The sequence below is a fragment of the Sander vitreus genome, chromosome 13 (assembly GCF_031162955.1).
Source record: "Sander vitreus isolate 19-12246 chromosome 13, sanVit1, whole genome shotgun sequence".
Lineage (NCBI taxonomy): Eukaryota > Metazoa > Chordata > Actinopteri > Perciformes > Percidae > Sander > Sander vitreus.
The window spans coordinates 21,953,011-22,022,458 of NC_135867.1; the positions used below are offsets into that span (position 1 = coordinate 21,953,011).

General features: G+C 40.1%; 2 protein-coding genes across 2 annotated transcripts; both read right to left on the reverse strand.

Moving 5' to 3' along the window:
• Positions 1–10,894: 10,894 nt before the first annotated feature.
• On the reverse strand, positions 10,895–15,384 carry zfpl1 (zinc finger protein-like 1). The gene is made up of 8 exons (XM_078266158.1): positions 15,217–15,384; positions 13,686–13,800; positions 13,482–13,593; positions 12,855–13,048; positions 12,578–12,656; positions 12,284–12,475; positions 11,985–12,108; positions 10,895–11,852 (listed from the first exon to the last, which is right to left on the reverse strand). Exons 2-8 carry the CDS (start codon positions 13,785–13,787, stop codon positions 11,666–11,668), a joined length of 990 nt encoding a protein of 329 aa, XP_078122284.1. The 5' UTR covers positions 13,788–13,800; positions 15,217–15,384; the 3' UTR covers positions 10,895–11,665.
• Positions 15,385–31,432: 16,048 nt separating this feature from the next.
• Positions 31,433–33,737, reverse strand: flrt1a (fibronectin leucine rich transmembrane protein 1a). The gene has a single exon (XM_078266175.1). It carries the CDS (start codon positions 33,664–33,666, stop codon positions 31,612–31,614), a length of 2,055 nt encoding a protein of 684 aa, XP_078122301.1. The 5' UTR covers positions 33,667–33,737; the 3' UTR covers positions 31,433–31,611.
• Between the last annotated feature and the right edge of the window lie 35,711 nt (positions 33,738–69,448).

Sequence of the window (69,448 nt, forward strand, 5' to 3'; positions counted from 1 at the left end):
TCAAATTACCAAATCTAAGCTGTAGAGGATATTTCAATGTACAGAAATATACAGTTAGTGTTTAAATACATATATTAGTAATCTGCCTCCAATTCCACTTGGCAAATGTTGGTTGTATTGATCTCATGTTTAATAGGTTTGGTTAAAATAGTAATGTGTGTTTAATGTACGATAATAATAATAATAATACAATTATTAGATTTGTATTAAGAAACAAATCAGGGAGCCCAATGTACTATCTGATAAGGGTTAATTAGCGACAAGCTATCAAAGTGAATCCAGTAAGTCTCACAGTTTGAATTCGAAATCTCCATAAACCACATGTTAAATAAAGGGACTGAACCACTGAGCCACTAAAAAAAAGAGTTTCATTGAACTTTTCCTTGTACATAAAGATCAAAGTAAGTTATGACTTCCGACACAGTGAACTGTGCACTCATGTTTCTGTCACAGCTTGGTTCGCTCCCCTTTCAACACCTCATCTGGAATCCCTCCTGTCCAGCCATGCACCTCGGCCCTGCCCCGGCCTTCCCCGGGCTGTGGTCCACATGTGAAGTGGTTGAGCATCCGCCCGGCTGACTGCAGGCCGGCCAGGCTGCTTTCTGCCTCTGACGTCCTGCCTTCTATCGGCCTCCCAATAGCCACTTCTCTGGCGTTGCTTGTTCTCCAGTGATGAATGATCTCATTATCTAAATCCTCGATTGCTTCATGCCCTTGGTGGTGGAGGTCCATCATGGCCTCCGTGCCTCTGAGCTCCTTGTGCATGTGATGGCGTGCCAGAGGGATTTCCTCCAGGCTAGCTGACCGGATCAGGATGGCAGAGCCCAGGTTTGGACTTGTGGGGATCCTGCAAGTGCCCTCACCTGTCATGCCGCCAGACCGCTTCTCATTGTGGCTTGTGAACTGGACATGAGGTATCTGCACTGGGCGTGGAGAGTGTCGTCTGACAATTTCCTCACTCTCGCTATCTTTGTCCCCGTCTGCTTCCCTGTGTCTCCATACTGGACCTCTGTTTGACCCTGTCAGTATAAATCGTGGGGTCTCGTCTCCCATCTCTGACCAGTCCGATTCCTCCTCCTCTGGAACTGACCCCAGAGGTTGCTCCTGCCCGCCGGCTTTGGCATTTTCATAGTTATGGCTGTCCATGAACTGAGCCGGAGGGGGAGTGATGGGAAGAACCACCTGATTCATGCCATCATCTGACTGAAAATGGAGCTCAGTTTTGTGTACCTACAGTAAGTAGAAGTTACAAATTGATCAGTTTATTGATTAAATGATGCAATAATAATAAAGGCTGTGCCCTTCTCCGGTTTCCCTCCCCTGCCTCTGAATGCATTTGTGAAGCCATTGCCAACCTAGAATTTCAGGCCAGGTTTGCGTAGACAAACAAGGAATTTGACTCTGGCTAATCTTAAGAGGGAGGTAAAGAAGGGAGGTAAAGATCTTACATTAAATGTTTCCACTTTGTTGGCAAATTTTGCATCAGTGAGCTGCTCCGTCAGCGCTGAAATACGCCAGTTCAACCTCTCACGTTCTCCTTCCATACTCTGACACTGACACAGGAAGTACAGAAAGCACAGTTGTCACTTTCAGTAAGTGGGAAATTTCACAAAAATCACATATCCCTTTCCAAGAGTTTCAATGACTTTTACAGCTCAGTCAACCTTAATTATTCAGAAATATGCTCCTACACTACATGTATCAAAGCATGTTTCTGTAACCATTTTCATGTTTCTAATAATTTAGGATCAAGCGCAAAGAAATGCTTCCAATCTCACCACTGAATGAAGCCTTTGCTCTAGGAGATTATTAGTCTGTTGCGTGGAGGAGCAGTGGTCGTGTAGTCTGAAATAAGGTACAGAGAAATAGAGAGAATCGACAATAGATCAATATTGCAGCATTCATACACATTGTAACGCATTAGTTGCAACTACTATTGTAGGTCTAAGACATGAAACAGAAACAGAACAAATCTCATTTCAAAGCTTATTTTTGAGGATAACAGATCAGGGCCAGCAGATTGAGCTTGTTCACATTGATTAGATTGATTACACTTTCAGATCTCTGTAGTTTTATATATTTCCATTTCACAGATAAATACATTCAGGTACAACAATACATCCCAGTTGCAGTGCATTTCATTCAATTGCTTTTTTTGTCTGACAAACACAGGTATCCACATGTCACCATTGTGTTACATTTCCTGACAAACTGCACATTAAAAAAGAATGTTGCATAAGCCCAACTTTATAATTTTGGGTGATTGGTTTTGGAATTATTTGATTTAGCAGCTTATTAAGTATAACATGTGGAACCCTAAACTCGCTATTAAAGAGCGCAAGTTGCTATTCCCCTAATAAAACATAAAAACTTATTTGATGTAATATTTTTATATGCAGCTTCATTTTCTGAGACAAGTGTTTGGCCTACAATCTTTGAGCATATTCATAACAATAGCATAGTCTTAAAAATGATACAATATTTTGTCTATTTTACAAATGACCTTTATTAGAAGTGAGAAGAGATAAACTGTGCGTTTGTTACCTTCTAAACCTCTCGGTGAGGTTGCTAAGCTCCATACGTGTCCTCTGAAGCTCTGTTTCCAGAAGTTTTTGGCTGTTCATGAATTCCTCTCCTAAACACTCCATCCTCACTGCTGTCTTCAGCAAACTTTGATGCAGACCTTCATTATGCTCCTGCAGTATCCTATTAGGATGACAAAAAGAGAAATAGAATAGAGTAAGACATTTTACATGAGCATTTGATGAATTCATTTAATAATTCTTAATCTATTCTTTTATTACTCTCATTTAATACATTGGGTTTAAAATTTCACAGGTTAGAAGTTTCTATGATATTAACATCCATAAATCATTTAAGTGTGCAACCAATTAATTTAGTACAATTTCACGGTCATGGTTGTCACTTGGACTATGACTATTACCAGGCAACAAACCTAAAAGAATTACATCACACTTACATGATTCTGCCCAGTTCATGTGCCTTTTCCTGTATGAAAGAAAATAAAATTTCTTTTACAAGAAAAATTACATTCAGAAATAATATTGATGATGCCTAAATAATAAAGTGAAAGTGAATTTGAAATGTCAATTTGATTACCATTTTGCAGACCCAAAAGGAACCTGCAGACTTTTTACAGTTTTCAGTGGTAATCCAGAATGAAAGTCTGCAGAATTTAGCAGACTGTTTTTCTGCTTGAGGTGGAGATGTGTTAACATTCTGAGTTTTATTTTAATTTGTTTAAAATCTGCAGAAAATGCTGAATTCTGCGTCCACAGATTTTGTGTTGCCTTGATGATAAATTACGTAATCTATTGTTCTGTAATAACTAATCTAGTGTCCACCGTGACACGCACACTGGTGCCCAAATCAATAGGCAAGCAAATTAGAGGAACATTATTATATAACCAGTTAATCAAGCATGGATAACACGGGCAACTATTGGCTTGCCAATAATGACTTCATGAACATACTGTAATATGGGATTTCATGAATGAGTACAGGCTTAACCCCAAGAGAAATGCCATACTTTATGTGAGGATGGGCCAGTGAAGCTTGTCTGTTCCTCGTCCTGACTGGAGGGACTGCTAGTGTTCCTGGGTGACTCCAGCTTCCTGTGTAAAGGGGGACTGCCAGCAGAATGGCCCTTTAAATGAGGATGGTGGTCATCAAGGTCATCATGGTCAACATCAATGTTTTTGGAGCAGGGCTTGTTGAGATGTGATTCAGAGTGATGTCCTTGGTGATGACCTGTGCTATGGTGGTCTCCATGGTGATGCAAATGGTCTGAACTGTGGCGGTCTCCATGGTGATGCGAATGTTCTGAACCGTGGTGGTCTCCATGGTGATGCTGATGGTCCGGACTGTGGTGGTCTCCATGGTGATGAAGATGAGGTTCACTGTGGTGGTCTCCATGGTGATGCGGATGGTCTGAACTGTGGTGGTCTCCATGGTGATGCTGATGGTCGGGACTGCGGTGGTCTCCATGGTGATGTGGACGGTCTGGACTGTGGTGGTCTCCATGGTGATGCGAATGGTCTGGACTGTGGTGGTCTCCATGATGATGCTCATGGTCTGGACTGTGGTGGTCTCCATGGTGATGAAGATGAGGTTCACTGTGGTGGTCTCCATGGTGATGCTGATGGTCGGGACTGCGGTGGTCTCCATGGTGATGCGGACGGTCTGGACTGTGGTGGTCTCCATGGTGATGCGAATGGTCTGGACTGTGGTGATCTCCATGGTGATGAAGATGAGGTTCACTGTGGTGGTCTCCATGGTGATGCTGATTGTCGGGACTGCGGTGGTCTCCATGGTGATGCGGATGGTCTGGACTGTGGTGGTCTCCATGGTGATGCGGACGGTCTGGACTGTGGTGGTCTCCATGGTGATGCGAATGGTCTGGACTGTGGTGGTCTCCATGGGGATGAAGATGAGGTTCACTGTGGTGGTCTCCATGGTGATGCTGATGGTCTGGACTATGGTGGTCTCTATGGTGATGAAGATGAGGTTCACTGTGGTGGTCTCCATGGTGATGCAAATGGTCTGGACTGTGGTGGTCTCCATGGTGATGCGGACGGTCTGGACTGTGGTGGTCTCCATGGTGATGTGAATGGTCTGGACTGTGGTGGTCTCCATGGTGATGAAGATGAGGTTTACTGTGGTGGTCTCCGTGGTGATGCGGATGGTCTGTGTGGTGGTCTCCATGGTGATGCGGATGGTCTTGACTGTGATGGTTGCCATGGTGATGATGATGGTCTGGACTGTGATGGTCTCCATGGCGATGAAGATGAGGTTTACTGTGGTGGTCACCATGGTGATGATGAATTGTTGGGCTGTGGTGGACTCCAAGGTCATTGGTTAGGCTCTTGTTTCCATGGTGACCTGGTGTAGTAGGACATTCAATGTTTTGGTGGTTGCTATGGGGGTGGTGACCTGAACTGTGATGGTTGCCATGGTGATGATAATGAGTTGCACTGTGGTGCTCTCCATCATGATTTGGGCTCTGGCCTCCATGATGTTGGTTTCCATAGTGATGGTGATGGGAGGTGTTGTCATGGTCTTTGTGTTGGGGAGAAGTGTTGTGGTGGTCACCATGGTGATGAGTGTGTCTATGGTGAGCTCCATGATGATGGACGGGACTGTGGTGATGGTGATGACTTGCTGTGCTGTGGTAGTCTCTGCGATGATGGCGATAATATGGTTTGTTGCAGTCACCATGGTGATGACCAGAAGTGTGATTGTCTCCTTGGTGATGGTGGCGGTTGTGCTTATGAGAAGGGGAACGATGCTGAGAAGTCTGAGACCAGCTTCTGGGCCTGTGATTCATGCTATGGGGTGAGTCTGTAGAATGGTGACGCTGATGGTGGTGGATGGTTTTAGAGTGAGAAGAGTGCTTACTGCTATGGGAGTGCTTGCTGGAGCTAATTGAGTCTGCACTGGCATGCTGGTTCTGCTGCTGTTTGTGTTTCTCAGTGCTGCTGTCTGCCTTACTGGATCTAACAGAGCCCTGCCCTGGACTGCAGGGTCTTTGAGCATCTGTAACCCCAAGAGTGGTGAGTCTCATGGGGCTGAGCACCTGGCGAGTGATCTCATTAAGGAAGGCCGAGAACTTCATTTTTTCCTTCGTTAAATTCTTCTTGGCTTCGCCTTTTCTCTTCTCTTCTTGTCCATTTCCATCTCCATTTCCATGCCATTCTTTTTCTTTGGGTCTAGTGAGAGCCTCCATTGATTTGGCTTTGCGGAAACCATCATTCTCTGAACCTTTTGTAGCCCTCTGTGTGTTCTTCAGGGTGCCCTGAGTGGAGCCACTGTGAGAGGACTTCCCTTTCTCCTGTTTCTGTTTGGCAGGGAGCCTGTTTTGATTACCTCTTTTATCTATTAAAGGGGCTGTGTCGTCTTCTTCTTCTTCAAAGTACTTGTTTTTCCTGGAAATGTCATTACAGGAAAGTGAATGCTGGGGCTTCTTAAGTGGATATTTATCTAAACACTCACTGCTGGCCTCAGAGGACAGGCTAGAGGAAGATGTTGAAGAGGAGGAAGAAAAGGAAGAGGAGGAGGAGGAGGACAAAGGGGAGGAGGAGGATGTTGATGAAGCAGAAGAAGTAGAGGAGGAGGAGGAGGAGGAGGAGGAGGAGGAAGAGGAACCAGTTGAGGAACTTAGGGGAGTTTCTGAAAGACAAGTATGGCGATGGTTTTGCTTGCGATGGTAATGGTGAGAGTGATGAGTCTTGTCATCATCACACTGATGTTGATGGTCAGGGGGATGATCACTGAAAAGGCTGTCCTCTGCTGTTGAATGGGTGCTTTTTAAAAAAAGAAAACGTGGGTGTTAAAGACACACTGGATACCAATACAAGCCTGAGACAAGCTAATGATAAAGATAATTATATTTGTAATAGCAGAGCAAATCTATGACTCAAAACTAAACAATTAAACTAAGAAAAGCATTGCTCTCTGCTATTTTATTCTTATGAAGAACACTAAAACAACATAAAAACAGAGGGTTTACATATCTTAGACTATTTTCAGCATTTATACATGAGCACAATAAACAGTGTAAAAGAAATTCCAAACTTACTCATGGCTATCGTTGTCATCTGACTGTTGTAACTTTTGACGATGACGATGGCCTTGACTTTGGTGATGGTGCTTCATTGGTTGAGATTTGGAGTTAGAAGTCTTTCCGTGCTTGTGGCCTTTTTCTTGATGGTCACACATTTTAGACTTATGACCCTTGACGCCTCTGGTGTCCTGATGAGGATGCAAAGGTCTGAAATATTTCTCCATCAACTGGCACTGGCGCTGGAGCTGAAAGTCGTCCTCAGAAACTGGCACGATATTGATCCCTGGGGAACAGTTCAGTCTGCCATAACTATTCTTTTTCTATCCATTTACAAAAAAAATAAAAACATGTTAATACTTCAATTTTTAAATCACACTATTATGCTGGTAAATTAGGAAAACATGGTGAATCAGTAACATTGGCAGCAGTAACATGATTGCTTATCAGATTTAACTGAACTGTACTAAAGTATTTTAAATGTACAGAATTACAGAATTAAGCAGTGCTACATGCAGTGAAAAGGCAATTTATAAAACAGTACCATGCAGACTTCTTTGTGCAAAACGCAGCTTTGGAAATTTACAAAAAAAATGCTATGAAACATTTAATTCCAAAACAAGTTTTAGGTTTCTAATGCAAGTTCATTCCTGTTCAGACAGCAGTTACACAGAAGTTAATTCAGATATTTGTCTAATCAATGCAGCCCATATCTGTACTTACGTTATCGAAGAAGCCACAGGAAAGGTGGAGTTCACTAAAACACAATGACTCTCCCAGTGATGCACCGTCGAATTAAACCGGGAAGAACATGTGAAACACACTCACACATCAATATATACTGCTGTGCCATCCAATGAGAGAGGAGATAGTTGTTGCACGTAGCTACTGTGAACTTTATTAAACTCCACTATACTGTATACTGTATATGACTGGTTACAATCACCTTGAAACATTTTAATAATGCCAGTAACGTACTGTACATATACAGTATAAGAGATCATCAATACAAACTTTCTTACCGTATTCACATGTACTTGTTGGTCATAACTCTTTTTTTTAAAAAACAACACGTTTAATTTTTTTATCAAATTCACTCAAGAATATTTTAGGATTTTGTTTAATATCAACTTAAACTGACAAAAAACATTCTGTTACAGTTTACAGTTTGGCTTTCCTGAGAATCTCAGCATATCTAAATGATATTTTTATTTGGAGATATCCTGAGCAAATAATGATGTATGGATGTCCTAATGCCTGGGATCTGAGTGACTGTACCACTGGCTTCCAACATTCATTAATGTATGCTTGTAACGAATGCAATGAATTCAGTGTGGCGGCTCATCAAAACAGAGGAAAACATGTCAGAGGTAAACTCTTCTGTTGAAGTGAGCCTGCGTAACTTGAGGCATGGTAATGGGTGTGTGTCAGATGTCACCTCGTCTTGTATTACTTATATTTTAAATATTCACAAAATACGTTTTTACTATAGTCAGAATATGTTAGTGCTTGCTTATATGATAATTATTTCTGTGTAAAGGCCGAGCTCAGAACCATAAACTTTGAATTATAAAAAAAAAAAATCACTGAACATATCAAGAGTTCCTCCCAAAGACAATGTTTCCACTTATGATTGAGAACAGAGCAGAGAAACAGAAACCTATGCGCACGTTAACTACAGAGTGTCAACTTATTGATCAGGATGTCCCTATTATGTCAGTGCAATTGGCAATCTAATAACTCAGAGTTATTGAGAAATACATTGAACTCCAATAGAGTGACAAAGGCAATTACACATCACATAACGTTGTGACGTTATATTAAACCACTTGTAATTTAAATATTTTTTTTTATGTCAAGAAATATATCTGACAATACAAACCACAGCTTTGTGGTGCATGCAAGTGCCAGATTTGTTGTCCTCGTTGTAATTTGACAGCATGTATCTGCATTGCCGCCGGCAGTTTTCCCTGCATCATTGCAACATGGCTCCCATCCACCGAAAATCAATGGCAGACCCACACTGCTGTGACTGTTTGGCAAACGCAATGGAAAATTAGAAGAGGCAACTAACACTCACACGTAAAGGGGATTATTACGAGCATTTGCAAGGACAGCATGTGACAAAGTTGCATCATACAGGATCATAGGCTCAATAATGAATGCTGCGCTCTCAGTGTTGGAACACTGCCAGTGTCCTATGGAATTATTTACTGAACACATTTTTCACAAGAAAATCATTGTTATAACTTTCATTAAAATAACTCCAAAATTATGAGGAGGAAATATGGCTTCTACGTGTACTTGTTAACAACTCTGTATTAGGTGAATGAACATTGCCGGTTTTGTGACAAATATAAGATTTCACATCAGATCGACACTCAGCCACCCCATAGCTGTAGTGCGTCATACATACAGCAGCACACAACCATACACTGCTAATAAATAGTGAGGCACTTCCATAATGAAACAAACCTCTCATAGTGAATTAAATTGTAAATCGACTAAAGTAGTAAAGAGTTTAAGGATACTGCCATTAAGTCATTGACCTGTGAGGTTTTAAATGCCAGTTGTCCATGTGTCACAAAGGCCTAATGAACAAGGAAGAAAAAACAATGCAAAAGAGAAAAAAAGCTTGGGGTAAGATTTGAACTGACTCTAGATAAAAATACAAAGAAAGAGAGCTAACTCACGCATGTAGAGTCTTATTCAACAAGATCGTACTTCCAATAGAATGAATATGACAATGTCATCATTTCCTTATAAAAGAAAGTATATAGCCATTCTAAGTTCAACTTGACAAACAAAATGAAATCAATGTAATCAACATAAATATACAATTTTATACAGTAGTGAATGGTGCACAGTATAGAATTGCAGCCATTCAAAGCCACTGAAGTAGCAGAGTCCATCCACAGACCTGACCCTGTCTCTGTCCTATCACTGAGCTGACCACACGACAATACTGGGGGGTCCTGTGCTGGACGCACCACCAGGGGGAGTAGTGAGCAAAATATTTGTAGAGAAGTGTCATGGCTGAGCACCACAGTGAGTTAGTTCATTAGGGTATATCTAAAGGCTGCCCCTTTAAAGTTCATGATGTTTAGCACAAGGTGGGAGTATCTAACATCCAATTTCTCCTTCGAAAAATATTTGGACATGAGATATTTTTCTGTCAAATAAACTGGGATACAACATGATGCACAAAATACATTTTTAATGATGTATTTTTTTCTTCACTAAAAAGACACTTCTTAATCTCCCCTTTTGCTTTCTGAATTTCACCACTGCATCTTTGAACAATGTTTGCAATCTGAACAATAAAAATATACATTTCGATGGAGTTTGACCTGCAGGTTGGGCTGTGTCATTATGAAGCATATCCCACCAGGTGATGATGCATGCAAGTTATTTAAAGGTGGTCTGAGCTTAATGCATCGGAGAAGTGAAGCCTTTACTTTTACCTGTTGAAATAAGGCACAAACTGCACTCTCTTTAAATCTAAAAATTTTTAATTATTTTGAAGACAGACATGTATGCAGTGTCCTGCCATAGTGAGGTCCTATAAACGCAAGTAAGAGAGTGGTTACTACTGCTTTTCCTCCAGTTCTGTTTTTCAGTAATTATTCATGAATATTGTCACTATTCTGCAAATATTGAAAAAGGAGTGCAGCAATTTACAGCATAGTACACTAAGAGCCTAGCATTGCATCTATTGTATGGGATCGTCTTTACTCTCATCAATATGCTGCTTACGGCCAGCACCGGCTTCAAGAGAACTGGGCACTGGAATAACATTTTTGGTTGAGCTTCTGCACTGAAATGTGCAACACTAATAGATTTTGTAATTATATTATTCTTTTATGGCATTCATTTTCATTGAAGCTGCACAACACAACTGATATTTCAGAAAATCTTCACTCATACTAATACCTTGACTTCAATACCGGTTCCTGAACGATACTTTTAATGATACCAAAATTGCATTACACATAACAGCAGAAATCTCTATTTCTCAGCTCCTACTACGTGAGCCCTTTATCTGCGTAACGTAGATTTTTTCCTGCGCGTCTCTATGACGTGTTACACTAAACAGCCAATCACCAGCATTATTAGATCTCGGTAGAAGCATGCTGCATGCTTATCGGCTCACTGACGCTGATGAGATTTACTCATTAGGTATTGAAATTGGGTATTGAATGACGAGGCATTTTTCGATACTCGTCAGTCGGTGCCTAAAAAGTATTGAATTCGGAAGCCATCCCTAGTCATGATTTATGGACTTATGAAATTATATACATTATAATACTGACATTCTGTAGTATTCCCCATTTAATAGACAGTCAAAAACATCAGGAAAATGTACATACAATATGTATGACAAATCTAAAAGCAATGCACTCAATTTCAGAAGTAATGCAAACACCCATAAATACTTATGTATTAATCATGTGATTTGATTCCAGTCGTAAGGGCCACATCTTCTCTAAAAGGAGAAACGCACAAGGCCACTCAAATCAAATGGAATCATTACATTATAACCGTGTAGACGTTATTGAATGTTTTGTTGCTGACCAGATATATTCTGACTTTTCTGCCAGCTTAAGATGTTCTTTCAACATCAACAGTGTTTAATTAGTTTCTACTGAACTTGAAAAAAAAAAAAGAACTTACAAAGATCACTGACAAATGTTAGCTGGAATTGTATATATGAATAATACCCCTCTTCATCATTTGCTTTTCAAAGCAAAAATAACCAGATCCTTTGTCTATATGCACCGGGCCTTGGTCACCTTTGGAGTTTGCCGGTTGCTTTGCTTGAACCACAGAAAACTGAATGTTGTGAGATTTGTTATGGTCTTTGAAGGGGCCCTGACATCTTCCTACTGCCTGATGCAATTGAATGGAGCCAGAGACTGCCTCCATTCTAACACAGGTGCAGCGTCTCTTTCTCTTTTCCATTCAAGTTGGGTAAGCGGCTCCCTCTGTTGGGCTAACCATGTATTAGAAAGTCCCATTTCAGCTTGTTCTACACAGGCTTATATTGTGTAACACAAAAGGAAAAGAAGGAATCAATGCTTGTTTTCAGTTTTTCCCCACGCGGATGTTGGGGTTAAGAAGAGGATCTAAATTTGGGTCGGAGCCAGCAGAGGCACGTCCAAGTTTAGCCATGATGATTATCAACGTAAAGAATCCCAGAACTCCGACCACAAGGAGCATGAAGACCCGCTGTTTCCAGGACAGAGATGTCCGCTTTCCACCTGTGCGATTTCTGAAAAGATAAAAAAATAAAAATAAAAATAACCTCAAAGATCAGTGATGACAATGACATTTGTAGTAATGTATTTATAGTAACAAAGTAATAACAGAGAGCTCTAGTTTCACAGCAGATTATGATACTTACTTGAGAATTTGAGCAAACCAACTTAACGCTGGCCGTCTCCGGTACTTGTCATCGTCAAAGTCAATCCGTGTGGCAGAGCTGTGATCAATATCCCGTGTGTCGTAGATCTTTCTTGGTGACGATGCTGGAGGATAACGACAAAGGATATTGTTAATCTTTCGACATGGAAAGTTGAATGTTCAGTATGTGCTCAAAAGTGAGCTTAAAACATTTTAAATGTATTAGGGCACAGGGAAAGACAGGCAGTACTTTAAAAGCAGTGGGAGGGAGTAGATTTAGAGGGCGCTCCATTGCTTTACCTGTGTGTAGTGTAACTGTGTCAGAGGTAGTGGCAGTAGTAAAGTTGACCACAGAGTGCTCCTGCATATTTGGATCCAAATTTTTACGAGGACCTCCAAGGTCTTCCTGTGCTGGAGGTGAGACAGAATTTGGGGCTGGGCTGAGGCTGGTGTTGTAAGAGTGGCTGGGGTAAATGTTACTTTGTTCTTGTGCTGTGGAAAAACAAACCGCTGAAGTAATACCGCGTAATAACCATCTACAAAACAGTCTGTGCCCGTTGTGTAATGTACTGAAGAGTAAACATTAAGGCTCACCATCAAATGTTGACCAGTTAGTATAATCAGTGACATCATTAGCTGTGGTCTCTTCAAGCACCCCAATGGGCTCTTCAATCTGTCAGACAAAGATGTTGATATTTTTATAGACATCTTAGAACATTACATCTGTATGATTTGCTTTTTAAATACAACCAGAAAATGCAGAGATCTAAAGGTGTATTTTCTTCTCACTTGATTTGTTTTCAGGAAGCCTGTCTAATGGTTGTGAGATCACCAAACAAGGTATATAATAACAACAACAACGGGCCCTTACCAGCGGCAGCCCTAAACCAGCTCTAGCCCAGTTAACAGATGACAGCTGTTCTTTCAGCACATCAGCAATTGGGCTGGCAAGGTTTGAAGGGGGAAACAGTGGACCCTGACAGGTGGGACACTGGTATCCCGCTGGAGCCGTATGGAGGGGCAGCCGAGAGGCCAAGTTATTAAGACAGGACCAGTGAAACACATCTGTGGAAGGGAAAACAGTTTCACGTCACAGCAACCCAATTAGGGCTGGGTTAAAATATTCGATTATCCAATTAATATCGATCTTTGTTTGAGTGATCTGATATGGATTCATAAAATCCAGAAATGTAGTATATTTTAGTATATGCCTTTTCAACATGTATAAGTATAAAGTACTTTAAACAAACTTTTTGGAGGTCAATTCCTAATGTAAACATTAACCTGGTGCATTACAAAAAATATTTGAGGGTCGTTTCTTGCTTGTACAATTACAGCATTAAGTTCTGAGAATCTCTTTGATATCCAAGCAAAACTGGTATTGTAACTGAAATTTCCCCAACCTAATTGATATAGAATCAAATCAGAATTGTAATCAAATCGGGAGATATATATATATATATACATAAATAAATAAATAGAAAGTTGATCATCTTACCGTAGCAGACCAGCCTGACAGTGTCTTGAGCATTCAGAGGATTATTACACAGAGTGCAGTTGGGGTTGTAATCGCTGTCCTGGAGCCATTGCAAATATGACTGCACAATACACTGAAGGGCAGCAAGTCGACATACAGAATTTTAATGTGAGGTTACAAGTTTCGTACAAACAAACGTCATGTGATACTTGTTCTCTCACTGACCTTGTTGTGGTTGGAGACCAGGCAATGCTCGCACACATTTACACGATGTTCGAAGCAGAATAAATTGGTCACCTTTCTCTTCGGACACTTGCAGAGACCCATAGCCACCTGCGCGCTGTTGACGACAGACAAACAAATGCAGGTTTGTTATGGATGTATACAACACAAATTCCTCTGACTGAGGATCCTATTTCTTATCATTATGTAAAGTACAGATCGTCCTCCGGTTTAGTATGAGCAGAAGCTAGGAGCAACAAGAATGTGTCTTCATTTACAAGCAAAATCAAATGACATTAAAAGGTTTGCACGGAATTTATGTATTCTAAGGCTAATGTTGTCTTTAATACAGGCTAGAGGCAAATACTGACATGACTTTATCTCTTCCCTTTTTCCGAAAACCTGGAATATCCCCAGACACACTGGCTGTTGGCATAGTTTTGCTTGTTAGCTTTCTTTATATTCTGAATAAAAAGTCATGAGATGAGTTCGAACCTCAGAGTGTTGTACGATGTGTACATCTCTTCTGCCAGTAATGTTGAAGATATCATAAATAATGACGTGTGGATAGGGAAATAATCAAAAAGGCAATAAAAATCACAATGTAAACATGCACTTTGTACTTTACATAATTGTGTCTTGGAGATATGTTGATATGTCAGTATTGGGTGGGGCAGTATGACAATATATGCCATGTAAATTTGTCAATCCTCAGACACTTTGCCATACCATATTCAACAAGGTATATATGAAAATGAATAACTCTGATTTTATTTGTTTGTGTGATGAAGTAATTTATTTAACAGGTATTTCATTTGGTGGTTTGGCCGAATAGAGCCATTCTTGTCCAATTATTTTGCTTTTTGATTGCTTGTTCCAAAACATTAACCTAATCCTGATGTGTTGCAATGTTGCGACACAAAATGACATATACTGTGATAAGAGGATTTTAGCCATACTGCCTACTCCTATCCTATGTTAGTATTTCCAGGTATTTTAGTCATCATGATATAGTATGTACAGTATGTTGTCTTTTCCTAAATTGCCATGTCAAGTATTGGATGGGGCAGTCCCAAACGAGGCTGGTAATGTTACCCCTAGTAGATATAAGAGCACCAATTTTAACAATCAAATCTTCGCCACGTTATCATTAGCGATAGCGACAGGCTATTGGCTTAACATGATACATAATGTGCTTATTAGCTAGTTATCCACCCACCCGAGATGTCTGTTGGTGTGATTTGTACTTATTTAACGTTGGCTGTAACTGGCTGCAAATAGAATATTGTGGTTTTTAAAAGTTATCGTACACATTTCATGTTTCAACACCGACTAACACGTCTTGTTAGCGATAACACCTTTGGCAGCTCAATCCCAAAATGTATCTGAGCTAACGTTAACGTTAGCTGCTACCTTCGCTGGAAGTTATCAGCTGAGGTAACGTTAACGTTAGCGAGCTAATCTAGCTAGCTAGCTAGCTAGCTGGTAGAGTTAAGGAAGTGCCAACGCAAATGATAAAATAATTGCATGTTACCTGTCACACAAACTTTAATCAAGTCCCGTTCGTTTCAGGTTATGTTGTACGACTGTCATTTAAGCTTCCTTGTCAAATTCACGTGGAAAGCGGCTGCAGAAGCTGTCATCAGCAAACTCAGCTAGCTGATTCCTTCCTCTCTCTGTTTATGTGCCACGTCTCTTCCGCTTCTGCGTCTTCTTTGTGTGTTTTTGTCACTCATCAAACAGATGCATCAGATGCACTCTGCCATCTATTGAGCTGGAGGTCATGCTCCTGGAGGTTTCCTTTTTAAAATTAAAATTAGGGCCTAGGTAATTCACAGTATGTTTTTTTTATACAACTATAAAAATGTGACTTAATTAGACATATGACGCACAGTTTAGCTACATGTACAATGTAAGCAAGTAGCTTGTTTGTTTATCATCTTCACACCACCATTTTGTTCCTTTCTTCTCTTGTTAACTGCATATCTTAAAATAGTGGCTAAAACAAGGCTTGTCACTTCATACTGTACTGGTAGAGGCTCTGCTTTATTTTACATGCACATGTGCTTGATAGCATCCAAACTGTAGTGCAAGACATACACTGATACTGTGAAATATATAAATGAAGACAATATGTGACCTCATATATTTTGTACCTTTTATCTATTTGAGATTCTATATCCAGAGAGAAATGTATGACTTTACAAGGAATTCTTCATTATCCACACCATACAGTATGTCTCTCTTGTAACATATTCTCTCTGTGAGTCTAGTGGACGTCATGATTTATGCACATTTAAATGTGTACTGTAAATGAAACATCCCATCTTCCCATCCCATTTCACTTCTATAGACATAGGGATAGGCCTACCTATGCTGTAAAAATGTCAACCTAAAGCCTCTGTGCATAACTGCTTTAGTGTGGAGGAGAGGCATCAAAGTGATGAAACTGTCATACTTTTACAATTTTTCATTTAGTGTAACACATTCCCATTTTTTCCTTGCTAGACAGCAGCAAACAGGCTCCTTGTGTTGTTCTCTTGCCTTTTTGTACTTGGTTTGTGCCAGATGGCAGTTTTTGTTTTTAGTCAGCAGAGGGTGTACAAACTGACAGCCAATAAAGTATTGGCTTTTACCAAAAGTACACAGAATGCTGGGTTCAGTCATTCACCAATCAACGCTGTCTGTGTAGATAAAGATATTAACCTTTCAGAACAGACCCCAACATAGTTATTACAGATATAGGTTATTGATCTTCTTTGTGTACGTGTGGATCTTTTATATAGGCCTAGATGATCAGTGGTTGCAGGGGCCTATGATCATAAGCCTGTGACTTACTGCAATGACCTAATGAAAAGAAGAAAAAGACAGAAAAACAGATTTTATGAAAGAGCAGTGTAGCTTTTGTTGCACTTTTAAGTAGCAAATCACTGGGATAATTTGATTGCAGCAAAATGTGTCTTCATTGGATCTGATGGTGTTGTCATAGTGAGCACATTTTGAGGCGGTCTGGCAGAGAAAGTCTGCCAAATGTCAGAAATGGAAATGGACTGAATGAGATAGTTAGGCTCTGTAAATGTAGGAAATGACTTGTCATAAAAGCCTAGGCCTTGATAGACATCAACAGTGTTACAATTCATAGCCGCTGCTCAAAAAAGGACTCTGGACCATGTTAGTGCTCAATCTAGCCATGACAAGCAATTTTTAAATGCATGGTAATAACATTGATGTGTGCACGACGCTGCCCGTACATGCATAATAATGACTTTTGGTCTTTACAGTATGCATGTATGCTTGTGTGTGTAAAGGGCCATGCATGTATTTGAGAATGAGGGTAAATTTTTTCCTTTCACAGTTCACTGCACATGTGAATTGCCCGTAGAGGGAAGCGATGAGAGAAAATTGGGAATAGAAAAAGCAAAAAAACAGCTGGAGTCCAATAAGTGCAAAAGAAGGAGGCAGAGGTGCTCTGTGCAAGGTTTAAAGCACTGAGTCAAATTATGCTGCATGAAATAAAAAGTTGTTTAATGAAGCATCAAGTGTAAAATCCTTCAAATTTTGCATGGCAGTAAAAACAAAACATTCGCAAATTAACTTACTCGCTCTCATTCTTTTAATAAAGTTCAATTTAACAATTGAGTAAAGCATACTTAAACAAGTCTGAATTTGTGTGGGATCATCTCACCCCTAGTGGCAAATTGTTTAACTTCTTTAAAGAAAAAAATTAATAGGAGATTAAATGACTTTGTGCAAATGAGCATGAACTTGTAGTGTCCTCAGTGATGACCAGACACACATATAAATCACTGACAGGGGGGAAAGGACGCGTGGAAAGGGCATTTGAAAAGTGCTGGAGCTATCAGATGGAAGGGAAATCTAAAGACAAATGACAGAGACACTGGAGGACAAATCAGCCCTGCAGCGGAGGCAGCTGGGTCTGAAGTGAACCAGAGAGGTTGCCGGGTTGGCCACGGGGACATTGATTGATGAAGTCTGGCAACTATTGATCAGCTATCAGCTCTATCTGTGAGGGAAAGCGTTAAGATTCGGGCACGACTTGTTTAATGAATCAGTTTCCTGATGTTACCGTACAGGGATTGGCCCTAAATCAGAGGGGTGTTGAAAATCCAGATGGTCTGTGGAGGCTGTTGCTGACAGGAGTTTCATTTTGATGTGTAATACCTTTTAAACAGGTTGCATTTTCAAGACTGCAAAATAACTCTAAACACTGTTCAAAATCACAGGCTGGTACCTACAACCTGTACTATCATTCAGCTAGTTTAGTTAGTCATGGATGATTAGGGTCTGTCACAGAAGATAGTAAGAAGATCATTTTCCACATATTGTGTCATCTCATGTTTACAAATATTACCTTAAATATAAGGTTACATCCTATACTCCAACTAGTCTCTACATACTGTATCTGCACACAGATGCACCATGTGCTGTACAACATCTGGATTGGTTTCATTTCTCGTTGCTCCCAGAAGTGTTGATGATATTTATTTAAATTTTTTTTAATTAGACATAACATATCAATACTCTGTGCAGGGGCGTAGTACAAAATTCTGGACCCTGTACTCTGGTATTCTACAGTAAGGGCCCCTTCCTGTATCCACGTCTATTCATTCTAGCTTTGTTTTAATTATTGATAGCATTAAAAGTGCACAGATCATGTTTTTATTACAAAACACAACAGCACATCTTCAGTTTATATATGAGATCAGATCAACTCATGGATATATAAAAAATAAATAAAATCATTATTAGATTTATAGAATTCGTTTTATAGATGGTCATTAAATGGAATTGTTACTGTACATATATCGCAAGACAAATGAATCACTGTAAACTGTCACCCATTTGAAATTGTAAGGTTTGGATTTGAGTTTGTGCGCATTTATTTTTAAAAACAGATAATGCAAGTATTGTTGAGTGACTACATTTGAATGAGCTGAATCCATTCAAGTGTCAAAGCAATGAAAAAAGGCATTCCTTGTTTGGTAGAGTCCTGTTGTGCTAACTGTGTTGAGCATTTTAAACACGTGAAAACAATCAGCATTTATGTATGTATAATATATTTATATAGTAGAAATGTGCTTTATTTTGTTCAATAACCATCTGAAACAATTTAGCACCCCTCTGGAGGTCCCAGTCTCCAGGATGAAAACTACAGTGTTTACCCCATTGACAGTGAGCTTGAGCTATGAAATGTTTCTCTTTGTGGTTGCTATTTATTTGTTTGTATGTGTTTTGTTGTTCCTTTTCTATGTGTGTGAAAACTGAAACTGAAGCAAAATCAAGTCCATGGTCATAAGCACATCGTTTAATTTGTAATGTAATTACACTGTGAATACTGTTACTTTATCAGGACACTGGCTCAGAAGCAAATCCATCAGGCTTTGCTCTGAACCAAATTGGATTGAGTGATTGATTTATGTATGTCAAGTGAAGGGCAAAGAGACCGACAAAAAGAAACCGCAGATTGTAGGAGCGGGTCAGGGGAGGGGAGTCGCAGATATATGGATGAAGCATGGCCCCCTGATGGGGGAAGGAGAGCATTGAATCAGACAGAGACAAATGGAGTGTGAGAGACAGAGAGAACGAATTTCAGACATATTCCTGCTGACCTCAACCCTTTTCCCCCCCACAACTAATCAATATAGGGGAAATGCATGTTTGTGTGTGTGTGTGTGTGTGTGTGTGTGTGTTTTTATGTAGGGAGGGAAGTTCTGTCTGTGTCGCTCCCAATAAAGATCAGAAGCACAGTGACATTACTTCGGCCCTGCTGACTCCTCCCTGGCCTTCCAACCTTTGCACGTGCCTCTATTTAATTTTGGACCCTGTAATCTTATAAAAGACAGAGAGGTCTGGAGCACTTAGACTGTCCTCGTCACTGAGCTCAGCGAGGAAAGTGGGAGTTAAAACATAAAACATCACTGCTGCACAAATGGCATTCAGTATAGGTCCTCAGGTTGTGCATATATACAATGTGCATATAAAGCATATTTGTGCAAATGCTTTCCTTGTGTTTCGTTTGGTTTAACAAATAGAAAGAGCTGTATTTTCCACAACAAAATAATTACTGACAAGAATAAAAAATTATGGTTGGTTATTTGGTGCTTTTTGTGTGACTGCCAGACTCTCTCCCACTCCCTCGCTTATAAACACACACAGACACATTGGCTGACAGAGAAAAGACACCAGCATTTTCTAAAGAATAATTTTTTTTTGACAGATGTCTGGTGTAGACTATTGCTCTGAGCAGTGCATTTTCCCAGCGGAGAATTCTGCAAAGTTTCAATTAATCAGCTCAAATGTGTGGTATTCCACCTAGTATTCACCCCCCTATCTGCCTTATAATTGGTTCTTCTTGCCGTTTAAGACTAAAACAATTCCGATACACATCTTCAGCCTATTAGGAAGAAGCCCCAGCATGGCTTTATTCAAATCCAAAGTGCACAACAACGACTAGATCGACCCAACGTTCAATTATCCAGACTTCTTGAAATGACAGACAGAAAGTGAAGATGCCAGCTCTGCAGGTAAAAAGAGAGAGTCTACTTGCCCCTGTCTTTTCTGTGAAATAAAGACAGGGGACACCACAATAGCAGCCCGGATCAGATGAAGCAGTGCCTGGTGTTTACAGTGGAGTTTCATCCGTGAAGACAGACAGCATGCAGGCAAGGATCAAGTCCTGTGGCTCAAAGGGAGTGAAGGTGTGCAGAGCATGAAGGTACCCTCCCTGTCCCAGCACTCCGCTGTTATTGGGTCTCTGGATGGCCTGCAATCACTGTTTAAGTCTCAAAGGGTTTATGAGACAGTAAATTAAATTGACACTCCCCAGTGTGAGATCCTCAGTGAGTGCGAGATAACGCTCCCACGAAGATCTCAGGATGGATGAAGAAACGTTACTAGGGTGTCGCAGAGGTCCACCCCGACTGTGATTGATTGACAGAATAGACGGGGGGTGATCTGGTGTATCATCAGTGAATCTCTAACCACGGTCATCTAGTTGGCTATTATAACAAAAGTTAAGGAGCCTACAGCCACGCTAGCAGCTGAGGCTGTATACACAGTGATGAGCTAAATGCTAACATCAGCATGCTGCTGTTAAGCAAGTATAATGTTTACCAGATTCACCATCTTAGTTTAGAGGGTGAGCATGCTAAAACATGCAACATTTGCTAATTAGCACTAAACAAAAAGTACATCAAAAGGCTGATGGGAATGTCATTATTTTTTCAGATATTTGATCATAAACCAATTAAAAAGTTGACCTGACAATGGCACTAGATCACCAAAGTCAGTAGGATTCATCCTCTGGGGACCAAGAAGGTCTGGTCTGGTGTTTCTGCCTCTGAAACACTGTTGACAAGCAGTTTGAGCCCAGTTTCAGTTTTCCACAGAATTTTCCACAGGTTTTCAACTAATAAAAAAAAAAAAATAATAATAAAACTCTGAATGTTAACACATCTCCACCCCGAGCAAAAACATGTCAGCTAAATTCCACAGATTTTCAGTCGGATCACTTCTGAAAACTGTAAAAGCAAATCTGCAGATTCCGTTTGGGTTTTCTTATGAGTGAAGGTGGAGAACAGATCCTATTGCGCCATGGTTATTACATCGATAGCTTTGTTGTGTCATTTCCTTTATGGGACAGCGTTAGAATGCAGGGCTTTACAGGCTATGATCTGGGAACTCTCTGGGTTGATGTAATGTCCAGCAGCTGTCTGAGAGTTAGTGAGCCATCTGTGACTCTCCTCACCCAGTGGCTCTGGTAGGGCCTGTTTAACCGAGCTTAAATTGTACTTGACCATTCAATGTCAATGCACAAACACCAAAGACACCAATCTGCCATGCTAAAACCCTGTTCATTTGTTTACATACTGTATGTCCACCACACCCTCTGCTCCTTAAGGCAGTGTAGAGCGAAAGGGATGGTAGCTAAAACCAAGAGGATGCAGTTGTTTTTAGCACAGTGGATGACGATGATTTTTACAGTGTAATGGATATGTTCATTCAGAGCAGAGGGAAAATCAACCATTGAAGTGATGTGTCAGTACCACCTACCTTCAAGGTGTTTGATCAGAATGGCTTTGTCGACAATATCAGAGCGCCGCTCAAGTCTCTAGTGATTAAACGTGAACACTCCCTGGATCTGTTGTAGAGAGAAAATAACTCTTGATATAAAAAGATGAGTCACTGTGAATTTGTCATAACAATTTCACATGGCCTGGTAACAGTTTACCCACTGAGGATTTTTAAGACAGACATACCAGAGTAGAAAAAGTGGGCCAGTGGCTAAAGAGTTTAAACAAATTGCGGAGGGTTTTTCCCTCTTTTAGATATCCAGTAGGGTCGGTGTCAGTAATGACAGATATTGTTTCCTCCAGGACCAGATGTGAAAAGTTTAACATCAGCACAACACAATTTGCTCTTCATCGACACACTAACCCGACGGCAGAAAAGGCAGTCGGACTGATCAGTCTGCTCCCCGAGGTCCAAAAAGTGCCTTGGAACACACCAAAGCGATGCCGTCTTGAGCGTACGTTCTGCGCACGCGCGAAACATAATAGAAAAAATTAAAACCGGAAATGACAACGTGTCACGTGGGTCTGGCTTCTCCAGTAGATAGCGGCTTGTTCGAAATACGATCTCGTATTTTACAAAAATAGTTCACTGAAAGGTGTTTCTGAAAACATTTTAAGCGAGAAATAGGCCATACAGTTGCTGAATCTGTCTTCATTTCAGATCGACAAAGGTCAGTTTAAAAGATTTGTCAGATTTTGAGAGGCGTTCGTCACTCATCCCGCTCATTATTTCCCCATTATTGCCCTCCGACCCAGCAAGTCAGGTCGGGCAAAATGAAGGCCGACAGCGCCTCTGACGGACGACGGCACGGAACACACCCAACACTCGAGTCACCGACCTCGCCAGACTGTCTGACGGCCGATTATCGGGTTGGTATGTCAGGGCCATTACAAACACCTACTGCCAACATTTTTCATCAGCCACTCCTTTCATTGAATTGGCCTGGTTGGATAGTTTTTTTGCATAAATGAGACAATTTGATTAAAATTTTTAATTTTAGAGTATGACAATGTGTACAGCACATTATGAATGAAGGTGTAAAGCCTATTTATATTTGAGTGTATTATGAGGTTATGGGAGTTAGAATGATGTCAACAGCTGGGATGCTGTGTAAACATCTATCAGAGGGAAGGAGACAGTGGGAATCAATGGTTCCTCTATACGCATCCACGGTACTTCTGTTCAGAAATGTATCAATGCAAAAACAAAAGCAATAACCTGAATACAATATCCATCATTTAAAAAGAAGCCCTTTTCACAATGCATATAGTTGACCCTGGGATAACTTGCCTGTTAGTCTAGTGCCTTCTCACAGACACACTGTTAACCCAGGGTAAACCTAAGCCCAGGGCTATATGATCCATACTGCACATCTACTAGTCATGGGTTAATTTATGCCTGTTGGAACACGGAACTAATGTTTATGTCACAAAGGTCCTTTAAAATTCCCAGGCTTGAATCTCACACACACACACACACACACACACACACACACACACACACACACACACACACACACACACACACACACACACACAGACAGACAGAGAGAGAGAACCAATAAAGGGCAGTCTCAGTGCATAGAGGGCAAAGAGCTGAGCATAGTTACATAACTACTACAACCTCAAGCGGTATTAGTGCATTTCTAATAATCCAAACTTCTGAAAAGCATTGGACTTTAAACGCTGATTACCAATGTTGACACACTGCAGCAAGACAGCATTTTTCTTTATTTTGATTTTGTTGCTATTTTAAGGACCTCTTTCTGGAACACTTTGCCAGGATTTTATTTAAATTGAAGGTATCATGTGTTATTTTTAAGGTGCTACACTTTGACCCACACGTTTGATGTCATCACGACACACAATGAAATTCATCTAAAAATCACAAATACAGGCAAGCAAACTGGCAAACTGACACACACACATACACACACACACACACACACACACACACACACACACACACACACACACACACACACACACACAAACTAAATGCTGGTCCAATCCCTGTAAATGTAACAGCAGGTGTTTGATACAGAAATACTAAGTGCTTCAAGTAGTCAATTTAGAAACTTCTGCCAGCAGGCACAACCTTTTTCTTAATGTTATTAGTTTTATTAAGTGACTCCTGCAGAGTCTATTTACTATCTGAGCCCATCCAGAACAACTGCGTCAGTAATATCCCCCTGATCTAATTGTAAAACAGCTAGGCTAAATTGGTTTACAAAATGTAATTCCAGTCTGGAGTACTACCTAAGTAATTTGAGTCACATCACCGTGATTACTACCACTTTAAAATAAATAGCACACTTCATACAGATGTCAGGTTACCTACAGAAGATGTGTGCTGCAATAGCGTCTTTGGTAATACTCTGCTTCAGCCCACAGTTGGAGAAAATCTCTCACACCTACGCACAAACATTCTGTCTCCATTTCTCTCCTTAATTAACTAATTAAAATAAAGAATGCAAGCTCAACAGCAGCAAATCAAGAAAAGAATACAGTACGTCTGCAGGTTAAAGATAAACATGTTTCCGAGAATCTTTGCGACACACTTACTTTGAGACCTTGGAACAAACAAGAATAACAGGAGTGGACTGGTATAGTATTACTGAAGGATTGTTGTGCAGGCATAAAATGTCTGAAGGCAAGAAATCCCAGCTGATAAATGTTGGTCACCTTTAAAACTCCCTTTGTGGTTTTACTGTCTACCAACACATCACAATTAGAGCTCAGTTGGCGCCACGACAAGTTCAAGAGCATATACTGTAACTCTGATATATAATATACAGCATAGCACTTCATGCCACAGTCTCCCAAGTGAGCTCCAGCTAACAACCTTAGCCACGTCTCACATCTGCAGTTGTCTATTTGTTTTCACATCCAAAGACCACATCATAATCAGGTTCCTCCTGATGCACAGTACTGAATGCACTACCGTGGTAAAGTTGGTTTTATATTGGACATTGGATATTCCATTCGAAAAATCTATTATGCGGCTTGCCATTTTGACCTATTCATGTCAAAATACTTCTGATGAACTCAGCTAACCCCCCTACACATAACACAAAGCTTCCTTTTAAAAAAAAAAAAAAAACATCCTTTGATTTTTAAAATATTTTGTAATATTAAAAATTGCTATAAATCTATTATGCGGCCTGACCTTTTGACCTATTCATGTCAAACTACTTTTGGTGAACTCAGCTAACTCCCCTACACATTGCACAAAGCTTCTTTTCTCAAAAAAACATCCTTTGATTTTTTATTATTTTTATTATTTTATTTGATCTTTGTAGACCCAATTTTACTCGACCCGGGGAGCGCGCGAAAGTGGGACCCAAAGCGTAACGGTGAGGAGGCAAACGTCAGTAAATATCGACATGTGTGAGCCGCAAGGTCTGTGGTACATTGCCGTTGCAAATATCCCATTAACATTGATTGAGTAGAAGGGCCGAAACTGGTCTAGGTTGGCTACAGCGCCCCTTAATGGCCGATCTTCTTAAAATGTGTGGGGGACCCCCAGAGGGTCATGTCAAACTAGGATCTAAAGTTTCGTGTTGGTAGCATTTATTTTGGTAGTTACCTACACAAATTTGTTTGTGCGTAATTTGCGCAACTTTTGTCTAATAAAAATTCTATAAAATTAAAGGATGGGTTTTTGAGAAAAGAAGCTTTGTGCAATGTGTTAGCTGAGTTCACCAAAAATGGTTTGACATGAATAGGTCAAAAGGTCAATCTGCATAATAGATTTATAGCATTTTTTTACAATCAAAAATATAAAAAAAATATTAAAGGATGGGTTTTTTTGAAAAAAGAAGCCTTGTGTTATGTGTAGGGGAGTTAGCTGAGTTCACCAAAAGTGGTTTGACATGAATAGGTCAAAATGGCAAGCCGCATAATAGATTTTTTGAATGTGTCGAATAGCCAATGTCCAATATAAAACCAACTTTACCACGGTGAATGCTCTTCATCTTTGTATTTCTGTCTCTCATGTATCATGTTTATTTAATGACCAAGCAAGATACGACAATGTGGCACAGAGGGTATTTTTGAGACCTTGGATTGCTTTCTCTATTTCTACCGCAGGACTCTGAGTTCTTAGATTAGATTTTGTGAAGATGATCTTACCTGATCTTTAGCAATGAGTTGCAGTTACTACTTTGAGGTCCAGGGATGTTCTATTGTGTCTTCTCAAAAAGGAAAATACTATACTATAATATTAATACTGAGTTGGGGACGACTATGTTGCTTACCCTGCAAAGAGACACCAATACAGTGTGTAGCCAATTCAGTCTCCTAAGTATCATCAAGGCTCAGACAAGGCGTTCGATGCAGTATTATATTACTTGTATCCATGATGATCAGACTTTCAGCTTATCAAACCTGTAACTGTGAAAATCTTGGAGAAACATTATTAAACCATCTGCATTAGGAACAACTCCCATCACCAACATCTCCACAATCTCTTTCTCTGCAATATCTTATTATTATATTTTAGCCTCATTTCCAATATCATATTTCTCATATTTTATTCCCCTTGTCCTTTTTTCTCTCTTTGCACAATGAGATTTACAGGGGACAACCTTAAATCGTCCAGCAGTGAGGCAAGAAATAGGTTACTGCCCAACCTTCAGGTCACAGTTATTTGAGTTGTGATCCGGCTGACCATGACAATAGGATACTCGTTCCTCTCTGTAAGCACAAAAGGGGCTTGAGAGGGGGAGTGCGCTGTCCAAGACCAGCAGAGACATATGTACTGCTGGATGTGATTAAGGGCCGACGTGATGCGATTCATTTTTTTTAATCGCATTAATCACATGCCGGCATTTACTAATTTATTTTACACTTCACTCGGCTTTGCGTCGTGCCTAACAGGCTACTATTTTGACCCATTGCAGCACCGTTACTTATCATCAAGCTGCCACTTCCTCGTAACACATCCTGCTGCTGCAGACTGCAGGCATGATGGAGAAAGACAGCAGCAATGAAATCCTGAATGGCGCTTTTTATTTTCCAAAACTCCCGGACGGTTCGTAGATAAGTTGAAAGCCATATGCACATTGTGTAAAGCTGAATTCAAATATCACCGAAGCACATCAAGCTTGAGCTACCACCTACGGAGCTAAGCATAGTAGTACAATTAACATGATGCTACCCGCTAGCATGCTACTATTTTGGAGAGTGCTACTTGCCGACCTGTAGATGAAACCAAATCCCAAAAAATGACTACAGCTCTTGTGAAACGGGTGGCAACTATCTGCAGACCTGTCAGCATCATAGAGGACTCGGGTCTTAAAGACGTACTACAGTTGTTGTTTTGGTGGAACGTGTACGTTCAAAAGTTGTTTTTGCGAGAGAAAACTCAGATTGGACAGATAGTCTAGCTAGCTGTCTGGATTTGCCCTGCAGAGATCTGAGGAGCAGTTAACCATAGTCCTCAGAAATCCACCGGAGTTTAAATTTCCAACACAGACACAGAGGAAGGTAACGGACATCACCGAAAAGACATGCATCTGGCGGAATTTCCTGCGGCACCGGAGCAATCCCGGACAGGTTCCTGTAACTTAAAAGCCATATACTCACTAGAACTGCATTCCTAAAACACTGTGGGACTCACAGGAAAATGGTTAAAACCACTAACTGTTTGGTTGGTGATTTGGGTGTGTTATGCTAGTAGCGGCTAACATAGCCTCGAGCCACTTGTCACAGGCAGAGATGAGCAGCTACAGAGGTCTGTTAACCTCACATCCTTCTATCTACACACCCTTGAGGCAATTTATCAGACTTTACTATACAACTTGTTTCACATATGAAGTAATACTCCTTAAGACCTGTGAACTGACTTTGATTTGTAAAATTGGTGGTGTTCCCCTTCAAAACCAGACCTTATTGGTCATATAGGAGGTGATATATGCAGATTGTAAATTCATGTGCTTTTTAAGCAAGTTTTACCTCAACCATACCTGCCCAAAGCCAATAGACGTGCTGGAGAAGTAAAGAGGAGTGCTTTCAGATGTTTTGCTCCCTCTTGGCTCTTTATTCAGAGTCTTTATTCTTCTATTCAGAGAGGTACTGTACAGTATTTATTAACTTTATATATTTCTGTCACCCTTGAAATTAATTAACTTGTGTTGGATTGGCTCACATCTCCGGCATGTTGAGGAAGGGATAATCCAATCATCTTCTGTTGCTCTGCATTGGGAATTCAGCTGCTGTTAACATTGTGAACAGTTTGTTCACAATGCTTTACAACAGCAGTAAAATTGTTTATCCCAATCCCTAATCTCTCACAGACCTACCACACTCCCATGGGCACAGACAGTGAAAGAAATGGCAGCCCATTGTAGTTCTATGGTTATCAAATGTGTGACAGGAATACATTCAAATTGCATTGAAGAAAAAAGAAGAAATGAAACAAAATAAAACAATGGCAGTTTCAATTTTTTGTACCTCAAGTTTACAGTTGGTGGTTCTCTTCTGTCCAACACCTATTTCCACTATTAAGGTCATAAATGTTAGGAATAGGCAAAACAACACAACATGATGGGTATACAAAGGCTGCCAATGGATTAAAAATGTCTACTCAATCAATGTTCACTGTTTACAAGCATAGGAGTTAAATGTGAGGCGTTGTTTCTGTGTCTACAGCTTGCAAAGATGTAATGGACAGATGTTTAGCTTTTTGTCATGCACAATAGCAGAGAATATACAGCGGTGAATCTATTTTGCTTGCTTACAGAGTAACTCAACACCCCATATGTCATGAATCCAGCATCTTGAGCCTGTTTTGCCAGTGTTTTGTTTTTGCTATAACCTGAAGTTCGTTTTTCCTGAGTTTTCCTGAACATATCCCGGCTGATTCTCCAACCACTTACACCTGCTGCAATCTGCACACCCGGTCGTGATTATCATCCTCTGCACCATATAAGCCGTGACCAGACATCCATTCCCTGCCGGTTCGTTAGCGTAACCAGTATGTTTAGCTCTCGTATCAAGCGTCTAGTTTTGGAAAGTCTTTTGTCTGTTTGCCTGTCGCTAATCTGCCGCCTGTTCCTCTGTCTACAGTTACTTACCTGGATTGTCACTCACACCTGTCTACTTCTCTGCGGCACATTTGGATCAGCACAAAACCCTCCAGCCTTCCAGCCTCACTCCCTGTCGACCAACTGGACCAAATCGTTACCACATTCAATTTCCAAATAAATACTCACCTTGTAATTTTCACTTACCTTGTCCTGGTCTGCTTTTGGGTTCCTGCACTAGACAAATCGTGACACCATAAAAGTCCTGTTTTTGCTGACCAGTGGTTTAAGTTCTCAAATATACTCCAGGGTGTGTCAGTACGCTGTGGCATTATTGTTGGGTGTTGTTAAAGGTGCAAAAGAGCACATTCTGACCAAACAAAACTTACTCTTCAATGCCAGCATTGTTCAGTTTTTAATTAACTGATTTGTACTAATTTGTATTGCAAATGGTACGTTTTCCTTTACAACATTAGCTAGTGGCTGTGTCATAGGTGGATGAAATTCAGAGGTAACAGATGGGTATCCAGCCGCACAGGCACAGCCCTTCAACTGAACTGAAACTTCAAGCCAGTTTTTGCATGAAAGTCGGCTTCTTGGGATCAAATTTTATCCCCTTATAAATACCTCTGAGTTATAAAAGTATTCTGTTTCCTCAAGCATGAGGTGAAATGACAGGTTGCTGTAATAACAAGATTATAAAACTTTTTATTGATCCCCTCTGAAGATGAATTTGTAAAGCAATTTCCACACATATCTCAGGTTCACATCATTTTTTTTTTATGGCACCATTACTTTCTATAATTTCACCAGAAAAAAATATTCATGTGGCTGTGGCCATGGTTTTATTTATACAAATGATGAGGAAGTACGTGTCTTAAATAGACCCACTGTAAAATAGCAATTACACTGTATCAACATTCCCCAAAACAGAATTAACCGGGCCAGTAAGATGTTTAAGCCAGTGATTTTGGGTGCAAGATAAAATATACATTCCACTGACATACTGTCTGACAACGGTGTTAAACTCTGGCGGACAGAACAGTTAAGGAAGCACAATTGGTTTCCCCTTTGGAAGCAACACAGTGGTAAACAACAGATGGACAATATTAAACCCAAGGGGAGAAGCTGAGTATGACAAAAATGATTTATGCTGCGGCAGATCCATCAATTCTTCATCTTTCTCAGTGCCTGGAGATGTTTCTTTAGCCTCCGTCTCACCGTGCTTGTCATTACATTTATCCCTGTTCTCTAAGTGCTAATACATTTACATTTTAAGTGCTGCTCAGTAATAAAAGAGGTGGAATGAGTTGAGGCCTTTTACCATTTCTAAAACAAACATCAATGGACTCATCTCAATGAGGAGTCACACCTACAAACTCCCCCAACAGTCCATCCATCCCCCACCCCCACAGCTTGGCCACTGCTCCACAGTGCAGGTCAACAGTGTTGCGGTTTGAGTCTCCTCAGTTTCACTCATAGTTCCCACCCTCATATCAAGGTTCACTCACAAGAGTCTGCCTCAAACAGGTGGCTCCACATTAGTCATTTGTCCAGTCTGGATTCTCTGTGAACGCCGTTGTCGCTTTAAGAATGTGGAGAAAACATTTTGTAACCAATAGTTACCAACTGAAGTCACAGGTTAAGTTCACAGGCACAAAATGGGAAAAGAGGGGTTGAGGTTGTTTGTCTGTACCATCTCAGTGGACTGACATGCTAGTCTTCGGGTGGGGTCTAATTCCAAATTACATATTAATCACTCAAGAATTCACTCTGCTGCATTTAAGAAAACATGAACCTGGAGACAGCTTTCAGGATATGTTCTTCACTTCTCGTATTTTGCTGTTTCGATGAAACAACTGTCTTCATCAAAGCTGGGTTTCATCAGTAATGACAAATAGGAGGGCGAAAATTGCAATTTTAGCAGAGACATAAACCATCACATAAGGAACAAAATAAATAAACAAAGAGAGCTGTGCAGGATTTGATTACTAAACAAAACAACAGATGAAAATAGCAAAGCATTTTTCAAACACAGCCCAGTCTGTATCTAAGTAAATTATCTACACGCTTGTGCTGCATTTCATCAGATGCAACAATACAATACTGATCTTAGGTGAATGATCTTGAGAGGTATAACCAAGGCTGGCCAGCCATGATAAGATCTTCACCGTGCCAACTACTGAATAAGGTAATAACAAGCCTACTTTAAGACAAGTGGTTATTGGGTTGTTTGAAATAGAACAATTCACAGCTTTACAAAGCCCTTTCCTTGGATAGCTGGTAGGGCACATCAATATAGTTGAGGCATTTGGAACATTGACTTGATAAGACTACATACTGTGTATGACCGGTGAGCAGGAAAAGAGTACCAAAAACTGTTATTTCATCATTTCTTAATCCATTTTGAATTGACTGCTGTGGCTCCTGTGTGTAAAAGAGGAACTCAACTTTCACCTAAGCTAACTTTGACATGTCCATAGTGTATACATTCTTTGCTTACATGTCACACGGAAAGAGCAGAAAAGAAAACATACACAGGCCATTACTAAGATGGTGAAGAAACAGTCAGCTGTGCATTTACACCTGGGGCACTGGCTGCTGCTTCCTGCAGTGAACTGTTCCCACATGGTTTCAGTTCCAGTTAATCACATATAGTACTTTCAGTGCAGTGAACAGCAGGTATTTTGGAATGGGAGACCAGAAGAAGAAGGCACAGAGGGGTGCTTCAGAAGTGTCCATGCGAAGGGAAATTGTGCATCTATACAGTTTACCAATAACACTGTGAACAGGATCTGGTACAGTACATCATGTGTAACAGTAGTCTATATCTGGGATTCCTCCTTCTCTATAGCCACGGTTGGTGCCATGTCCTGCATTAGAAACATGGCTGTCACCTTTGTACAGGCCAGTGCCATTGGAGGGGAATATGGTATGAATGATGTAATCCTCTCGTAGGGGTTTTGGCTGCATTGGCTGGCAAGCTGCCATTGGCATCATCTGTAACCCCGGACTGCGAATCTCCAAGATGGTATTGTCCTTCTTGGTGCCTGACTCAATGTAATCATCATAGGTCTTGTTTTTTCTGGAGCTGCTGCGAGTATAGTGGTCACGGGAGCACAAATGCCCAGTCCTATGTCCATACCAACAGAAGATGCCAAAAATAAGAGCCAAAGATACAATGGCGGTAGCCCCACCAATAATCCCTGCCAGGGGCAGCACTGTCATCTGCTGCGACTCTTCATCCTCCTCCTCCAAAGGGGTGAGGTCAGACGTTTCAGCTTTTGCACACACCAGAGCTTCATCAGAGTCAGCATCTCCAGAAATTGCTCCTTTGCTTTCTGAACTGGCAGCGAGGGGCACCATGCAGATTATGTAGCTGGAGCGTGGTTGGAGGGAGGTAAGCAGGTACTCTCGACGATCACCCCGGACCAGAGTCTCTGTGATTGAGCCCATGGCGTTCCCAATACCCAATCGGAGCCAGCTCAGCCTGAAGGAGGAACTGGGCTGGGCCACGCTCCAGGTAACACGGACGCTGTTGTGAGAGAGTGGCTTCACATTAAGGGCCAGACTCTTCCCTACACCACTGCTGCTAAGAGTGTAGTCTAAGCCAGAGTCAGGAAGCCCCAGGCCAGGTCGCTTTGAGTGGAGGGTGAAGAGAGAGCCCTGTGGAGGGGTGAGAGTGGTAGAGCTATCGACTCCACCCCCACCCACTCTGTCTTTAGTCCCTGCTGTCCTTACCACCTCACACTCCTCCATCTCGCTGGTCAGGTCTATCAAAGCCATGTCTCGTACCCTGTCAGGTCCATGGCAGGTGAGACCTCTGACGGTGATGGAGTTACCACGGGCATGCAGCCAGTCATACAGCCAACGCAGGTTGCAGCCACAGTGCCAAGGATTGCCTCGCACTAGCAGCTGACCCAGGCTGTCCAGGTCTTTGAACAGTCCCCTAGGCAGGGTGGTCAGGTTGTTTCCTGACAGGTCCAGCCTCAGCAGCCTGCGCATGCCATCCAAGGACCCACGTGGCATATGAGTCAGGGCGTTTTCCTGTAGAGACAGGCGCTGCAGATGGGCGCTGGGCAGGTTGACTGGTGGGGTCTGGAGGGAGTTACGGACTAGGGACAACTCGGTTAAGTTGGAAAGGCGGGAGAATGTGTCATCGGCAATGCGTTGGTTTGCCAAAAGGTTCCCATCCAGGACAAGACATCTTAGTGAGGCAAGGCCTCGGAAGGCGTGGGTTGGGATAGTGGAGATTCGGTTGTCATCCAAACGGAGTTCTTCCAGAGAGGCAGGTAGTCCGGAGGGGATACTGGACAGGTGGTTGCGTGAAAGGAAAAGTAGGCGCAACCGTGGGTTGTCAGCAAAGGCCTGGTCTTCAATGCTGACAGTGGAAATAGAATTGTCGTCCAAGTGGAGCTTTTCTAGCAAGGGCATCCGAGCCAGTGTACTACGAGGAATAGTGCGTATGTTGTTGTCCTGTAAATGCAGTTCACGGACGGAGGGTGGCAGGTGCATGGGAAATTCATCCAGTTCATTATCATAGAGGTAGACCACACGGATTGAAAGCTGGCGCTCCAAGGAGGTGGGCAAACCCGGGTTGTTTATCTGGTTGTTCTGAAGGTAGAGGACGGACGCCGAAGGAGGCAGCGACGGGATGGAGCTTAGACCACGATCATTACAGTAGATAAAGTCCTCATCGCACCTGCATACAGATGGGCATATCATGTCCCTGTCTCCTATGTACCCTTGTATCGTGGCTGTAGCAAACTGAAGCATGCCGGCGCGAAGTGTCAAGATAAGGAACAGCAGGAAGAGCCGAGCCCGCAGCTTAGCCACACCTACAGGTGCCATTATGGTGAACATAAGCACTGTCTCTCTTTTCCAGGTCTGTTGTTAATCCTCAAATCGTTGCAGTGAGCTGGAATCCTGTGACCTCCATCCTGAGAGAGAAAGAGAAATTACAGTAAGCACTGATGCACAAATGGATTAGTTAATGGTCACAGGTGACGAGACAAATAAGGTGATTTCAGTGAAAAAGTTTCAGTTCAGCTTCATACTTTCATTGCCTTATGTCTAAACAATATTAGAGTCGCGGGACATGCTACAGTTGAGAAGAAGAAGAAGAAGAAGAAGACATACTTTATTGATCCCCAGGAGGGAAATTATCATATCTGAACACAATTAATAGTGATATTATCAAGGATCTTTGAGGATTTTCTCTCAGCCTCTCACAACATTCTGCCATCAATTCAAAGTAAAAAAAGAAAGACAACTGCATAGCCAACCATCATTATGTGGAATTAGCAACAGTAATCCAAGATTACAGTCAGTTATACAACTTTAGTGTGTTCTGTACTCAATGTTTAAAGCAGAGCGAATGTTTAGTCTTAGGAAAAGCAACTCTGGAGTTGACAAATCCAATCGTACATTTAGAATTAAGCCTTGTGCATGAATATGAAGTCTTCACTTCTGAATTATTTAAGAGGTCTTGAGAGGTTCTATAACTCCATTAGGAGTTACCAGCAGATGGCTGCATTAGCCAGACAGAGCTGAAGATACTTTTCATTATCAAGATGGAACAACATGTTTTAGCTCAAAAGCCATCGTCCTCAAGATCTAAATTCTCATTAGGCAGTCAAGATGGCACTGGGCACTGTAAAACTTCTACACAAATCATGTCTTCCTAATTTAGTTGTATCAAAGTAATAAAGTGCAATAAAATAGTAATGGAAATGATTATTCTGCAGCAGAATGCAGATGATGTGACAGCTAATTAACTATTTTTAGTCACCACAATTGTGTTGTGGGAGTCTGCATGAGCTGTACTCAGAACTTGATTGGCATCATGATTTGTTGTTGTTATTGATTAAGTGAGAGATGTCATAACAGAAAGTACATTATTGACAGAGATTAGGAAACTGGTAAATTGCAAGAGTGACAACTTGAGCCCATCACAATCTTCAATAACCATGGCCATTAGTCAAACTGTTAAGGCTGCAAACATAGTCAGGCTGTAGTATTGATTTCCTCACAAATCCGAGGTGATCTGCCAGAGCCAGTCGGCTCTCATGCATATTACAGGATTCCCAGGAGTGTAAGACGTCAGACAGCATGATAATTAACCAAATGAATGACAACTCTGCTGGGAGTTGACTTTGCTGAATATATATTTGTAAACATTAATCTGTGCTTATTCATTACCAAAATATTGAAAATGATGAGAGCAAACTTTGTTGACACTGCACTCATTTTGAAGTGTAATGAATCACCGTTTGAAAAAATAAGCAACACCAAACCCTTCAACAGTTGTTCAGCTGTGGCTGGTCGGGGATCATTTAATGGAATAGTAATCACTGTCTATCCTTTGTCAGTTCAAATGTTTTGTAAATTGTTCTCATAAATGTAGGATTGCACTTGCTCTTTATTGAGAGTTGAGGTAAGCTCTGACCATCTAATTTACTATTATAAAAGATTTAAATTTGGACTTCAGGGTCTATCTGTCAAACCTACTGAGGCACTTTTAATCTGCCTGTATGCTTCTTCAGCAATGCTTGCCTGTGTGTTGGATAGGGAAATGGCTTCTGAAACATACTCCCTCACATTATTCTAAAGGGGGGGGGCTATGTCTGAAAATTTCTGTAACTTTCCAAAACAAATGAATATGTGTCTTCATTGGATATCAGGCTTAGGACTTGAGAAGAATAGCTTTAATAGAAAATAGATGCATAATAGTGCTGTTATTAACAATGTCACCTTTTGTCACTGCATTTACTGTCCTTGTTCAAGCCTTACTTTATATTTCTTGTTTGATTTATGTCTGTCCCCATCAGCTAAAACATCTCCCAACTCAGAGCTCGTGGCTATTTTCACTTCAATCCTCTTGACAGAGTGAAGTGGTGTTGGTGCACTTTAAGTGAAGCCTGAGGAGTAACATAATTTCTGAAATTTAAAAAGCTGGTATTGTTTATACACTCGGTGCAGTTTAATATGGTTGATTTTATGATTAAGAAGGCTATACACTGTATTCTGTGAATCTTCACTAGGTTTCGGTGTGTGTGTGTGTGTGTGTGTGTGTGTGTGTGTGTGTGTGTGTGTGTGTGTGTGTGTGTGTGTGTGTGTGTACGTGTGTGTGTGGGGTTGAGTAGTGCTAAAGAATGGAGGACTTTTGAATCCCAGGAGCTTCAGCAGTGAGTCCATTGAACACTGGAGTATTTGGGTCAGCCCTTTAAAAACAACATAGAGGTGGTGTGGGATTGAAGTGGTGCACAATGCCAGAGAGATTAATAGAGCATATTGAGCTGTGATTCTTTGGACTGCGCTAAGAAGAATGGCAGACATTCATTTTGGGATGTTTTGCCCTATGGTTGCTCATTTTTCTTCCTCTATTAAAAAATAGTGTTAAAGCATTAAAAGCACCTGACTGTTCTTTGTGTTTGTTTGTTTGTGTCTGTGTGTGTGTATGTTTCTGCTTCGGACGTGCTGTGTGTTTGTCTGCCCATGCACGATCAAATTGCAAACATTAACTCATATGGGGACAATCTATATGGTCGCAGTCTACATTACAGTTATCTGTAGAGGGGAGTAAAGTGGGGATGTGGGGTAATGTGTTAGCCAGACAGACAGCCGCCTCAGGCAGAGTACAGCACACACAACAACCCCCAATCTAATACTGGAACCCAAGACTGGATCGATTTACATAAAAAAAAAAGGGATGAGAGAGAGTGACAGAAAGCAGCTTTGAGCAAAGTCCTTTGAATCCCATCTCCCCATTAAGACCCCCACAGAGGGATAGAACTGGGAAATCTGGAAAACTGGATTTTGAATGACCGAAGGGGCAGCTGATGTATCAGGAAATCCACTTTACTGATGGCAGGGAAAAGATAATAATGGTCCACAGCTTATCTTACATGCAATGCTCATGGATTGTATTTTAGATTTACAGATTGGACATGTGGAAAGGATGATGCAAAATATGATGGTTATGGTGATGACAGAAATTACTCTGATCTAAGATAGCCAAAAATATAAGGGAGGCCAGAAAAGCATGGCCTATTTATTTTGGTTAATCGTAGAGATTGTGGGGTTTTATTTGTGTGTGTATGCAATATTTCTTGAAATACTGTAGCTAAGAGACCATGTCTTTGCAATAATGTACTATAATCTTCAAGCTATTAAAATATAGAGATAAAAAAGAATGGACTTTAATCCCCAAAAGAAACAAACAAGGCGCAAATATGCACTGCAGCATACGGAAAACTGAAATATTTTCCTTTCCACAGTTTGCTTCTTTCACATATGCAAAATCATGATCTTCATTGTCATTTTTATGTAAAATAAACAGACATTACAGTTCAAGTGTTTTGAATAAAGCCATCTGTATGTATCGCCTCACATTCAAACCAAATGAGTCCCTGCGTTTGTACCTCAACTAATTTAAAATCATGAATTATTTGATGTGCCAAGCATTACAATCCTTTTGAATCTCTTATTATCGTCTGTTCTTTGAAAACATGCCATGTGAATATGCTACAGAGGCAGACTGAATAACATGTTAAAGGCTGCACCAATTTCCTGGCATGAAGGAGTGATTGGATTTGTACTCAGCAGTTTCTCATCTGAACTGCTGACACAAAGACCCAGTGTATGTGACATATGTTAAAAGATTTGTGAAATAAGTTGTCTTATTTGAGTCATATAGTCTACATTAACACTCAAGTGAAAAAGACCTGTATTTGCTGTTGTGTTGAGATGGATTAAGGAAAGAAAACTCCACCAAGAGCCTAAATTGTTCAATTACATACAACAAACCAAAGATTAAATTCCATTCCTAATAAATTACATATTACACATGAACAATCAGATCTAGGGGTCAAGATATTTAACTAAAACCAGGCCAAATCTTTCAACACACACATTTAACTGTAAGATTATCATAATGCAAAGCACTTTCAGAGACTCTGTATGTTTGCACCCGATTTCCATATAAATATGAAAGAATAACAATACAAATCAATATTGGCCCAACAAATTGACCGTTAATATTCTGTACTTTACTCAGTATTGCTTTAAAACAATGCTATAGCAAAGTACTAGAGATAGTACAGCAGCAATGGAGTGCTTCACATGTACTTGTACCTTCATCTTGGGGATTTCTGTTTGCTGGTGTGTATGGAGCTCACATGACCCTGAAGTGACTTGAAATATAGAGCTAGAGCATGATGACATGTTTTATCTTTACACCACTATAATATGTTTTGCCGTGGCATCAGTGTAATTCCCTGTCCTTCCCACTGCAGCTGCTGCTGTCTCTGAATTCTTTTGGCTCAGTGTTTCTCAGTGACAGGTAAATCCTTTCAGCATTAACAAAAGGACCGTAGCTCCTTGCAGCAAAATGCTCCTGCATTGTGTGTTTTTCTTTTCTTTTTTTTTAGGGGGGTTATGGTCAAAATGTAATAATGGAATCAGTCCTCTCAACTGAATTGGATATTGTTTTTTGCTAAATTTTGCAAAAAATATGTTTTGCTTAATAATCGTCCAATTAACAAAAATAAAAATGTTGAGTAATCCAACAAACAATTAGTCTGTCGGTCGGTCAGTCCACCACTTTAGTAGAGAAATATCTCAACATCTGCAAGGTCACAATTTGAATTTGTCCAATATGTTGATTTATGACCAAATTACCTGCAAAATGACATTCCCATCAGCCTCTGCTGTACTTTTTGTTTAGTGCTAATTAGCATATGTGACTGACCTATGGCAAACATGGTAAACATAGAGCCATTGCCCCCAGAGGCTAAATCGTCGTCAGAGCAATAGCCGTTGGGTTCCAAGATCAATACCTGCTAATCATCAGCATGTAAATATATAGAATATATATATATATATATATATATACTTTTTACTTTTACATACTTTGGTCTATTTTTCTTTTCTTTTTTTTCTTTTCTTATTGTTTTGTGTGTGTGTGTGTGTGTGTGTGTGTGTGTGTGTGTGTGTGTATGTGTGTCTGCATTTCATGTGCAATCCTGTATTGTATAATGACAATAAACCTGGACCTTCAATGTTGAAGTTTAAAAATTGCCTTTCTGATTTCAAATGACTTTAATATTCTCAAGCAAGCTTTCCCTCCCTTTCTTTGCTAATTTAGGAAAAAAAAAACAACGGACCTACATGGCTCTGGATTTCATCTATGAAGCAATTTAAAATAAAGGTCTTGATATTTAGAGGGAGATTTGCTGTTGTGCCACATTGGTGGATGATGCAGTGAGATAGCACGAGCTTGGTAGACTAGCCGGCAAATAAACCTTAGATGTGTCAGTCTGTGTCAGTGGTCATAATACAGTCTTTGATCAATGCCTCACTGGCTTCTCAAATCATTTGCTCTGTTCGTAATGTTGCTGGTTTTTTCAGTAATGCTGCTGCTGCTGCATCAAATAGAGCAAACAGTTTATTCTCAAGAAGAGTCTTCCCCGTTTTGAGAAAACATACTTGATCATTTTTAATGGGCTTTATAAAGGGAAATGTATCATCTGCCTTTAAGGGAGGGAGTCAGGCTGCAGTCGTCACGCTTCAGCTAGGACTCTAGATTGGATATTCTTTTTATTTGTGAGAAAAGGAGAGAGGGAGGTTGGTTAGCTAAATTGGTTAAATTTGAATTCAACCCTGACAAGTTTCAATATAAATACAGGGCTGTGGGAGGCCCAGGCTGCTGAGTCACATGACAAGGCTGTGCTTTCAGGGTGAAAATGAACCCACATCAGAAAAAACAACAGGAAGAAGACAACATTAATGAAAAAGCTCTCTGTATCTCACACCTTTACAGGGCTGTCAGGTATACTGGAGGTCCAACGCCTGTAAACCACCTGACCACTGCTCACTTCACTGCTGCTAACCCGCTCTGTCATGTAGTAACACACCGGACTTTCACACATCATCAACATTAGCAGCAGCTGTGAGGCAACTTTTAAACATTAAATAGAGAACTACATCTTTCATCTTTTTATTTGTTTTTAATACTTATAGCCATACTTATATACTTATTTTTTGTGGCTGTTCTTGTTCAGGGTGTAATCAAATGTAGCAGTAGCCCTTTGATTTATTTATGTATTTATTAAATAATAAAGTTAACATTTGTTTTTCAAATGAAATTGATTTTTTTTTTTTTTTTAGTTCATGTCAGGTCTGTATTTTTGTTGTATTGAATCTGAATATAAGTCGACAAGTCCACATTAAAAGGAAAGCTAACGTACTTTGCACTTTTTCTATTTGAATAAGCAGACAGTGTTATTTGGTTTGCATTAATGTCCTGACTTCAGTTTCTGGCAGGCGGCTGTTGCAGAGTTGTCGTTGTACTCACAATGACCAATATAGAAATGTGTGTTTGTGTCAACATCATAATGGCTTTTTGTTTTGTTTTGTAAAAGTGACAATTGAATTAAGCCTTTCATATCCAGATTTTTAAAGTAAAGTTTTCATTACATAGTTTGTCATAGTTGTTTGGAAAGCACTGACAAGTTGATTTTTACACTTAACAAATTGCCCAATTTGTATGTATGTATCTTCTAATCAAAATTCAACAAAAACAATTTCTTAACAAATCTACGTGATCCGTGTCAAGATTGATGTTTATTGTTTGCATTGTTTATATTTGATGTATGTGTTTATGCCATTTTATTTTTTCTATTTTTTTAAAGTCACAAATATTGATCCCAGTATAGACCTCAAAAATCCAGTATGGGTTGGGCTATAGTGCGTTAAAGGGGTAATGGTGTAGCAGCTATCTGCGTAGGCTCCAGAGTTACTCCTCTTCAAAGAGAGGGAACTACACATCAGGGCTGGAAGCTACATAGATACCATGTGGAGACCGCAAGGACTGTGATTGGCTGCTTGTGTTTTCTCCTACAAGTTTCTGATTATCGGGAGTGACGATAATATTTAGAAAGATAAAAAAAAAAAAAGGCTCTGTTATCTGCTGCTTTTCAGAACATGTAGCAAAGCCATTTCCACTGCCTTTTGTCGAGTATAACTTTGGCTTTGCTTCTCAGGTTTCTCTTTCCTGTACAGTGTACTGAACATATTCTGCCAACCTTATGTTGTTTGTTTTTTTACACTGTGACTATGCATGGATACAGTTCAATTCAATTTGTCCTTGGCCACAAGAACATTTCAAAATAAAATTCACATTCTACCCCAAATCCACCAAAATGGAAAAGTATAAGCAGAGTGCATCACATGTTGGTGCCATGATCTCAGCCTGCTGCTCCCAATCTACTCACATCGCTGTCAGCTACTTGGGTCTTCATATTGTAATATACACCCTCTGATATTACACATCAAATCCCACACTGTACTTCCCATAATCCAAACATGTTTATGCACGTCTTCGTACACACAACCTGAACATCTGAGGACTCAATTTCAGTCTGCATTGATTGAACAATGCAGTTCTGCTTTTGAGATAGAAGAAACTGATTTTTCTGCTCACTCTCCCTGCACCAGTTTTGTCACTTATATGTGGCTTGTGGGAATCATGTGGCGGCCGACTGAGACCCAGTTTTCTTTTGCTTCATCATCACACCTCGCTTTACAATCACATCTTCCTTTCTCTTTTGTCTAGCCTGTCACCTGTTTGTGTTACATTTAAAAACGTTTAAAAAAAAATCTGCTTTGTCGACTGAATTTAATGTTTTCATCTGTCCATCTGTAATTTTGTTCTTTTTTTTTTTTGCTTATTCTATTCCATAGCATTCAATCTGTCACAGCTTCTCTCTCTCTTTTTCCCCTCTATATAACTCAAGACATGCTTAATCCCATTTTTATATCAACCCAACAAAAATCTAAAGGTAAACAACTACTTGCTTTTCCTTTTACTGATTGAAATAACAAATGTTGGCAAATACCATCCTGTTAAAATCCACTTTTGTCTAATAAAATCTTGACCGTCTGCAGCAGTGCAACTTTGCAAAATTATTAACAGAGCCATTAAATAAATGTAATTGAATAAATGTGAGGAAACGTTTGTGAGTTGGAATTATACCTGTGGGTTTAAAGCTATAGTGCGTAGTTTCTGTCACCCCCCCCCACACACACACACACAGTTGCTAGTAGCCAAGGAGGACACGGAGGATTAAAAAACATGACGGACTCTTAATTATCTTCACTTGAGTTTCTGCGTGCAAAAGTCACCAGACGCCACAATCTTCTGAACATAGCCATACTGAGAAATACAGAGAGAGTTGTGTGGAGCTGATAGTCTTAATTAGCTTTGTATCAACTCATTTGACAATGGCTTGAATGTAACGGACGTCCATTAATATAAAAAAAAAGTCACAAAAGCTTTAAAAGCACTAGCGTATGTATGCAGGCTTTTGCTTGTTTGTTTGGAGCTGTATACGTTTTTCTTTTACCATGTGAGAAATCACAGTAGATAAATAGATACAGGCCGCCTTCGGGGCTCAGAAAAAATCCTTGGCTTTGACTTCTCGGTGTGTGTGGGTTTCTCCTGCTGCAAAAATCAGCTGTGGGAGGGTTCGGATCTTAAGCAAAAAGTTGCTTTGAATCCTGAGATGCCCCACACAGTCATCAGAACTCTTCACTCTCTTATGACTCGACATGATCTCACTTTCACCGCTGAAATCTGGTCAGACTGGGCCAAACAGAACATATTATATTTTTATTGATTTAGAAGATACATCTATGAAAATTGTTATTATTAATCTCACCTTTCAATTAGAATCATGGCTTATATAGAGAGCCGAAGTCACGCCCCTTCCGGTGAACGTCATGGGACCTTAACTCGGAATAAATATGAACTATTTATTTAGTTCATATAACTATTATTATTTTTTGATCCTGTTGAGCCATGGATTACAAATATGATGTTCGTCAATTTAAAAAATAATTTTTCAACCGAAGAAAGTCTCAGTTAGCCGTAGGTTTGTCGTAGTACCACTTAGTTTTGTGTGAAACCGCTCAGTGAACTACATTTCTCGTCTCACACAATTTACGTCACCTAGCTTGATGCTCAACTTGCTCGCTAGCTAGCTAGCTTAGCTCTGTTCCACAACACATGTCACGTTATCTTACCTGATGTGTTTTATCCAGTGAAGTGTTTTCAGCAGATAAGCAAAAGAACAAGCAAGATCTTCTGCTCATTTGAGTAACGTTACATCCCCGGTACAATACACACAGACATCGTAGCTTCAGCGAGACGTCATCCATGCGGCATTGAAGTGTGTAGTCTTTCTAATAACGTATTTTCACAGTCTTATACTTCAACAGTTTAAGAATAAACTGAGACTTTCTTCGGTTGAAAAATAATGTTTTAAATTGACGAACATCATATTTGTAATCCATGGCTCAATTTAAACGGGATCAAAAAATAATTATTATCTCTCCATTGACTCATTGAATATTTTTTCGAAAGCTAGGTCCCATTGGCCAGAAGTAGAAGTGCGTGACTTCGGCTCTCTATTTGAAACCAGTAACGCAGGAGGAAAAAAGAAAAGTAAAATCCTGGCGCTGTGAACCAATATGTGCTGACTTTGGAAATGAAAAACAAATTGAGGCAGTCATGGAGTTAGTATATTTTATTAATGGGTGCTGGCTTTTAGAGCAACCTTTACTGATACTGTGTTTGGCCTCCTGCCCAAAAGTAGAAAATGAGGGGATAATCAAGCTTTATTGCCCACTGTTTAACTGTTGATAAGTGTTTGTTTGTTTAATGGCTTCATTTATCTCTTATAATTACTGCTGCCATTTGAAAAGAAGGTGTACTGTACAGAGTCAAGATGCTCCTGTTTCTGTTTGCCATAGCTTTAAGGTGTCATTACTTTCAACTTCTCTACGTGAAAGTGGATTTCTTTCATAAAAATGCTAAAAGGATGAAAGAAAACTGCTGGTACAGAGACAGTTTCCTTACTTTCAAGCAGTAATTATGTTGCATTTTGAAGCGATTCAGTTGCAGGCTAATGCTTTAGAAATGTTGATCCTAATACAAAGGCTCGTTGAGTTAGATTCACAGTAGATGGGGTTGATATAGCCCGAGTTCATTCGTTTGAGTCACAAGCTTCCGTTTCTCTGAAAAACCCAGAAGGTTGTTAAACAACACTTGGCATTGTCTGAAGGTATTTCCTGAATAAAAAAAGACTGAAAACATATTCTGTTTGCTGGAGGAATGTTTATTTTTAATTTAATTTAGTTTTTTCATTCATTGCCCTACATCCTTGTTACTTTTGTAAAAAACAAACCAAATATTATTATATAATTGTGTATGAAAATACAAAATATTAGAAAGAAATATCAATAAACCAGTTAGTAAAATTTTGAATTATGGTCCAAATTGTAGCAAGTAGATATTTCATTTCTAGCTACCATCTTTGTTTGGATTGGGGGAAAGAGACACAACTTGGGGAATGGGTTAAAATATTATTTTTTTATCGTGCAGTGGACAGAGGAGTCTTTGGAGGCTCTATGAAATTATCTAAAGAACACTGTTATTTGTTGTTAAGTACCTGGAGACCTTTGACAAACCCAAAAGGGTGATTATTTTCAGAGAAACAGGTGGTTAGCATGGTGACTATAATGTAATGTTAATACGTGGGGCTATATAGTTAAAATAGTGTAAGGAGACGTACAATACAGGTCAGTGATACATTCAAATACTGCTTTAAATACAAAAGAAAATCCTTTTGTTTGATTACATAGTAAAAGCTATAAACTGATATATAGATAGATATTTCAAATGCATTGAAATGAATAAGTGAACACGTGCTTACTTTTTGAAGTGGGGCTGCGAGGGAAGGAGGTGCTGCAGCACCATTTGCACTATTCTTCCCAACACGATTCCTTCAGAGTCTCCAAACTGTATCTTCTCCGGCTTTTGTCGGCATGTAGTCCATAAACTCTGGTGCACCTTCTCACTTTTTTCAGGAAGAACTCTTTCTTCTGTGATTTTATGTTCAGCTTCGATGTCGATCAGCTGTCACCACGGGCTTTAGATTCGTTCTCTGTGGAGAAAGAGAGTGACAGAAAAATCGTAAGGGAACACAACTGACCATCAATGCCAATCAAAATGTCAAGATGTTACATTTTCTGATGAAACTGTAATGGCATTACAGATCCTTCTGCATGACTGCCATGTGTGTTGTTACTGTGTGTCATTCTGTATACAGTCCTCCGGTTTCCATCTTTATTACTTTTCTTAATCTAGTCTTGGTTAGAGGATTAAATTATTTATTCTTCATTTACCAAACTTTCATTACATTTATTCCAAATAAATCAGATGTGCATTTGCAATGACTGTGACTCTGTTTAATCAAAAAAAAAATTCTAAAAAGAAAGAAAACTGACTGAACTTGCTGTGTAAGTGGTTTAAATGCCAATTATAAAAGGATCAAGTCAGCAAACTTTAAAAACCCATTACTTTCCCTTTGATTTTACATCAAATTTAAAGTGCTCATATTATGCTTATTTTCACGTTCATAATTGTATTTAGAGATTTACCATAATAGGTTTACATGGTTTAATTTCCAGAAAACACCATATATTTGTTGTACTGCACATTGCTGCAGCTCCTCTTTTCACCCTGTGAGGCATCGCACTTCTGTTCCATCTTTGTTGGGAGTCGCACATGCGCAGTAAGTGCTGCTAGCTAGTCGGTAGCAGAGTATGAGGGCGTGCCACGCTAGCAGCTAGGCGAGCATTATAACGTGAGTTACAAAGTGACGCACGTTCGTCACAGAGGTAAAGGCTGGACTACAACAGAGCTGTTTGGAGCAGTTTGTGAACAGTGTTTTCTGTTGGAGATGGTAAGTCCCTTTGGGGTGGACTTTGGGCTTTCTAACTTTGTAAACCTATAACGTGCACAAAAAGATATATAACACAATAAAGGAAAGGGAAAAAGCATAATATGAGCACTTTAATGCTGTGCTATTTTATGGTAAGCTGATGATTGCATCACCATGATAGTCATAAGGTTGTTAAATAAACTAAGATAATAAAAAAAAAAACTGTTAAAAGAATTATATAAATTTCTGTTTAAATATGTTATGACGTAAAAGACTTCCACCAAGGCAACCAAAGTTTTGTCTCTCTCACACTTCCCCTTTGAGGATTTTGTCACATACTTGGAAAAGAAAATGGCTAATGACATCCAAGCTCCCAACTATAAACCACCACCAACCATCGCTCTTGTTTTTCCAGATGAGGCTTTGAAACTCTGCCAGCAGCCCCCTCCACCCTGATCTCACTGTCTTTCCTTCACATCGACTGCGTTGTGACACAAGACAGCACGCCGTCTTCCTTCGAGTCGGTTCAGCTACTCCTCTTGTCATGAAACCAAACCTTATCTGATCAGACATCTAAAACTACTAAGCAGGATTGAACATGCTGCCTCCAATAAGCTCTGTAAAAATCTTTTCCAACAAACAAACTTACAACGACACCTGTTGGAGCATTTCAACAAAGTATCTACAGAAGGTATTCACGTAGATCAGAGGTTTTCAAAGCATGACACTGTGGGGCCCCCACTGCGCCTTGCACCAGTAATAGTATTCCAAAAAAAATGGCTATTACCAGTTCCTTTTTTTAAAATGTTCCAATGAACGTACAGACAGCTATTACTGGATTACTTTGATGCTGAAGAAAACTTCGGCAATTTCGGCTTGTTCTGAAGTTATAAGGAGTGAGTCATTTTTACTATGATTTCTAAGCAGATATATGGACAATTATTTGCAATAGACATTGGAGACAATCATATTCTCTGAAAAGTGTAAGCCACACTGAATCTTGAAATGTGTGTAGCGTGTGTCTGCGTTCGGATTTATATGAGTTATGACTCAGAGAACAAATGCAATTTTTTTACACTAATTGTGAAGCTCCTTAATTGCCTCCATGGGCTGTGTTGGTGATTGGGCCAAATCAGTGGCCAAACTACAATAAATAACTTCCCATTGTTTTTAGAACACCTGTACGTACACTTGTCCCTTGCACTTCACACAGTATCTTCTCCTCATGTCTCTCCCTCTGTGCCCCCCCCCTTCAGATCTCCCACTCCAAAACCTCTAAAGGGGAAAAACTTGGCACAGATGTAGACGACAATCAGTACTTGGGAGTTGGAAACATAAATCTTGCCACTAAACTGGAACTAAAACAATGGCAGAAGCTGTCAAATATCTACGTGCTGGGCAGACAGTGCACCTTGATTTAATTCCAGTATACCACCCGCTATACGGTTGGGTTGTGATTAAACAACCTTCCATGCCAGGTGTCAGTGGAGCATACTAAGTCCAATCAAAGTGACACAGAGGGGCAATACGAGGGCCTGGTTAGCATGGTACTTATGTTAAACTTAGATCCGAGAAAAGAGCAACTTTATACACCTGTGACATGGGGCTGTGCAATTAATCGAAATTGTAATGGCGATTACGATTTTGGCTCCTAACGATCACAAAAACAGATTAATCGAGAGAAACGATTATTTTGCACATTACGTTTTGCAAGTAAACTCTTATTTCGTCTTGTGTTTTAAGTAAGTAAGTAAGTAAGAAAAAATTTTCAAACAGTAAAAGTATTAAGGGAAATTTCACAGTTCAAGGTGTTTTCACTGTTGATTGGCGCTCTAAGCGATGTTGGGTGACGTTACTTCTTGTTGACGTTCAAAGTATTGTCAAACAAGCTTGCCCCTCCCACCTCCTCATCCCGTCCCCTCCCCCTCCCTTCCGCACACTAATACATCCATGGCACTAACCCCCCAACCCCCACCCCCAAATCCTTCTTGTCGGTTATTGGCTGGAACACTCTTTGTTATGTTTCGTGGTGCAGGTTGGCCAGTTTGTTTTTGTTGCCATTTGTAGAGCCTGGGCTGTCTACAGAGACCGCGTTTTTTTACAGTGTGTTCAGTGGACAGGCAGATAGCGGATAATGAGGAGATGTTTGCTGTATGTGACAAAAAATGCTGTAGCCTAAAAAAACGCGTCACATTGCTTAGACCATCTTTAAAGCGTAACTCTCACCAAAATGCAACCTAGGGTCTTTTTGTGAATGTACCTGAGTCAAACTTTCGTTTAAAAGCATATTTAGGATGGAATCGGCACTTTTAAGATTCACCGTATTTTCGTTTTTTGGTCAAATGGCCTTTTGAATGGGAGTGCTAGGGGCACTTTTATGCTAGCCTCAAAATAGCTATTTTTAAAACACTTAGAAGGCTCGATACATCATGAAACTTTGCTCGAAGTATGACAAGGGTCTCTACACCTTAACGAAAGCATTAACAACATTGTTTGTGTACACAGAGTTTACTAAAAAGAAAGGTTTTGAGCAACTCACGTTAGCAGTTGTTCTTTCGGTCGCCGTCTATCGAGCCAGTCAAAAATAGTCGAGGGAGGAGAGTAAATATGGAAAGCTCCTAAAGCTTAGTTCCATATAAATGCACGGATAATTCGTTGTTTTGTCATTAGTGAAACACAATATTGACCTTACAGTTGAAAAAGGAGCCTCATATAAGAATGACATTTCCTCCTATCTCATTCGCATTTGGAGATCGGCTATTTTTGATTGGGAAAATGGCGGATAGCGTAAACAACAACTGCTAACGTGAGTTGCTCAAAACCTTTCTTTTTAGTAAACTCTGGGTACACAAACAATGTTGTCAATGCTTTCGTTAAGGTGTAGAGCCCCTGGCGATACTTCAAGCAAAGTTTCATGTTGTGTTGAGCCTTCTTAGTGTTTTAAAAATAGCTATTTTGAGGCTAGCATAAAAGTGCCCCTAGCACTCCCATTCAAAAGGCCATTTGACCAAAAAACAAAAATACGGTAAATCTTAAAAGTGGCGATTCCGTCCTAAATAGGTTTTAAACGAAAGTTTGACTCGGGTACATTCACAAAAAGACCCTAGGTTGCATTTTGGTGAGAGTTACGCTTTAAGTTCAATAAATGCAACATCCTTCCAAAAGACAATGAGTAATTGTGTTCAATGAGAGAATGTGAGTTCAATATTGACCAAAATAATCGTGGTTGTGATTTTTTCCATAATTGTGCAGTCCTGCTATGACAGCTAGAAACAAACACATCTGAGAACAGCAACATTTTATTATCAGAATAATTGCCGTAACTCACTATGGCCATCAGAGAAGCAACTCTAGTTTATTGTTACTAGTTGAACTCAGGGGCATAATGTTGGAAGAGACAGCTGAAGCAGAGATTGTGCAATAGGTATCATGAAAAGGGGCCGCCTCTTCCTCTCTGAGGAGGTCCAACTGGGCCAAACTGTCTTCTTTCACTACACTAAACTCCTTGGCACTGTCACCAAATCCCATAATTCCTTCTATCATTGCCATGACACTTATCTGACCTTTCGATTCCCAGCTCTGACAAACAGGTTGGGTTGCATATCTCCAATTTTCCAGCTGAAATCTCCAATTGGATTTCTGCCAAACACCTCTTGATTGCCCTTGACCAGACTGAGCTGCTGTTCCCTTCTTAGAAATCCCGCCCTTAACAAGAGCCGTCAATCACAGTGACACCCGCACAGTCGCTCCTTCCCAGACTGACGTTTAGTTTGATCTTAGACAACCAACTGCTACAGCTACTATTGCAGAGTTGCTGTTGTGTAAAATCTGCTGACTCAGGCGCAGTTGCTTGTGCAAACACTCTTTGTCTCCCATCTGGACTGCTGCAGCTCTGATCTGGCTCAGCAACCTGAAAATAACTGCAAGAAGACAGTAAAAACTAAACCTCAAAATGTACTTGGGCTTGTTTCCTATTTCTGTAACAAAAAGTGGTGATATAGTGTATGCAGGTCTGATTTGAGATACTTAAAATTGTTAAGCACCAGTCCTCACAGTCCTTAATGTAGTGTAAACATATTGCCACTACATTACCCATCTCAAAATGTGAAGCTTTGGATTAATATTTCTCAAATGAGGAATCAAAAGCTAGAAAACAGCATATTTCTAAAAAATCCAATTAAAAGGCATCTGTGCAAGTTTGCAGTATTTCCTGCCAGTTTATCCTCCATTTTGTTCTTTAAGTCAAAATGACTGGATAAGTATAGTGGGGAAACAGCATAGTGCCATTTTGGTAAATATGCTTATTTGCTTGTCTGTACGGTAAATATGAAGCTACAGCCAGGGGCCAGTTAGCTTAGCTTAACAAAGGCGGAAAGCAGGGGGAAACAAACCTCTAAAGTTCATAACTGTATCTTGTTTGCTTCATCCGTAAATGTGTAAAGAAGACAGTTTTATAGTTGTTGCGAAGTGTATTTTTAACTTCCAACTGAGCCGTTTGCCCTGTTTCCAGTCTTGTGAGAGAGTGAGATAATATCCATATGACTCTCTTGTCTTTGCATTAAGTATGGAGCATAAAGACTGGAAGCTAGAAGACTGGAATTGGGGAAACTCTCTGTCCGGAGTCACATGAACAGAAATGTAAAAAGGACATTTTGTAAGGAAGGAGTAGGCTTTGGAGCGATTTCTTGCAGCTTGACAAAACATGTCCAGACTCGTACAGACAGGCTGGAATTGTGCCACTTGCACAAACACAGTATCTCACCATGTTGTAACTACCACACACCATATAATACGTCCTTCATATGACTTGATTTCTGCCCTTAGATCTTGTAAAACAAGTACAGCATACATTACTTTTCAAATTAGATTATTTCTATGAAATGTAGAGTATAGATTCAACCTGCAAGTTGCTCTTTAACACACAATATGAAATTTAGATTTAACAATCTGCTCATATTTTCAGACAGAATGCAGTCATATCTCCCAAAACATTAACTATTAATGAAAGTCATAATCTGTACGTCATGCTGTGGAAACATCTGATGATGACTAATCATATAGTGATAATTTTTGCCTACAAAATATCAGGACTTTGTTACATATCTCTGTTGCTATAGTATCCTTTAGTACTGTTTCCTTTTGGATGTCAATAAAAGATTATAATAAAAGAATGTGTGTGTGTGTGTGTGTGTGTGTGTGTGTGTGTGTGTGTGTGTGTGTGTGTGTGTGTGATTTGACACACACACACACACACACACACACACACACACACACACACACACACACACACACACATTAGCCTCACACACAGATACCCTGCGATGTGATCAGACTTTCAACGCAGCTGCACATAATGTCTATTCAGTGACAGGGAGGTGCCGGAGGGCAGCGTAGACTGGGATGACGAAAATGACAGATAATTGAGACAAAGCCCGCTAAGTGAGATGATTTCACATGGACAGTTAGCTCGGACCTTTCTTTATCATTGTGCCGAAAGTTGTACTCGCTCATTCCTATTCAGTGCTTTGCGGTTTCACTTTTTCCTCTGAGGCTCATCTCAATGACAACTGAAAGAGCATTCTCTCTTCCCTCGTTAACTGAGCAGTGCATCAGTCCTAATAAGAAAGCTTTTACACGGTTAATTAACAGACACTGTAATGCTCAATATACTCATCTCATTCTCCCTCTCGTCTTAAATTTCATTCACAATTAATCTGTCGGACTCTTCTTTTTTTCCCCTATTATGTGGACTTGTCTACATCTATGCTGTGCTTATGTCCAATTTGATACTGCCGGCTCCATTTTGAGCCTTTCCAATACTTTCCTCTTCCACTGTGCTCTCTGGTCGTCCATTTCTTTTCATTCTCAGCCTTGATGTTGCTAACTCAGGGCAGAGCAGAGGGGAGAAAATGGAGAGGAGAAAAACAAATGGACATAGTAAAATAAATGAGGTGGTCGGGAGAGATATTAAGATGATAAAATGTTGGAAATAGGGGGCAGCATTCACCACAACACAAATATTGGCAGGGACCTCGCTGCAAGGACTTGCCAGTGAAACTAATGTAAACATGGAGGGAATATAGAGTGGAGAGGAAAAGAGAGTGGGATAGTGTTGAAGTGAAAGCAGATGAGTAAACAGACCTACCGCAAGAAAAAGACAAAGAGGAAAAAGACGAAGAAGAGGAAGAAGAGGTGTGGACGTCGGGAGAAGGAAACAAACAAGAGCATACACTACAGAGGGGGGGGTGAACTGAGGTTGATGTTTTAAAAGGTCCACACGTTTGAACATTAATTAAAAGTTATCCACTGATGAATTACTCTGTGATGAATTGTTTCCCTTACCATAAAAACTGTGTATGCATCCCAGAGGGATAGAGCCTGGCCACTAAATCTGTCATCCATGTTTTTCATGCTCTCTGATTTTGACAGTAATGAGCCAGGCCAGTATGATTGGCTGTTCAGCGGCTGATTAAAAGTAGTTTCCTCTAATACATGGATTTACTTTGACATTTCTTTCGCAGGAAATCTAATGGCTTCATAACAGTGGTGAAATTTATAATTATTTTCATTAGCAATTCCTCTTTCAGTTGTTTTGATTAATACATGAATCGTTTCATTGTTAAAATGTGAAACAAGTGTGAATAAATGCCCATTACAGGTCCAAGAACCCATGGCGATGCATTAAAGTGGCTATGGCCTGTATTTTTATATTAAGAATTACAATCAATGTGGAGACAAAGTGACAATGTGAAATGGGTCGCTTGCTGTGAATCTGCTCCCTCGGCTTTACAGAGCTTTATAGAGAGTTTCAGCAGCATTGTTAAGCTGTCTGCCCCACAACTTTACTGTTTTGGTTCACGTTCACAACTCTCAAAGTGTCATTTTTGGCCACAGCAGGCAGCTGTTTACATCAAAAAAAGTACCTGCTCAGAACCAAACAGCAGACAGACACAGTTAGCAGTCGCTTAGTCTCACATCGCATTCCTCCACAGAGCTGCGGAGGAGCTATCCACACAGCATTCCGAGATGAGAGAAAAATGTGCTCTGGTTTTTTGGCATTTCTTAAAACCAATCACAATCGTCATGGGTGGCGCTAAGCCACGGACACAATGACGGTGCTTCTGCAAAATAGCATCGAGAAGGAACTTGGTTCGGTGGAACATTTGTACGTTCAAAAGTTGTTTTAGTTGTGCAACAGAAAACTCAGGTTGAATAGTCAGCTAGCTGTCTGGATTTACCCTGCAGGGATCTGAGCAGCAGTTAACCATAGTCCTCAGAAATCAAGTTTAAAATTCCAACACTAAGAAAGCAGAAGGTGAGGGACATCCGGCGGAATTTTCGGCGGCACCTGAACAATCCCAGAAGTGAACTCTCATCAATATAGACTAGCAGCTACCTGGTGAACAAACAGTAGTGGAGCATTAAGCAGCTAAAGAGACAGATATTTATCTCAGGAGACCAAAAACAGAGTGAAAAGATAGCGAATATTGGACTTACAGGTGGCCAGAAACACAGCTTCAAATGAATGATACTGATCCGACTAACCAGTCCAAAACCCAAGATTTTTTGAGAAGATGGTGCCAATTAAACTTTGGCTTTTTTACTTTGTAAATGACTTTCAATGATTAATTGGCTATCACAATTGTTTCAGATGAATCTTCTGTCAACTGACTAGAGCTGCAACAATTAGTCCATTAGTCGATCGCCAGAGCAACTGATAATTGAAAAATTGTTTTAGTAATTTTTTTTAATCAAAAATGTAAAACAGTCGCTGGTTCCAGCATCTCAAACGTCGGGATTTGATACTTGTTTATGTATAACAATGGGAAACTGAAAATCTTTGGGTTTTGAACTATTATTTGGACAAAACAAAACATTCAAAGATGAAACACGTGCAAAATTGGAACAGGCATTTTCCACCATTTTCTGAGATGTTATAGACAATAGGATTAATTGAGAAAATAATTGGCATATTAATCAATGATGAAAATAGTCCTTAGTTGCAGCCCTACAAATAAACTAATCGACAATAATGTCTTCGCTGGAGACATAGAGACTTTTTTTCTCTCGAAATGCATTTAAAGCAAAGTCACAGAATAACTGAAGTAAGCATAAATCAAATTGTATTGACAGCGATACTGTGTATCTCCCTCCTGTAAAAGGCCTTGTCATGCAAACATGTGAGTTGCATCTCACCATTTATGAATTCAAATACACCTAGCGTTAGGACAGGAGGACACTCGGAAATGCACAAGGCAAGACAATCGTGCATGTTGCAAACGTGCACAAGCAAGCCGCATCAAGGCTGTTCTATGACGCAAAGTGGTAGACAAATTGCAGAGTTGCAGACCGAAATGGTTCATGGCCTCGGCTGAGTCTGATAAATTCTGCCCGCTGAGCTTCACTAATCACTGCAGCCTGTCACAGACACGCCTCTCTTCCCCAGAGAGCCGGCGATCACGCTCCTGATCTCAGGGTAGCTACTGGCCGAGCCCTTATAACACACACTCATGCTGCCTACTCCACACACACTCAGACGTGCGCTCTCTATGCATGACTTCACTGATTGTCCAACGTATCACAATCAAAATACAGTTTGAGTTCTCTTTGCTTCTCTCACTGGTAACAGCCCTGTGTGTTTTTTGGGACACGCATGAAGCCAGAAACTGCATAGTACAGCACCAAAATTTCCATATGTATCATTCTTAATTGTTTCTCTATTCCACCCCCATCTCACACATACACACAAACACTTGGCATGCTCGTTTGCAAGCTGTACCAGTGTAATTGATGCAATGACTGGAAATAAACAGGCAATTTACGTGCTGGACACCTCACTGCTCTCTCTCCATGGCTCTCTCTCCCACCTCTAGGTTTCCTCTTTGTCCCCTCAACCACACACACACACACACACACACACACACACACACACACACACACACACACACACACACAGTTGACTATCTCACAATCGAACAAGCTGGAATAAGGGACAAGGTCGACATGCTGGGAGGTGGGGGGGGGACGTGTGAGATGGAGAGGAAATTAGACAGGATAAGAATAGAGAGGGACAGAGGGCATGCAGAAAACAAAGACTGATCTCACAGATGACTCATGTCTGGATGGCCCGTTTAATGACACATGTACAGCCCCATGAGAGAGAGAGCAACACACCATGCTATATCACTGACCACATTTCATTTTTTTTTTTTAAGATTATGTTTTGGGCATTTTAGGCCTTTATTTGACAGGACAGCTGAAGACAGGAAAAGGGAGAGAGAGGGGACAATCGTACCCGGGGCTGCTGCAGTAGGGACTGAGCCTTCGTACATGGGGCGCAATCTCAACCGGGTGACCTACCAGGGTGTCCCAACCACACTACATTTTTTATGTTTTCGCTGCTTTGACCACTACGCTTGTTCCCTTATGTCATTCAGAGGCCTGCAGCTCACAGGAGGTGCAGGTCAGTGAGCGCTTTCACCCTCCAAAATGTTTCCTCTAAAAAAGTCTTCCCTGTATACGTGATGGGTCGCTCTCACTCGACCACTCAGCTGGGCAGACCGTGTTCCATCCTCGCCTGCCTGCAGCGAGCTCGGACCAAAAAAGACAGAAATAGCCTAAGCTGATCCAACAGGCCACGTCAATCAGACAGACTGCAGAACAGAACAACAGACTTGTTGTGCATTGTGTGCATCTAAAGTTTATCCTGACCTGTAACGGCACTAAATACTAAAAAAGCTACATGTCAAAATAGGTACTTGCTTATCTTATTCTGTATGCGACTGCATTACTTTGATCCACGTGGTCCTCGGTCATGCTGCATGAATATTAAGAGGTTGCAGCTAGTTGTGTATGCTACAGAGTTCATAAAAAACAAGGTCTAATAATTTAATGAGTCTGCATGTTGACATATCCCACGGGCTGCCATACTGTCTTGCACATGAGGTAATAGGAAAAGAGAGCCAAGCATAAAATGATAGAGCAGGACTTGACAAATGGAGAGCAGCAGAAAACAAGAACCCAAGGTAAAGAACAGTTTCAATCATTTTCTTGAGGCATTCTTGATAGAAAAAGCCTTGAGAGTATCCTCAGATCACCCTGGAGACTCAGATGATCAAGAGCCTCAAAAACACAGTTCTATGTGCCTATGCAGGCAAAATCATGTCAATGACATTTTTAAAATAAAACTGTTATTTTCTCTATTAGTCTGTGTTAACACTGTCTCTAATGACTCTGACCACAGCACTGCTGCTCAGCCATATTTCCAGGACTGATGACATTTGCTCTCCTGCTGAGAAAAATATAGTTGTCATCTTTCAAACTGCATGCCCTTGACTCAGAGCAACTCTACCTTGACTTGTGTCCAATCATCACATTGACAGCATTTTACAGAACTAAATAACATTAACTTTTTTCACTAGATGAATCGCTTCAACATAGTTGTTCTTATTTTTACTGCTATGTACTCCTTTGTTGGACTTACAGCTAATACATTTCACATGAACAATCGTATACAAAGGTACGGTTGAAAATGTGAGATGCTTCAGATTAAAATGGAAGCCATTAGTCTAAAAAATAAGTTTGCATTAATTTCTGGATGGTATGAAAATCAAATGGCATGGCTCCTGAAGCTGTGAACACAACACTGACAACATTTCACATTTTAAGTTGCTCACTGACACATCCAGCAGTGACAGAGCAACATTAACTTTCATCTGGAGTCGTGTTTCTGTCCATCTGATCAAGTCCAATATTCACTCCCTTTTTTCGTCTCCACCAATTCCTGAGGGAAATATTCAAAATATTGCTAAATGCTCCACTTTGTTCACCAGCTAGTCTCTGACTGTGTCTGTCTGTGGTTTGGTGCTGGCAGGTAGTGTACAGTACAGTGGGTTTTCAGGGCTTTGTCACTAAAAACAGCTGCCTGATGCGGCTGAAAACAATGCTGTGAGAGTGGTGAGACGGAACCAAACAGTAAAGCTGCAAGACTGAAAAGACCAAAGCAATGAGCTGAAAGACGCTACAAAGCTCCATAAAGCTGAGGGGAACTGCAGACTCGGCTGTAAATCTCTGTGGTTTTTTTTGCATACAATCAGTCATGTGATCCATTGTTAATATAAAAATATTGAATATAGCCACTTGAAATTTGCATTCATGTCACGATGCTGTGAATAAGGTAACAGGGATAGGACCCAAATACGGAAGAATGGGAACCCATAAGAAAGTAATACAGACTTGAAGTTTACTGTGATGAATTTCTCGAGCAGGTCTCAAGAGTCTGCTAATTGATTTTTAGCCATGCTAGTGTCAAGGCTCTATGAATGGCTCTATCAATGGCAATGTCTGTCCGTCTGTCCACCACTTTGTTCCAGACTGATATTGTAGTTTTCAGCTTACAAACTCATGCTATGTAAGTTGAGACAGTGATATCCAGGTCTCATTCAGTTCTAGGGCTGGGTTTAGTTCAATTTTTTTTTTCCATACCAATACTGTGACTTTGATACCTTTTCCTAAACGATAACAATTTTATAAAACAAAAAGAAATTACAACATTACGGCACAAATCTTTTTATTTATTTTTCAGCTCCTACTACCTGAGCCCTGTGCGTAACGTAGAGTTTTTCCTGTGTGTCTCTATGAAATGTAACGTCAAACAAGCCAATCAAAAGCATTATATGATCTTGGTAGAAGCACGCTGCATGCTCACTGACGCTGCATGCTCACTGACGCTGATGAGATTTACCCCTTAGGTATTAAAAATTGGGTATTATACGACGAGGCATTTTTCGATACTTAACTAAAAGTATAGTATAGTATTCGGTTCCCAGCCCTATTCAGGTCAGTGTCCAACATAACCTCATAACCTTTCCAGGCACAGTAGTTCTTCAACTCTGTCTCCTTAGATGACGGGTGACATAACAACTATGATAACACAGTGCTCCCTCATCCTGCCAAGGCCATAGAGGAAGTAAACACTGAACACATTCTGTCAGGTTTGGAATTTGGATTTTGGAAATTGGAAATTGCTGAGGAATTTGGGTTAAACATCTGTGTTTAAAGCGCCTGCAATATCTTTGTTTACATTGAAGTCTAAATAGTCCTTCAGGAAGAGAAACTTCTTCCTTCTTCACGTATGTGAATTGAACTATTAGATGGATTGCCATGAAAATTGGGTTTAGATCTTAATGTCCCCCTTAGGATAAACTGTAATAATTAGCAAATGTTAGCATGTTAACACTGTAAAATAAGATCGTGACCATGGTAAACATACACCTAAATATCAGCATGTTAGTTTTGTTATCCTATATGGATATTAATGAAAAACTCAGTTAAAAAAGTAGTTCAATTTCACTCTACATCTCTTGTAGTTTAAGGTCTGAAATTAGCAAACACTGATATGGTCCAATGGACCGGAAGATAGAAATTATTGTCATAATATATTGCTTTTTCTCACTACCCTTCTGTTTCTTATTTTGGTTTTACACTTCCTTCACTATGTCCTTTCTATTGCACTAAAATCACCAGCTCGCTCTCCCTCTCCTCCTGATGTATGCTCATTCTCCCTTGAAAGACTTCACTTCTTGATGGCAGCATTATTACCACAGCCCCCTGACAAACAAACCCCTACCATACAACAAAGCGCATACACACACACACACACACACACACACACACACACACACACACACTGCGTAGGCTCTCTGCAGTGCCTCTACCTCATTGAACACAATATAATACTTCATCAGCTATATAGCAGATTTTACCGTTCTAAGTGAGATTAGCTTCCTTTGTCTCCTTTTAGCCTTTGAAAAGCTCCCCACCATAAACCTTCCCTCCAGTCACAAAGCCAATAACCTCAAAGTCAAGACATTTTATGTTTTCCTGGCATTTATTTTTATTTTTAATTTGCTTTATTCTCAGAGAGTGTGTGTGCTGGAAGAGATCCATGGCAATATGACAGATTGTGACTCTGACACTGAAAACTATGACACTGTAAAAATACAGATGAAGGACTCCCAGAGGGGTCAAACGGTCCTCTTTTATTAGTTAAGAAATATAAAGAAACCAGATACTTGTATAAAAAGGGTGTGATGTAATTTTCTAAAGAGCTCATAAATTATAAAAAATGTACTGTAATTTGTTTATATATTATACAACTCTATACTGTAATATTAAACACAGACAGTATTAACAATCAAACAGCTTAAGGCTGTTCCATAAAGGGTAGTCGTTTGTCTTTCTGCGCGGTGGAAAGTAAAAAAATTCAGGAGGCAGACCGGCGCCACAGAACTCCATTTTATACCTTTTGAGAAATTTTCAGCGCAATTGATCATCACACTTCATTTCACAAGGCACAAAGCCTGAAGCGCAAAGAGAGGACTGTTCGGTGGCAGGAGGAGGGAAGGAAATCAGAAACAGTAAACCTGTCCATCTGGGCCCCGTCTGTGTGGGCTGCTGGTTATTGCACCCTGACGGGGCTTCCACACTGCAAGTAATCTGACCTAATGTGGGTGGTGCAACAAGCTCTGATTGCTTCTATGTTCTGGTCTTGTGAAGCTACAAAGGTTTAGCACAGGCTAGTTGTTCATGTTTGTGCTACTTTACCATAGCTGACTGCTCACAAGCAGTAAATGGAAAGCATCAATCTGTGACAACAAAGTGAAAATTTCACGAGAAAAATGAAGCTGTGAGCAGAAATGTTCACTTTCAATAATAAAAATGAAATGATTATATGTGAAGCGAATGGATCCTGCAGGCAAAGTTGTTCGCCATGTTGCAACGTATATAATACATGCCAATTATAAATGTATATAGCATGTTCATTAGTCAAGCAGCATGGTCATTATGAAGTTTGACTTTGAGACTTTACTACAGCAACCCCAATGATCACATTTGTTCCACAGCTTGTCTCTAATGTATCCACCCAAAGTACTGTACTATTACACATCTAAATGTACTGTACACACTCATAATACAGTTTCACACCTGAGTTACGGTACACATTTGCACTAATGCTCATCTAAGTAATTTTCTCCTTTGTGTTACTCTCCTGTTTTGCTTTTTCTCTACAACATTCAACATTCATGACTAAATGAGAAACAACCAAATAAAAAAAAAACATCTTTAAGATGAAAAAAAACAAACTAAACTAAAACACAAACTAATCTGATTCATCGGGACGACTCACCAACATCTGAACCAGATACTCCTCCTGATTGGTGCACGGAAGTATGTGCCATCACTCTTTTGTCACAGAGTCCCACCCACTTCAAACCAGTGAGAAGAGCACAGAGCAAAAAAACTAAAATCTCAAATATGAAATAACCAAAAACTATCCTCACTTTTACAAAAATATGTTCATGTTGGACCCCTAATAATAAAAAGCTGAATGAGAAAATAGGTTTTCAGGGCCTGAAATATTTCTGTTCTATGGATGGCAACCTCTTCTCTGTGCATATGCCAACAAAGCTTTGAAACTTTGCCTTAATTTTGATAGTGGCAAAATCACAACAATATTCAAATCAGTTGTCTCCACTGCACTGGCAGATTTCTGGGAACATGTTGATTATGTTGCTCACAGATAATCTGAACACAGCACAGTGATACACAAATGTCCCTTTTCCTTTTATACATTGTGATCTTAACCACCTTTATTTGAGACTCCATTCAGGTCTCCTTGCAGTATAAGGCCAGTGCCCTGCTCGTGAGCCATTTCACTGAGCTTTCTGTCATGGTTTGTGAATTATTCATTTAAACATGATTGACCGGGGGATTGAATTACGGCATGGATTAATCAGTGGGCTCGTAAAAAGGAATTCCAATGACCACTGAAACCTATAGTGTGACTTAAACGACTAAAGGGCGGAGCGGCTTCAGCAAGCAGACGTGATCTACCAGCAGGCTGAAAAAATGCATCACTCTGGTTTTAGTTTACAACACATTCTTGTTGCTTTCTCTGTCAAAAAGGGTGTTGGAAAATGGTGGATGTTAGCTGGGGGGGCTAAAATGATAAGAAATAAGAATGGATGAGGGAAATTTATGATGCAAATGTGAAGTCTGACACTAGGAAAGCACCCAATGCATTGCATGGAAATATTAAAGACAATTAAACAGTCATTTTTTCTCAATTAGGCTAAAGATTAGGGCTCCAACTATCAATTATTTCCATTTCTTATTAATCTGATTAGTTTCTAGTTTAAAAGATTAATTGTTTGATCTATAAAATATCAGTAAGTTGTAAAAACAAAAATAAAATAAGCACTTTCCAAAACCCAAAGATATTAACTTTACTATACTAGAAAACCAGCAAATATACACATGACATATGACTTAAACTATTAATCTACAATCACAAATGTTAATAATTAATTTCCTGCCACACCAGAACACTGCAAGTACAACGCTCTCCTCCTGTCCTGTGCCACCAACCACTGCCAGTCACCCTTTATGTGTCATAAAGCAATTTATCCGATTTCTAACGAAATGCAGAGACACATAATGCCGTCTGTGGTGTAAAGGTTTTGTGGTGGCTGCCCTGGTTGTTTTGGCAATTAAACAAATGTCTCAGCTGTTATTGTAGAAATGGTAGCACTCAGTGTGAGGATGCTGGACATTAACACCTTTAACTGGTGCTAAGAGCAACACTCACACAGATATCAGATTTGATAGAAATGTCTGTGAACTGTCTCTAGGAGATTGTTGTTACTGGTGTTTCTGTCTCAGACTCAGATTCTCTCTCTCTGTCTGTCTGTCTCCGCCATCAAAGCAAAACAACAAATCCCCGAATCCCTGATTTTTCATTACCGCCTGTCTTGCGTTATCCCTTAAGGTTCAAGTCTGAGCCTTGTGTTTTGTCTATTTCTTTTTTTATTTTGTGCATTTCTGCGTTGCATGAAGTGCTGGACATGCCCTCCTTCCGCACTATAATAATCCCAGATTACACAGAGATATTGAGTGTGAGTATAGACACACATTTTGTTTTCTTTTACTATGCTTTATGTAATCTTGTGTCTTGTAATTTCCTCTTTGCAACCACTGACCTCTGTAAATTGCTGTAAAATTCTGCAATTCAGGCCCCACAAAACACTAATCAGATCTTGGATTTCCAGAGCTGATGTTCAGTCTGCATCAACCAGAGAACCTGACCCAAATCAAATGTCACTTCCCATTTGAAGTGAAGAAATGAGGAAAAGAAAAAAAAAAGTCTGCCATTGGGGAAATTATTTAAAATAAGAACTGCTGCTCAGCTCAGTATCAGCTGTACCATCTTTAGTGTGAGACAGATTATACAGTATATATATATATATATATATATAGATGTGACTGTTACTGCACAGGGGGGAGTGGGACGGCACACTCTGTTTGTATAATAAAGGTGCTGTTTGCATATTGCAGAGTCATTACAGGAGATGTCTTCCTTTTGCTGTGTGCTATAAAGCTCTTGAATTTAAATACAAAGCGCCTTCCTTCCTTCTTTTTTTTGGGTGAAAGAAAAAGGGAGGAAAGAAGCCACATGAGCAACAAAGCGGAGCTTAATTATTGCTCCAACAAAAAAGAAACCAAACATAGTAGCCTTCCAGAAGCAATGAACACAAACATCTGCATCATAATATGTTAACAAATAAGAAATGGATTTAAGGATGTCAATCTATCTTCATCCTTATATTTATAAAAAAAAAAAATCAATCTTAATTTAAAATCAGCCCACATGTAATTGTTTTTTTTCTAATCAATTCTTCTCCCTGCGCTGCTGCTTTAAATGGTGGATTTTATGGCAGCTGCCTGCGTTGCCTCTGCCTTGAGTCTGTCCCCCTGGATTCATTTACAGGCCTTTTGTGAATGTACTGTTGCATGTTTTAATGGCCACACAGTTCTGTGGGCAGCAGGGAATGTAATGTGTGCTGCATGTGTTTGACCTATCCAGAAAAGAGCAGCAATAGGAGATCCACGGCTACAGCACGCAATAGCCAGTCATGTTCAAATGTGTATTTTCTCAAGTCAGTTGGCAAATATCTGCACCAGAGTTGGCATGCCCACTGTACCCTACTGGCTGCCAGCTGTCACTCAGGAAGACAGAAAGATGGAGGATAGAGAACGCGAGGGAGGGAGGGTAGATAAAGGGATTGGTGATGATGTGAGGACACGAGCCCCGAGGTTTTCTTTCTCTCTTGTTTCTCATTTGTCTATCTGATGATAATTAAAAAAACAAACATGGCTGCCTGAAAGAAAGAAGAGAGGTCGACATCTGAGAGAAAGAGGAGAAAGAAATGCTGAAGGGAAAGAAAGAGAGAGCGAGCGTTATATGGAAAGGAAATATGTGTGTTCATGTATGTGGCACAATTACCACAACAGTGATTCTGCATGCATTAGTCCAAATGAGTGCACCCTTGGGTTCACCACAACATGAACCATATACAACAATGTGGTATTTTATGCATGCTTTTAATGTGTATAATGTGATGTGAAGGGTCTCGTCTTGATGCCACATACTGTATGGCATTACACTCCAGTGAATTACAAGTGGAGTCATTCACATGAGTATATTTACATGCACACTAATATTCCACTATTATTCAGAACATGACAATATTCTGAATTTGATACAGGTTGTTTAACAGCACATTACGTTTGGATATTCCGAATAAGGTCTTTTTCCAAATATAGCATTTTCGGATTAAGACGTAGCATATGCCGGAATTATTTGGGTTTTAGAAGCATTCTTTGGACATGTGTACAGCGCATTCGGAATATGCGTCTCAAACTGGCCTAGAAATCTAGACGCACCCTAGCGGCAGCAAATGTAATTTGCAACCAGGGTCGTCTAGCAACTCTCCGTTGACTTGCGAGCTGGAAAAACCAAACTCTAGTCAGGCCAATCACATCATGTATAGAGTCGGTGGGCGGGCTTAACATAATGACGGCAGAGTTGCGAAGGTTCCACGTGAATTCCCTGCTATTTGAAAACAAAATAAGATGGCTGCTGCTGCTGGCGAACAGCGGTCTTTCGAATCGGCTTTGGCCGCGACTCTGGAAGACTTGGAGTTAAGCTTTTCTTTGAGAAAAAAACTAAGAACGGCACTGAAGTCATTCTTAATAAAAGGAAGATGTGTTTGGAGTTTTGCCGACCGGATACGGCAAAAGTTTAATCTATCAACTAGCTCCGCTACCTTCTTCGTTGCTCTGGTTGGTTGTAGCGCTATCCTATTGTGTGCAGAGGGAATTTGAAAGACAACCGTTTATCCCGCCCCTCGCATTGAGCCCTGCCAATGGTGTGTTCCCAGACCCAACATCTTGATGTGGGTCTGGCTTGTCAGGCTAGGGTTTTACCGCCGTCTGTGACACTTTATAGTCAGTTTACAGCCTCTTGCCTGTTTACGGCTTATGGTCAGCTCTGTGCGTTGCTATGGTTGTTGTACACAAACCAACTAGCCAACGGTTTGCAAGGCTGTGGTAGAGATGCATGCCCAAAAGAAAAGCCCACATTTCTAGTCGGAAGAAGAAACACACAATGTGAAAGAGGTGGGTATCAACACGTTTATGCATATGCGCAAACATCGCAACGCCGACCTTTTCAAGAAGGTGGTTGAAGGAACGAAAGAGGCAGGCTGTGTTGCCACCGTCAAACAAGTCTGCCACCGGTGGAAAACTAATGGAATATTCATTTTCATTAGCCATGTAAACAGCTTAGTCGGAATACTGTCTTTTTTGGAAAATAAGGGCAAAAACCTGAATATGTGTATGTAAATGTGTTGGATGTGTGCTGCCCCATTATGATCCAACTACAATTACTAGTAAACAGCAGAAAAACAGTCCATTTAAAAAATGCTTGTTTTCTACTCTTGTATGACGAATGAGGACTATTGTGAACCAATTTATGGAGCCTGCTGCACTAAACAACACACTGTACAAAATCTGATGTCATGACTTCTCTCTCTGACTTTTGGACCATCAATCAAACTGCAGTCACAGCAAGGCACAGGGAACATTTCAGCTTAGTTAACTCTAAGAAAAGTGTCAGCAGCATGTGTGGGTTTGAAATACTCTATATCAGCACATACTGTACATTGGATTTGACATTAAGTTACTTGATATTCTTTGCTCTGCTGCAGCAGATTTACAGATTAATAGATTTCTTGAAGCCTTTCATGTTACATGACCGGGCATCACACATGCAGATACTATACAACTCACTCATATTCCACCTCATGGGAAAAATCTATATTTAATACATTTGGGCCGTACAAAGGTTTGCAACTGAGCAGCACTCTACTCAGTGATTCTGACAGTTTCTGAATTTGCGTGTATTTTTTTGTCAACACATCAGATACAGCTCCGTTACTAACAAACGACACTGAGAATGAACGCTTGGGCATTTCATAAGACACTGATTTACAGTACAAGAGGGTTTAACAGATCACTAAATCTCTGGAAGACACATTCTGTGCCTTGTGCTGGATTTAAACGCATTAGTGTCTACAAATGTCAATACTACTGGGCCCCAGAAAGCTTCCTTCATGTCTCATTTACAGCTTTAACATAGAAAAGGAAAACCACCATTTGCTGCTGGTGTTTTGCATTTTAGATCTCTAAATGTCTGTTTTTTTATTTAAAATGACTATTCCATCATCAAAAGATCATTCATGCAAATAATAATTATCAGCATGTTCATTGTTCACCTTACTTTAGGCCTCAAACTCCGGCATTCTCCCATGTTACACAATAAGAGTTATTAGATTAACACGACATGAGCAATATTTCACAAATCCACCCAGCATGTATGTGTACAAGCAGAAACATTTGATCAAGAGCGCATGGGACTGCATTGTCAGAGATATTGCTATTATACTCAGATAAACCGTATTTTTACATACAGTAGTTGTGCTCCATGTTGTATTGAAGCAGTTTCGAGCTACATATTATTTAAAAGATGTCGGTGTGAATGTGTAGCACAGAGCAAATTAAGTTGCTAGAAGAACATATTTCCAATGGGAAAAGCATGCACCAACAAGCAGGCAGGTTTGATTTATCGCGTCTTCTGCATCAATGTACCTATACTGTAGAGCCTGTTCCTTAAATGAAAGACAAATGAAAATTGAGTGATGATGCAGCTTGCTTTTTCAGTCTGTCAACATGGCAGAAGGAGCAAATAACATTGCCTGTGGTAGAGCAACACAGGCTCTTTTGAGTCAGAAGAATTGTGATTTTATTCCAGCTCAGTACACTCTCACAAGCAGCTTCAAGCTATTGATGTCTGTTCCAACAACTATTGTTATTCCACGTTCGATTCACAGACTCAAGGATACCACTTTTAAAAGTAAAGTCACATATTGGACTATGTCAATGCAATGACAACCACACATCCTTGCGCAGCTTTCATCTGCGCATGGCTTTCATCTACCGATGAACTGGTCACTCTGCATGCACAGCCAAAGTATAGCTCCTCAGTTCTTTGTTAAACCGTCGTGTTTGGAAAACACTGAGGCATCAAGAGTTTTTCTCTTCTGTAAAAATTTTTTTTTTAAAAAGGCAGACATTCGGAATACTCGAAAAAGACAAAATGAATGCAGGAAGCTGTGTTTCTTTAGCCTCAAACCACAGTAAATGGTTATATCAGCACCACAGATGATGTAATCAGGGAAGGATATGCATGGCACACACAACAAGACTGAAACATAGCAGGGGAGGGAGAGCATTTCCTGTCTGCTCTTTTTAGTCATATCATGAAATTGTCAATCTCTCATCTTTGCACCTGCACTGGCTTAGATTCAATATTAGAATGTGAGCTTGAACCTCACAACCTTGTTTGCAATACTTACCAAAGCCTGTGATCTGATGACTCGGATCTACTGTATAGGAGTGTCTATGTACTGTAGGCCTGGCTGTTAGACAGCAGGCACAACACTGGTGGTTATCATCCTGTGGTTCCCAACTAGATGGACTAAAGAACACCTTCACCACCCCTCATGTTTCAAATGTGTTTAAAGTGATTGTCACTGCATACTATTCAAAAGGGGGAATTATTACAATTATTTTAACAGTTTCATTCATTTGAGCTATTTATTACCATTTATCTATATATTTCAGTCATCTATTCAACCGTTTATCGATTACTTTCAGCAAACTATTTCAACATCTATCCCTTATTTTTTAACTGTTTCAACAACTCTTCTTCTCTGTTGTTAAATAGTTTAATGCACTCTCAATTGTAACACTTGGTATCAGGTGTTACACTCAATTTGTTGATGTTAAATCAAATCATAATGTACGATTTATTTTTCTTTCTTTTTTAACCACTCTGCAATCTTTCCACTACCCCCTAGCGAGTGTACCCACACAACCCCCTGGTGTATGAGAACCCCTGGTTGGGAATCACTGAACTAGGCCCCTGCAATCCCACGTTTTGTCGAGCTAAAGGCTGCAACACCTCCACGGAAGCATAACGCGAGCCGTGCCGCTCCAATTCACCATCAATATCTACAAGAAGCTGAAGAAACAACTGACCCATCAGGCTTCAAACACCCTGACCAGTTCAAACTGGAGGAAAAAAAAACGTACAAAACGGGCATAAACATGTGATACTGAGTCAAGGGTGTTGTCCATATTGAGAGGTATGAAACAGAGATCTCTCCCCCATTGTCTGGCTGGATTAATTTGGAGCCATGTCATTGTTTTTGAAGGGTGTTAACTTCTTGACCAGCTTTGGTATTTACTGCTCTTCACGGTGACATTTTAATGAACTGATTCCCTGTTTATGAACATCCATATCAGTCCGCTCAAATAAAGGTGGACTATGTGTCTCTCAGTTGTAAGATATGTGACTATAGGTGTCTCTTTTCATGTCAAAACAGACAGTGAGAGTGTGACTTAAAAACACATACATTGTGTAATATGTGTTATACTTAAGGTATATTTGCATGCTTTCAATGCTTGACTTCATTACATTTTGATTAGTGGAAACGAAATGTCAAATGACATGTTTAAATTTCCATTTCATGCATCGCAGCACCTGAAAAGCCTTTTTGTCTTAAGTGGCTGTTAAATGACACACTAAGCTGCAGAAATAAAGCCAGTGTAGAGAACGAATGGCTTTAACTGCTGTACAGGATTGTGTTTTGAGTTTACCAAACCTGCTATCCTATGAATTACCTCGCACGCAAATGCAGTAAAGACCACATACTGTTGAAAATATTTAGACCTTTGTGGTGGTTAATGTTGATTAATTATATATCATATTTCAATCTAATTTGCAATCAGCATTACAACAATCAACAGCAATTAGGGAACAATTGGAAATGTTTTCATGTCCATTTGTAGTTTATTTGCCTTGGAAGGATTTCGGTTTGGAGGGCATGTGCTGATATTGCCACTCCCGTTCTGCCAAATAAATAGCACTCATAAAACTCAGGCGTCTGCTGCACAGGATGGCAGGAAGTTTACAATAAATGTCTGGATAAATCCACGAAAGACAGTGTTGCCAACTCTTCTCCAATGAAATACACTAATGGATGCTCAAAAAGTGGCACAAAGGAGATGATGTAATACTTTCATTTACATGTAAATTAAGTTAATAGGTATTTATCATCTGAATGAAAAAAATTGCAACATGAAAAAGAGAAAGATGGATGTTGTGAGTGGAGAGTGAGCTAAGGCTATGGAGATGCTTGATTAGCTGGTGGTATAGAGACACATCCTGTCACAAGCTGCCCATTTCTTGTCTCCCAGCCAACACTGATCCAATGAACCTCAGTTTTGTCAGCAGTGGTTCAACGTGCTGTTTACCCTGCAAATGTACAACTAATTAATTTGTGGTCACGGCCAAAGATAGAGGCTGTCCAGCTAAGTGCAGGCCTGTGGCAAGGGTACCAACACCAAAGGCCCCAATGGTTCCAGAAAGCCCTCCCTTCCCTTCCCTTCCCTCCCTCTAATGCTTTCACTGGAGAAGAGAGGGACTGTGTTTCTGTTTCTGCTGCAAATAGCAAGTGGCTTAACAACGGCTTTCATTAAAAACAACAAAAACAGTTGGATGCAAAATGCTGTTAAAATATGACAAATTCCTTAGAAACAGGTGTAAGCCCACAGACATTTTGCAGAAATTAGATCTCTCAAACAGGCTAAAAGATTGCTAAAAATCTACAACTTTATCTGTTCAACCAGATGAATGTAGGTGTACACTACTTAATGATAATAACGGTCCTTTTTATACCTATAAGCTCATACATTTTCCCTTTTGTTAGTGAGCAGCACTAATTAGTACTTATGCATCTCCTTAATCAGCATTGTTTTACCACTTTGGCATTGAAAATAACACAGTGGGATTCTCAGAATGACTTACCTTGCAATTAGCAATGTGAGTGAATAGTGAGTATAGGTGCTTTCCGTCAAAATCAATCTGAAGTTATTTTCATGAGCTGTTTTAATCCTGCTGTTCAGTCCACCTCCAGTCTGTTCTGACAGGTTTCCACCTACTGCCCACCACAGACACTGCAAACCATCAATTTTTCAGCTGTAATGGCAACAATGGGTAGCAGGAAAGCTGTCATTCCTATAATGACCGTGCTGTCATAAATATAATGGCTATGCTGTAATGTTTTAAAGACAGGAAGTTTTAATATTCCCAGTGTGAGCAAAAAGCACTGAAGCTGAGGGCAGCTAGCTTGGCTGGGCTGAAACTGCAATCATGTCTGTCGGATTCTGTGAGCTTGTTTTGTGGAAACACTGAGAATGATGTTATACAGAGGAAGGGCGTAATGTATTCTTGTTGTATTCAGATTGTGAAATCTTTGGTGCAGCATTTTCTCGCCTGTTTTGATTTATTTCTACACAAAAAAGCCATGTTGATGTTGTGTGACATGTTGAAA

What these genes read in the sequence shown, in the direction of transcription:
- zfpl1 (XM_078266158.1), bottom strand. Translation starts at nt 13,787, where the DNA reads ATGGGTCTCTGCAAGTGTCCGAAGAGAAAGGTGACCAATTTATTCTGC. An exon ending in CACAGTTACACTACACACAG is followed by an intron (nt 12,109 to 12,283) that starts GTAAAGCAATGG and finishes GTTATCCTCCAG; the next exon opens with CATCGTCACCAAGAAAGATC. An exon ending in TGGTTTGCTCAAATTCTCAA is followed by an intron (nt 11,853 to 11,984) that starts GTAAGTATCATA and finishes TTATCTTTTCAG; the next exon opens with AAATCGCACAGGTGGAAAGC.
- flrt1a (XM_078266175.1), bottom strand. Translation starts at nt 33,666, where the DNA reads ATGTTCACCATAATGGCACCTGTAGGTGTGGCTAAGCTGCGGGCTCGG.